The sequence below is a fragment of the Macaca mulatta genome, chromosome 10 (assembly GCF_049350105.2).
Source record: "Macaca mulatta isolate MMU2019108-1 chromosome 10, T2T-MMU8v2.0, whole genome shotgun sequence".
In the NCBI taxonomy this organism is placed as follows: domain Eukaryota; kingdom Metazoa; phylum Chordata; class Mammalia; order Primates; family Cercopithecidae; genus Macaca; species Macaca mulatta.
The window spans coordinates 66,102,676-66,174,106 of NC_133415.1; the positions used below are offsets into that span (position 1 = coordinate 66,102,676).

The window sequence follows — 71,431 nt, forward strand, 5'->3', positions numbered from 1 at the left end:
TCATCCAAATTTCCTTCCAATTTCTATCCCCCATGTACTGAATCATTTTTGTTAGCATTTAAGTAGGCTGAGTGTTGTCCACCTTTAACAGAGATTCTCCCTTAAGAGTTCACACCACCTCTGTGATATTCTTGCCAAGAATGTTTAACCTGAGTCCAATCATGATGAAACAATCAGGACAATCCAGAATATGGGACATGCTACGTGACAACCAACCCAAACTCTCCAGTGTCAGTGGCATGAAAGACAGAAAAATACAGGGGACTGTTTCTGATTAAAGGAGACTACAGAGACGTGGCAACCAAATGGAATGCATGACTCTTGATCAGACCGTGGACCAGAAAAAAAGCTACAAAGGACATTTTTAAACAGTTGAGGAAATGTGAATATGGTCTGTTTATTAGATAACTTTGATGCTAAATTTCTTTGAGTGGGATATATCATGAGGTCATGTGGGAGAATGAGCTCGTTCTTAGGAAAAGCATGCTGATATACAGGGGGCTCTGCAACTTTATTTCCAGTGATTTACCCCAAAATGAATACATGTGGGTATGTGCATAGAAATTAAATGTGGCAAAGGGTTGACAAATGATTAATTAAAGTGAAGGGTACGGAAGTATTCATTGTTCTGTCCTTTTAACTTTTCTGCAGGTTTTTCATTTTTCAAAATAAAAAGTTGAGCAGAAAAAGAACCTTTCTTTTTCTTCTTCTTTTTTTTTTTTTTTTTAAGATGGAGTCTCGTTCTATCACCCAGGCTGGAGTGCAGTGGCGAGATGTCGGCTGACTGCAAGCTCCGCCTCCTGGGTTCAAGCAATTTTGTGTTTTTAGTAGAGACAGGGTTTCACCATGTTGACCAGGGTGGTCTCAAACTCCTGACCTCAGGTGATCTGCTTGCTTCGGCCTTCCAAACTGTTAGGATTGCAGGTGTGAGCCACTGTGCCTGGCTAAGAATTTTTCTTTGACCTATATCTGCCTATAGCTACATCCAATTTATCTGCTGGTCTTCTCAGCTAAACTTCTGAAGTCATTGACACTCAATGCTCCGACTGACTGCCTCACCTCACATCCACCAGTGGTTTCTGCTCCCACCGCTGCCTTGAAACTGCTCTTATCAGGGCCCAGACAAACTCCATGCTGGCAATTCCAATGGTGGTGTTCCACATAGGTGACTGCTTCCTCATTCTTGAAACAGTCTTGTCTCTTAGCCTCTGGGATAGCTTATCTCTTGGATTTCCTTCTATCTCACTGATCTCTTTCACTCTTCTTTGCTTGTTCCCTTTTCTCCACCCAGCCTGTAGATTCTGGGCACCTCAGAGCTCAGACTCTTCCTTCTTTAAATTCTCATTTGCTGATGTCATCAATTTGTATCAATTTAAAAAAAAACCGAGTTTGTTCCAGTAATACCCAAATATGTACCTCTAGGTTGAATCTTTCCCACACTTGACTACTTGACAACTCTCTTCTTGACACCACTCCTTGGCTATTTCACAGACATCTCAAGTTTAACTGTTAGTCATTTTTTCATTAACTGAGCCTATATTGATGCAGCACCTGCTGTGTACTAAGCAACTGTTCTAAACACTGGGGATATAGGGAGGAAAAACAATACGACTGTACCATGAGAGCACATTCTAGTTGGAAGAGAAGGATGATAAGCAAATAAGTAAGAATTCTTTTGTGGTTAGTGCTATGAAGAGAATAAAATAGGAAATATGTTGGATACATTGGATGGACAGTCTATTTTGGATGATCAGAGAAGACCTCTGAGCCTGATGCAGGTGAACCCCAAAATTGGGGCTTAGCCTGGGAGGGTTATTGGCTTTGCTCAAGAAAGAATTGAAGAGTGAGCTGACACTGAAAGAAAGCAAGTTTATTAGAGCAATAGTGTATAGCAAAATGGTGGCTCCGTAGACAGGGCAGGGCTATCCCATAGACAGAGGAGCCCAGAGGAGCCCAGAGGAGCCGTGTACAGCAAAGTGGCTGCTCCACAGAGCAGTCCTGAGCAACAGCGGCAGTGTGAGGCAGCAGTAGCAATGTGGAGAAGGAGTCAGAGCAGGAGCTGCTGCTTGGATTGCTGGAGTTATATTTATACCCACTCTTAATGATATGCGAATTAAGGGGTGAGTAATTCAGAATTTTCTAGAACAAGGGTGGAGAGTTCCTGGAACCATATAAGGTAACTTCTGGGTCACTGCCATGGTACATTGCTATGGTATTTGTAAACTGTCATGGGACCGGTGGGAGTCTATTTAGTAATGAAAAATGAGGGTAGCCAGAGGTCACTTTGGTGGCCATGTACTGGTTTCAGCTGGCTTCTTTACTGCATCCTCTGTGTGTGTGTGTGTGTGTGTGTGTTTGCGTATGACGGAGTCTTTCTCTGTCACCCAGGCTGGAGTGCAGTGGCATGATCTTGGCTCACGGCAACCTCCGCCTCCCGGGTTCAAGCAATTCTCCAGCCTCAGCCTCCTGAGTAGCTGGGATTACAGGCACGCGCCACTGCACCTGGCTAACTTTTGAATTTTTAATAGAGACGGGGTTTCACCATGTTGGCCGGGCTGGTCTTGAACTCCTGACCTCAAGTGATCCACCCACCTTGGCTTCCCAAAGTGCTGGAATCACAGGCTACCACGCCTGACCTTGCATCCTGGTTTTGATCACCAGGGTCCTTACAGGTGCTCAGAAAGTGAGTCCTGCTGATCTACCTCAAAGAGACCAAAATGAGACCAAGGTGAGAAGACAGGGCCAGAATAAGGAGGTTTAGAGAGGAGGGCTCTAGGCTGAGGGGAAGGCTAGTTTTGACACCCTGAGGGAGGAATTGCTTGGCTCCAGAACTGAGATGTGTCCAAATCTAGTTTTTAATGTGTCCCCAGGACAAGAGCTTTGATCTCTTCTTTCTCTGGTTTATATCTTTGAATTTCCGGCCACGTAAGACCTGCTCACCAACTCTGTCTGAAAAACCTTTGGTTGACCTTGAATTTCTATTCTGGAATCTTCTTCAAATTAGCAGCAGTTTTTTCTCTGAGCTAGAAAGCTCTTTGATTCTTTTATTGGCAACAAGTCAGGAATTTTAGAACAAGATGCAGGCATTCGTCAGAGTTTTACAGTCCTTCTTTTCCACATGCAAAGTGCAAATAATAATCCTGACGTCTGCTTGAAGGGGAAAGGTTTCCATTGTCCAGGGGGTCTTGGGTCCCACCCCCAGCCCATCCTCTACCCTCCACAGCTGCCTTTGTTTTTCTGGAGGCTGGAGGAGACTGGGGAGACAGAGGTCTTGGGACTGACAGCTGACACTCGCTTAAGCGTAAGCGTCCCTCCAAGCAAAGTAGAAAGGGTGACCTGACCCTGTTCTGTAACCTTCTCTGTAGAAAGTGCAGTGATGCTGACAAAGATGATGATAAAATCTCCTGCACCTCCCTCAGGGCGGACTCCCACTAGGCCTTGCTAATGAGGCACGATCCATCTTCTCCTAAATAGGGGGAAACCACTCCTTAAATAAATTAGAATCACTCTTAGAACCTAGGGTTTTTTGTTTGTTTGTTTTTGAATGGGCAATATATCCATATCTTTCTAAAATTTAAAAAATAAAGATAAAAAAATTTCTAAAAACGTCTTCCCGAGGCCCTGCTCACAACTTCTTGGTTTTCATTCACCTCTATCCCCTGCCCTTCAAATGTGTAACCACTATTATCAGTTTCTCGTGTATCCTTCTGTGTGCGGCCCACTTGGAACTGAAGACTGCCATACATTCTGCCTTTGGGACAGCTTCCACTTTCAGTAGAGGAACCAAGAATAAACCTACCACAAATCTTTTATTCAGGGGGATTTCATGGCCATGAAGAAGACACAGAGACCATTAGCACCTGCATAAATAAACCTCATCACAAACTTCTAAAATATCCTGTTTCTTCTCCTGAAAAGCCATTTGTAAACCTATTTGTTCTTCCCATGGTAGCCCTCCTATTCCCCTTCTAAGGCATATAAGCCCCCAGTTCTAATCACTCCATCATTGAGCACTTTCATGGGTCTATGCATGTGTCTGGTAATTAAACTCTTTTTTTCTTGCTAATCTGTCTTTTCTCAGTTTAATTTGCAGTCCCCCAGGTATTGAAACTGAGAGTAAAGTTTGTATTCCCCAACACCTGCAAAGACTTTATGGGGGAGGGTGTATATAAACAAATATATTATTTTACATCCTACCCCGTACACCTTTTTTAAAATTTTGAGACAAGATATTGCTCTGTCGCCCATGCTGGAACGCCGTGGCATAATGACAGCTCACTGTAGCCTCAACATCCTGGGCTCAAGTGACCTTCACACCTCAGCCTCCTGAGTAGCTGTGACTGCAGGCACTCACCACCACACTTGACTTTTTTTTGTATTTTTTGTAGAGATGGGATTTCGCCATGCTGGCCAGGCTGGTCTCAAACTCCTGAGCTCAAGCAATCCTCCTGCCTCGGCCTTCCAAAGTGCCGGGAGGTGTAAGTCTCCCACACCCGGCTTCCATACATATACCTTTAAAAAAAAAAAACCAACGGATGATTTTGTACTGTAGGCTGGGCACGGTGGCTCACACCTGTAATCCCAGCACTTTGGGAGGCCAAGGCGGGAGGATCACTTGAGGCCAGGAGTTTGAGACCAGCCTGGCCAACATGGCAAAACCCTGTCTCTACTAAAAATGCAAAAATTAGCCAGGTGTGGTGGTGCATGCCTGTAGTCCCAGCTGCTTGGGAGGCTGAGGCATGAGAATCACTTAAACCTGGGAGGCAGAGATTGCAGTGAGCCAATATTGTGTCGCTGTATTCCAGCCTGGGTGACAGAGCAAGACTCTGTCTCAAAAAAAAAAAAAGAAAAAGAAAAAGGAAAAACATTTCGTACTATATAACTGTTATGTATCTTGCTTTTTTTTCACTTGGTAATATAACTTGGAAGACTTTCGATGTCTGTATATAGAGATAATCCTGTTTTTTGTGCCTGAATAGTATCCATTGCATGCATGTGGCTATACATTTTCAAATAAATATTAAATTATGAATAAAGTACAATAAATATTCAATCCCCTCCAAAATTCCTGTTGAAATGAAATGCACCAGTATTAAGAGGTATGTCCCCTGGCAGAGCTCTGCACATCTGTAATCCCAGCTACTTGGGAGGCTGAGACATGAGACTTGCTTGAAACTGGGAGGCAGAGGTCAAGGTGGGCCGAGATTGTGCCGCTGCACTTTAACTTGGGCGACAGAACAAGACTCTGTCTCAAAAAAAAAAAAAAAAAAAAAAACAGCCACGCAAGGTGGCTCACACCTGTAATTTCAGCACTTCAGGAGGCCGAGGTGGGTGGATCACCTGAGGTGAGGAGTTCAAGACCAGTCTGGCCAACATGGCAAAACCCTGTCTCTATTAAAAATACAAAAGTTAGCTGGGTGTTGTGATGGGTGCCTGTAATCCCAGCTACTTGAGAGGCTGAGGCAGGAGAACCACTTGAACCTAGGAGGCAGATGTTGCAGTGAGCCGAGATCACGCCATTGCACTCCAGCCTGGGCAACAAGAGTGAAACCCCACCTCAAAAAAAGAAAAAAATCAGTATTTATCTAATGGCCTTGTTGAGGGGTATTTGGGTGTTTTGATCAAACAGCATCGCAGTGAGGCAACAAATAACTATACATGGTTTCATCCGTGTACAAGTTTATCTGTAGAATAAATACCTCCTATTGTATTTGTACCTCCAGTGTGTATTTGTAGTTTTGATAGTTTTTGCCAAACTGGCTCCCATGGAAGTCGAACCAAAGTACATTCCCACCAGCAATGCAGGCAGGTGGGAAAGACGGATTCAGTGGGGGCAAGCCAGCGGCATCCCTAGGAATTTGGGGTGGGGAATTCACCTGGCTTATTTAGCTTTCCTCGGTGTAAACATACAATAAACTTCTTATGGAAAAGGGGCATGGGGACTTTTAGCGCACCTTGCGCAGGGGCAGTGGTGAAAATAGCAATATCTATCCCTGTGTAGGAATGAAGATGTGAAAGACAGCGTCAGGAGATTCAGGCCACCAGGTGGATTTTCCCAGGGGTTCTCCTGGCAGCCTCCTGTTGGAGCTCACTCTGCTTCCCCAAGCTCCCTGACAAAGCTGCTGAAGGCTCCCTCTCAGCTCCCTCAGCCCAAGTCACCAACCCCTCAACCCACCTTCAGAACTGGCCTCTCAGGACTGACTTCTCCACTCGAGCCCCATCCTACAGCCCTCTCCAGGCGTTAATCTTACTGGCTGGCCCCCTTGGCTCTTTTGACTCTCTGCTGTCTGTGGCCGCCAAGTTTCTTACTTCTTCGACCCCCAGAGGACTTCATTCTGACCTCTGCCTGTGCATCTCTGCTCATTCTTCCTTTTCTATTCTTCAAGTTCGACAGCTCTTCACGGTTTTCACCTTGGTCCATCTCTCTTCCCATTCTATGTGTTCTTCCTATTTTACTGTTTTATTATTTTTACCGCAAAGTCTCTTATTTTTTTCTTTATTTTTCTTTTCTCTATTTTTATTTTATTCTTGTCCTTTTTTCTTTTTTGCTATTTTTTATATTTTTATTTTTGATTCATTTTATTTAGTTATTTATTTATTTAGTTAGTTAGTTAGTTTTGAGATGGAGTCTTGTCCGGTCACTCAGGCTGGAGTGTAATGGTGCAATCTTGGCTCACTGCAACCTCTGCCTCCTGGGTTCAAGCGATTCTCCTTCCTCAGCCTCCTGAGTAGCTGGGATTACAGGTGCCTGCCACCAAGCCCGGCTAATTTTTTTTTTTTTGTATTTTTAGTAGAGACAAGGTTTCACCATGTTGGCCTGGCTGGTCTCGAACTCCTGACCTCAGGTGATCCACCTGCCTCAGCCTCCCAAAGTGCTGTTCTGGAGTTACAGGCATAAGCCACTGTACCGGCCAATTCATTTTAATAAATTTTATTGAGTTATAATTTACATACAATAAAATTCATTCATACATTTTAAGCATTCAGTCGGATGACTTGACAAATGCATACACCTAAACAAGATATAACACCTGTCCATCACCCCAGAAAGTGTTTTAGTCCCCCACTTGCAGTCCCTTCAGTCCCAGTTCATCGTTCATCTGCTTTGTGTAACTATAAATTCGTTCTGTTTGTTTAAAAATTTTATATAAATGGAATCATACGGTAGGCACTCTTGCATCCAGCTTTTATTTTACACAGTGATTTTAAGACTCATCCATGTTGTTGCATCTATTAGTAATTTCAATCTTTTTATTACTATCCCTTTCTATGAAGAGACCAAATTTTGTTTACCCATTTCCTAGTTGATGGATTACTTGAATCGTTTCCAATTTTTAGCAATTATGAATAAAGCTGTTATGCACATTTGGATACAAGCCTTTTAAAAAGACAACCTATTATTCCAGTGTAGACTTCCACCAGCTTTTGAGCAATCAAATGAAACAGCACTATGGTGGCTACTAGCTACTTATGCCTATTCACATTTGTGTACAGGTCATTTTGTGGGCCTATGTTTTTATTGCACTTCAGTAAATATATAACAGTAGAATTGCTGGGTCATATGGTGGGTGTTTGTTTAGATTTAAAATAAACTCCAGTAGTTCTCCCAAGCAGTTGTACTATTTTATTTTATTTGTGTTTTTATTTTTTGAGACAGGGTCTTACTCTATCACCCAGGCTGGAGAGCAGTAGTGTGATCATGGCTCACTGCAACCTCGACCTCCCAGGCTCAGGTGATTCTCCCACCTCAGCCTCCTGGGGTGGTTGATATTACAGATGTGAGCCACCACACCCAGCTTTTTTTTGTATTTTTAGTACAGATGGGGTTTTGCCATGTTGCCCAGGCTGGTCTCAAACTCCCGGGCTCAAGCAATCTGCCTGCCTTGGCCTCCCAAAGTGCTGGGATTACAGACGTGAGCCACTGCATCCAACCTGTACTATTTTAAGTTCTTGCCAGTGAGCTAGGAGAGTTTCAGCTGCCCTACATTCTAACCAACACTGGTATTACACATCTTTTTAATTTCAGCCATGCTTGTGGTGTGAGGTAGCATCTTACTGTGGTTTCATTCTGCATCTCCCTGAAGACTACTGAGGGTGAGCATCTCTTCCTGTGGGTGCTGGCAATTTGCATGTCCTTTGTGAAGGGTCTTTGTGAAGTGTCTGTTCATGTCTTTTGCTCAGTTTTCACTGTTTGCCTTCCTATTAGTGAGTTGTATGGATTCTTTATGTATTTGGAATGCAAATCCTTTTTCAGATACAGATGCTGTGAACATTTTCTCCCAGTCTGTAATTTGGCTTTTCAGAGCAGTAAGTTTTCACCCTGATGAAGTCCGACCCTCTGCCATGGTGGGCCTGGCCTTCAGCCCCGCTTACTCCTTTGGGGTCTCCTTTAACTAATTCTTTAAAAAATTTTTTTAAATAATTTTTATTGATATGGAACTTTTCATGAATTTGCGTGTCATCCTTGCAGGGGCCATGCTAATCTTCTCTGTATTGTTCCAATTTTATTTATTTATTTAGAGACAGAGTGTCACTCTGTTACCCAGGCTGGAGTACAGTGGCGTGATCTCGGCTCATTGAAACCTGTGCCTTCTGGGTTCCTGCTTCAGCCTCCCGAGTAGCTGGAATTACAGGCAAGCACTGCCACGCCCGGCTAGTTTTTGTAGTTTTAGTAGAAACGGAGTTTCACCATGTTGGCCAGACTGGTCTCGAACTCCTGGCCTCCAGTGATCCACCCACTTCAGCCTCCCAAAGTGCTGGGGTTACAGACGTGAGCCACAGTGCCCCGCCTTCATTCCAATTGTATATATGTGCTGCCAAGGAGAGCACTTTAACTCCTTTCAATCCTTTGCTTTCCTGCTTTGCACATCAGCTTGCCCAGCTCTTGTATCCAGTCTTGCGTAAAACCTTTCTCAGTACTCAATTTTTTTAAAAAGAGAGAGGGTGGATGCTCCTTGGAAAGGACAGACGATCTTTCAGTCCTTCTCTCACGGTTCTTTCTCTTCCTCCCCATCTGCCCTCTCCTCCCCAGCCCTGCACATCATCTCTTCTTTTCATTCGCTTTATTCCTGCTTTACTTCCTCTCCCCTTCTAAATCTCATCTATCTTGGGCAATAAAATTAACTTTTTAAGGTAAAATCAGGTCCCCCTCCCCATAGAGGCTTTTGTGCAAAGTGTTCTAACAAAAACATCTCCAGCTTCAATATTGCCAGAACAAATTCTCAGGGGTAGGCACCTAGAACCTAAATCCTGCCTTACCAGGCACCCCAAATTGCAGTGTTATGGAAATGAAAAGAGACCCCAGACAGATCAAATTGAGGAGATGGTATTTCTTCTCCTGTAACGCTCTCACCTGTGTGAGCTCCCTCTCCAGGTGTGTACCTCTTGTCAGATGAGATGATGAGCGTCCATGGCAATGCTAATTACTCTCACCTGCAACAGAGCCACTTACCTGGGTAGCTTTTAATTTCCCCCACTCTCTCCCAGAGCTTGGCTCTACCCATTAGACAGTTAGACTCTGGAGGTTTTCAGAGTGTGGTCCCCAGAGCAGCCGCATCTGCACCACCTGGAAACTTGCTAGAAATGCAGTTTCTAATTAGGTCCCACACTTGCACATGCATCAGAACCCCAGGCAGGGGCTGCTAGAACAGTCAGAACAAAGATTGCCAGGGCCGGCCACGGAATTCAGTGGGTCTGAAATGGGGCCTGAAAATGTGCGTTTCTAACAGGTTCCCAGGTGACAATGTTGCTGTAGCTCCTGGGGGCCCTCTGAGAAACACCACATTAAAGATTCTAATTCAGCTAGTGTGGGTCAGACAGTCTGGGCATCCCATGTTCCAACGCTCCCCTCTGTTGTGCAGCCGAGGTTGGGAGCTCCTGGTCCATGGTCTGTGTTGCAGCATGGCTAGAGCCGCACATCTGCAGAAGACAAGAAGGATCCTCCTAAAGGGCTTCTTCCTTCAGCTAAGTTTTCATCACAAGCAAACTCCACGTGTCTAGTGTACTTGGGGCTTGTAATTTTCCTCCAAGGACCTGTAGGACCCTCTCCAAGTTTGAGCAGGTCTGGCATCGCAGGGTGCTGGGGCCTGCTGGCAGCTCACATGCTTGGCCTCAGGTGCTCTGGGAGCTGTGAGAGTTCGACCCAGAAAGGTGGATCCCTTGAGAGCTCTGGGCAGGGCCATAGCCCCCTTGGTTGGAAAGGGATACGTCCCTTTTGGTGCTGGAGAGCACTAAGCATTGAAGCTGTTGCCAAGGGCCTCTGGAATGTGACTGTTTCTGAGGCTGTTACAAAATTATATTAAATTCCCAAATGACAGTATTCATTGTAACATATGCAAGCTTTTTATGTATCAGCCATGCTTATATCAGGTCACCTAAGAGTTTTGATTGTTTTTACTCTTTTATTGATGCCTAATTTGCATATAGTAAAATGCATAAATCTTCAGTGGATGCTCAGTGAATTTTTACCTATGTACACACCCGTGTAACCACCACCCAGATCAGGATAGAGAACATTTCCATCATCCTAGTAAGTTCCTTCAGGTCCTTTCTCACTCAATCCCCATCTCCCACTGCCCTAAACAAGTAGACACTATTCTGACCTCTCTCAACATATGTAGATAAGTCTTGCCTTTTTTTTTTTTAAGGGTCTTTCTCCTCTGTCACTTGGGCTGGAGTGCAGTTGTGTGATCATAGCTCACTGCAGCCTTGAACTCCTGGGCTTAAGAGGTCCCCCCACCCCAGCCTCTCGAGGAACTGGGACTACAGGTGTACACCACCACACCCAGCTAATTAAAATTTTTTTTTTTTTTTTGTAGAGATGGGATCAGCCTATGTTGCCCAGGCTGGTCTTAAATTCCTAGACTCAAGGGATTCTCTGGCCTCAGCCTCTCAAGGTTCTAGGATTACAGGTGTGAGCCCCTGTGCCTGGCTTGTCTGATTTCTTGCAATCAATATTGTGTTTTTGAGATTCACTTGTATTTATTGTAAGAGCAACTCATTCATTTTTCTTGCTGTGCTGTACACCGAAATGTATTTATCTATTCTTCTATTGTTGGGCATTTGGGTTGTATTTAGTTTTTGGCTGTTACCAATTTAGTGACAATGCGCATTTTTGTACATGTGTTTTGGTGTGCGTAAGCACTCATTTCTTTCAGGGTATATACCCAGGAGTGGAACTGCTTGGTCACATGGTGAGTGCATGTTTAATTTTAGAAGAAACTGCCAAATGGTTCTCCAAAGTGCTTATACTGGTTTATACTTCCACCAGCAGCATGTAAGAGTTCACTTCCTCCACATCCTCACCAATGCTTGATATTTTCAGAGATTTAATTTTAGTCATTCTAGTGAGTGTATAGTCACGGCATATTGTGGGTCTAATTTGCATTTCCATGTAACCATTGAGGTTGAGCATCTTTTTTTTTTTTTTTTTTTGAGACGGAGTCTTGCTCTGTTGCCCAGGCTGGAGTGCGCTGGCACAATCTCGGCTCACTGCATCCTTCACCTCCTGGGTTCAAGTGATTCTCCTGCCTCAGCCTCCCAAGTAGCTGGGATTACAGGCGTGTGCCACCATGTCTGGCTAATTTTTTGTGTTTTTAGTAGAGACAGGGTTTCACCATGTTGGCCAGGCTGGTCTTGCACTCCTGACCTCAAGTGATCCACCACCTCGACCTCCCAAAGTTCTGGAATTACAGGCATGAGCCACCACGCCCGGCTGATGTTGAGCATCTTTTTATAAACTTACTGGCCATTTGGATATCCTTTTGTGTGAATGCCTTTTAAATTCATTTGTGCATATTTTTTTCCTGTTGGATACCCGACACCTTTAATAAAGGTAAAAGGGTTATGAAATAACACCTTACTCATGCCAGCAGTTAAGAGGAAACTGAAGCGGGTTTGTGAAGAAAGTGATGAGGGAGAAAAGGACTCTACATCTCAGATCTCTGAAGCTTATTGGTCTCTGTCTCCCCAGAACCTAGCACACAGCTCAGCACAAGACAGGAACCCAACAAAAGTTCATCAAATAAGGGGACTGTCCTTGTTTTGGGGGGCTGTTGTGGACTTTGCAATGCATGATCCTCTTTCCTATTCCATCTCTCTGAAGCTACACAAGACCCTGGGACCCCTCCAATTCTGGACAGGTGGCCCATAAGTAGCCTCAGGCCGTGGCTCACTAAGACAGCCCAGATTCAGTCTTGCTGATTAGTCTGCTTGAATCCCATGGAAAACCTCTCCGGTCACTGGAGTACTCCACAAGCCCCGGGGACTGCACTATTATTTACATCCCAATTTCTTTAAACTCAAGATTTGTATCCAATAGCGTTGTCTCCCTGAACCTGGATCCCCAGGTTCTCAGAAGAGTCAGGGACCACAAGTTGCCCTCACCAGCCCAGATCTCGGCTGAGCACTTGTTCTACCTGGGATGAGTTCCTGGAGATAAACCTTGTGTGCATTGCGTTATTCTGTGCGCACAACTCAGTTAAGTGGCCTCCAGCGCTACTCATCATCCCGCCACCTGGCTACCAAGAGGCCCAATCAGTATCTGTGGACCGAGTGGATAAAGAATAATTTAGGGTCCAATCCATTTTCCAATCCAGTAAGCCATCTTTCATTTCTACCATCTTGGGCAAAAGGAAAAAAAAAAAAAAAAAAAAAAAAAAAAAAAAACAGGAATGTCTTTTTTCCTTTCTTCTTTTTTTTTTTTTTTTTGAGACACAGTCTCACTCTGTCGCCCAGGGTGGAGTGCAGTGGGATGATCTCAGCCCACTGCAACCTCTGCGTCCCGGGTTCAAGCAATTCTTCTGTCTCAGCATCTTGAATAGCTGAGATCACAGATGTACACCACCATGCCTGGCTACTTTTTGTAGTTTTAGTAGAGACGGGGTTTCACCATGTTGGCCAGGCTGGTCTCAAACTCCTGGCCTCCAGCGATCTGTCCTCAGCCTCCCAAAGTTCTGGGATTACAGGCATGAGTCACCATGCCTAGCCAGGAACATCTTTTTATGCTTTGCCAGAAACTCAAACGTCTTGATGTTTTCTTGTTCTTGATGATTTTGTTAAAGTCCAGACATTCCTTGATCATTGAAGACTTCTGTGTCAGCTAAGTTGTTTGAAGCAGTAAATCCCAGCTCTACATTACCTTCATAATATGTGTGCAACTGAAAAAGAATGTTAAAGAAGACAATAAAATGCTCAATGGTAGAGTTCTGAAATAATCAGAATTAATCAATCAATCATGTATTTATTCAAATGACTAACACTTATTATTATGTATCTCCGTGGAGCCATGCATGGCGTGAGGGATGTGACACTGGAGATTTAAGTCTTGTGGTGGATGGGCTTTTGTCTTGAACTCCTGACCTCAAGTGATCTGCCCGCCTCAGCCTCCAAAAGTGCTAGGATTACAGGCGTGAGCCACTGCGCCAGGCCTTGGATGGGCTTTTGTAACCAAGTATGTCTTCCTGGTGCCTTATCCATGATTGTTTCTTGGTATGGGATTTTCTCCCACTCTTGTGAATCCCCTGGTATTCCACCCACAGCTGCTGAAACCCAGTCCCTGGCTGGTTCCAGTGTCTGATTGTGCTAGGTTGTAATTCCATGTGCTGCCAGGAGGTGTCTCTCTCTAACACCTGATGCTGCCGCGGCTGAAATGTTGTTTTCTGTATGACAAATGAGAACAGTGTTAAAGTCAATTTTGTGTTTGAAGTTTTATCTTAAAAATAAGTTAACTGTAAATAAAAAGTTATCTTGGTCAGTGAAGGGTATGTAAACTTTTTTGTTTATTTTTCATTTTTTGTATCTTCATGAACACATGTAAAAGTTTTTGGAATGGCATCGTCCAATAGAACTTTTTGCCATGTTAGAAACGTTTTACAATCTGCTCTGTCCAATAATTGTAGCCACTAGCCACATGGAGCTAGTCAGCAGTTGAAATGTGGCAAGTGAGACTGAGAAACTGAATTTCAGATTTTACTTAATTTTAATTAATTAATTGATAAATTTTTAGAGACAGAGCTTAACTTGGTTGCCCAGGCTGGAGTGCAGTGGCGTGCCATAGCTCACTGCAGCCTCAAATTCCAGTCAAGCTAGGACTACAGGCAAGCATCACCACGTCCAGCTAATTTTAAAATTATTTTTCCTAGGGATGGATCTCACTGTGTTGCCCAGGCTGGTCTTGAACACATAGCCTCAGGCAATTCTCTACTTTGATTTCCCAAAGTGCTGGGATAACAGGCATGAGCCATCATGCCCAGCCTTATTAAATTTAAACAGCTACATATGGTCACTCTATGGAGCAGCATAGCTTTATAATAATTTTTTAAAATTAATTAGTTTTGACAATTGACACATTGTCATTGTACATATGTATGGGGTGCAGTTTGATGTTTTAATACATACGTTGTGGCCGGGCGCGGTGGCTCAAGCCTGTAATCCCAGCACTTTGGGAGGCCGAGACGGGTGGATCACGAGGTCAGGAGATCGAGACCATCCTGGCTAACACGGTGAAACCCCGTCTCTACTAAAAAAATACAAAAAAATAGCCGGGCGAGGTGGTGGGCGCCTGTAGTCCCAGCTACTCGGGAGGCTGAGGTAGGAGAATGGCGTGAACCCAGGGGGCGGAGCTTGCAGTGAGCTGAGATCCGGCCACTGCACTCCAGCCTGGGCGACAGAGCGAGACTCCGTCTGAAAAAAAAAAAAAAAAAAAAAAAAATACATACGTTGTATAATGGTCAAATCAGCGTAGTTAGCATATCAGTCACCTTATGCATTTATCATTTCCTTGTGGTGAGAACATTCAAAAGCCTCTCTTCTAGCTATTTTGTAATATACAGTATCTTACTGTTAACCATAGCCACCCTACTGTGTAACAGAACCCCAGAATTTATGCCTCCCATCTAATTGTAATTTGTACCTGCCAACTGACCTCTCCCCCATCGTCCACTCTCCCCTGCCCTTCCCGGGCTCTGGTAACCACTGTTCGACTCTCTGATTCTTCTCCTATGAGATCAATTTTTTTTTTTTTTTAAGATTTCATATATGAGTGAGATCATGCGGTATTTGTCTCTCTGCATCTGGCTTATTTCACTTAATATGATGTCCTCCAAGTTCATCCATGTTGTTGAAAATGACAGGATATCATTTTTTTATGGCCGGTAGAATCATTTTTGTTTCTATTATTTCAGCAAAGGAGAATCAGGAGAGAAAATGCCAGAACAGAGTACAGCCAGTCGGTCTCCTTACCAGTGTCAGGGCAGATTACTGTAAGACTGCAGAGTCCTAGAGATTTGTGGGTCAATTCTGGCCTTGCCACTTCATAGCTGCTGTGATGTTAGGTAAGTGAGTTCATCGCTCTGAGCCTCAGTTTCTCCATCTGTAGATTGGGGATTGTAATGCCAACCTCAGAAGACTACTGTGAGGACTGAGGGAAGTACTGTGTGCGGCACTCAGGGTATGGGAGCATCGACTTACATAGTGAGGGCTCAGTGAAAGCCCCTCTGCCCCTGCTGGTGGTGATGGTGGCACTGACAGCGGATTGATTATTCACCAAACTGGTCTTCCTGCTCGCTGTCTCTACAGGGGCTAAATCAGGGGGAGGACACAGTCCAAGGTTAAGAGCATCAAGCAAAGAATTAGTCAGCTCACAGCCTAGGAGTCAGGCTCTTGTGTCAACTGCATTAACCCAGAGGTCAGAAGCAAAGGGACTTACAGAAAAATTCTAAGAACAGAACAAAGGGATTTTTTTTTTTAAACTCTTCACCGACATTCCCCAAATATTAACATTTTGCCACATTTGCCTTACTGTTTTCTCTGTCTCTGTGTACAAATATATATATTTTTGTGAACATAGGAGAGCAAATTGCAGATATGATGTCCTCTATCTCCCAAAGCTTCAGTGTGTAATTCCTGAAAAGTAAAGGACATTCTGCTACACAGCCACAGTGCAATGACTAAGTCAGGAAACGAACACTGATTCAATACAATTAGCTAATCTACAGACCATATTCAGATTCAGATGTCACCAACTGTCCCAGTAATGTCCTTTATAGCAACACAATATCCCAGACCACGTGCTGCAGTTAGTTGCCCTGTCTCTAATCTCCTCCAATCGGCGACAGTTCCTTGGGCTTTCTTTGTCTTTCATGACATTGACATTTTGGAAGAGTCCACACAGTTTTCTTGCATAATGTCCCTCAGTTTGGGTCTGCTTGATGTTTCCTCATGATAAGACTCACGTTGTGAGTATTTTTGGGCAAGAATACTGGGGAAATGATGGCGTGTTCTCAGTGCATCAGATCAGTGGGGACAGGAGGTCCATTTCTTAGTTTGGGAGAATAAATTCTGATGAAAAATATTCCCAGTGAGAAGGAAAATCGAGAGGATCTAAGGAGGCTGGTGTGGTTTGCACAAGCAACTGTGATTCGCTCCCATTTTCAAAGGACAGACGCAAAGCGTGGAAGGCAGAGAACTCCACTCAGAGAGCAAGAGAACGGAGAGAAGAGTGGCTGAAAAGCTGGCCCCAGAAAAGAGCTGAGGCCCTGAAAAATGCTGAAGGCAACAAACACGCTTCTAAATTGCTTGCTTAAAAAACACTCATTTGTTTTCCTGACAATTAAAAATAGAATGTGCTCATTGTGGAAAATACAAATGGTATAAAGAAGGAAACAGTAACTCCCTAAATCCTACACACCCAGCTGTAGTCACGACTAATATTTTGGGTATTTTCCTTCCCCGCCTCCAGGAAAGGGTTTTAAAGCTGCGCTTGGAGCGTGAAACAAAGTGAGAAAGAGTTGAGTTTCTCGGCGTGGGGAAGGTAATGTCATGGCAGCGGGGGCGGCGGGAAAGGGCTGCCTGTGCTTCCCCTTCACTCTTCACTGTTCACGTGGCTGTGGGCTGGGCAGGAGGGAGCCAAGTCTAGGGTGCATTGGGGAGCCTAGAACCACTACTATGCTCTGCAAAACTCTGAGGCGCTTCCAAAGTTTGGAGCTGGGCACGTATTTTACTGATGTCTAAAAATCGTAAGCGGTTGTCTGGGGGGAGGAGAAGGGTGTTGGGGTGACGGGGTGTCGGCGATGGAGACTCAGCTGTGTGCGCCCCTCATTCAGACGAGGGAGACCTGCCAGGGTGGGGCTGGGCAGGGAGCTTCGGGGGAAGAATCCGTCCTGAGGGTGGAGAGCTACAGGGTAAGGGGGCCAGGCTGTCAGCATTAGTGGGGTGTCCGTCTGCGTTTGATTGCAGCCCAGCCCCCAGGCTCCAGAGTCTGGGAACCGCGAAGGAGCCGCCCTTATCAGGCAGTAGGGCGAGCTGCCCCAGGAGACGGTCTCCGTGCTGAGGGCGTTCCTCGGCCTGGGTGGTGGCGCCTACTAGCAGGGGGTTCCCGGATTCCCAGGGCAGGTCTGTCTGGTGTGTGGTGTCCAGCTGGCTTGAGGCCTGCGGCCCTGAAGGCCGGGTGGGCCGGGAGGCTGAGAGGCAACCATGTTTAAAGGGAGCCAGAGCAGGGAGGGAAACGGAGCTCTTCCCCGGCCGTCCCGGGGCTGTTCCTGCCGATAGACAAGGCAGATGTGTACAATGATAATAGTCTTTTTGTTTGTTTTAAGAGACAACCTTGCTGTGTTGCCCAGGCTGGAGTGAGTGCAGTAGCGTGTTCATAGCTCACTGCAGCCTCGAACCCCTGGGCTTAGGGGATCCTCCCACTTCAGCTTCCCAAGTAGCTGGGACTACAGGTGTGTGCCACCACGCCCTGCTCTTTTTTTTTTTAGACGGAGTTTTGCTCTTGTTGCGCAGGCTGGAGTGTAATGGCACGATCTCAGCTCACTGCAACCTCTGCCTCCCGGGTTCAAGCAATTCTCCTGCCTCGGCCTCCCGAGTGGCTGGGATTACAGACATGCGCCACCGCCCGGCTCATTCTGTATTTTTAGTAAAGGCGGGGTTTCTCCGTGTTGGTCAGGCTGGTCTCGAACTCCTGATCTCAGGTGATCCACCTGTTTCGACCTCCCAAAGTGCTGGGATCACAGGTGTTAGCCGCTGCGCCCAGACGCCCTGCTAATTTTTAGATTATTTATTTATTTTGAGACAGGATCTCACTCTGTCACCCAGGTTGGAGTGCAGTGGCACCATTATAGCTCACTGCAGCCTCAACCTCCAGGGCTCCAGGGATTCTCCTGCTTCAGCCTCCCAAGCAGCTGGGACTATAGGCGTGGGCCAGCCCATCAGACTAATTTTTTTTTTCCCCAAGTCCTCACATCTCAGATGATCATCCAGCTAATTTTAAAAAGTTTTGTAGAGATGGGGGTCTTGCTATGTTGACCAGGCTGGTCTTGAACTCCTGGGCTCAAGCAGCTCTCTTACCTCAGCCTCCCAAAGTGTTAGGATTACAGGTGGGAGCCATCACACCACCCAGCCTGATTATAACATGTTAACTGTGGGCCAGGCACCGTGCTAAGTCTAAGTCTGTATATGTTCAAAGTAACCTTTGCAAATGGTCTATCCAGGTAGGTATTTATCATCCCTGTTTTACAGAGGACTCAATGGTAAATGATATGGCAGATGTGGTCAGTGCCCCAATGTCCCCCGGGCACTGGGAGGTGACCTCAGACCATTCCATGTGTGCTTGTGGCTCCCTGTATCTCTCTACAGGGCATGCTCTATGGCCCTTGGAATGTTGGGAGTTAATGCCTCAAGAGGGATTCTTAGCTGGCAGGCGAGGGATGGGAGTTGTATGAAAACCCCAGGGTGCTTGCTCCTTGATGAGACAATTTTATTTTTAATTGTGGTTTAAGAAAAAACACACATAGCATAAAATTTACCATCTGAACTGTTTACAAGTGTATAGTACAGTGGTATTAACTGTTTGCACCTTGTTGTATAATAGAATTTTTCATCTTGCAAAACTGAAACTCTGTACTCATTAAACAACTCCCCATTCTCTCTCTCCGCAGGCCCTGGCAACCACATTCTACTTTCTGTCTGTGAAATTGACACTTTAGGTACCTTGTATGCAGTATGTGTCCTTCTGTGACTGGCTTATTTCACTGAGCATAATGTCCTCAAGATTCATCCATGTTGTAACGTGTGTCTGAATTTCCCCATTTAAAAAAAAAAAAAATTGAGGTGGAGTCTCTCTCTGTTGCCCAGTATGGAGTGCAGTGGCACCATCTTGGCTCACTGCAACCTCAGCCTTCCAGGTTCAAGTGATTCTCCTGCCTCAGCCTCCCAAATAGCTGGGATTATAGGCGTCTGCCACCACACCTGGCTACTTTTTTTTTTTTTTTTTGTATTTTTAGTAGAGATGGGGTTTCACCATGTTAGCCAGGCTGATCTCGAACTCTTGACCTTAGCTGATGCACCTGCCTCGGCCTCCCTAAGCGTTGGGATTATAGGCATGAGCCACTGCGCCCAATTTCCTTCTTTTTAAGTCTGAAAAATATTCCATTGTATGTATATACTACATTTTCTTTAATCATCTGTTGATGGATATATTTTTTAATTTTTAATTTTTGTGGGTACATAGTAGGTGTGTATATTTATGGGGTACATGAGATATTTTGATGCTAGCATACAATGCATAATGATCACATCAGGGTAAATGGGGTATCCATCACTTGAAGCATTTATGTTTGTTTTTTTTTTTTTGAGATGGAGTCTCGCTCTGTCACCTGGGCTGGAGTGCTGTGGCACGATCTCAGCTCACTGCAACCTCCACCTCCCAGGTTCAAGCGATTCTCCTGCTTCAGCCCCCCAAGTAGCTGGGATTACAGTCATGCACCACCACGCCTGGCTACTTTTTTTTCTTTTTCTTTTATTTTTATTTTTTGTATTTTTAGTAGAGATGGGGTTTTACTATGTTGACCAGGCTGGTCTTGAACACCTGACTTCATGATCCACCCGCCTCAGCCTCCCAAAGTGCTGGGATTACAGGCGTGAGCCACCGTTGAACAGAGCTGCAACAAACATGGAAGTGCAGATATCTTTCATTATACTGATTTCCTTTTTTGGGGGTATATTTTTAGCAGTGGAATTGCTGGATCATATGGTAGTTCTATTTTTAGTTTTTTGAGGAACCTCCAAACTGTTCTCCCTAGTGGCTGTACTAATTTATATTCCCACCAACAGTGTACAAATGTTCCCTTTTCTCCACACCCTTACAGCATTTGTTGTTGCCTGTATTTTGGATAAAAGCCATTTTAACTTGGGTGAGATGACATCTCATTGTAGTTTTGATTTGCATCTCTCTGATGATCAGTAATGTTGAGAACCTTTTCATATGCCTGTTTGACATCTGAATGTTTTCTTTCGAGAAATGCCTATTCAGATCTTTTGCCCATTTTTGGTTGGATTATTAGGTTTTTTTCTATAGACTGGTTTGAGTTCCTTATATGTTCTGGCTATGAATTCCTTGTCAGATGAATAGTTTCCAGATATTTTCTCCCATTCTGTGGGTTGTTTCTTTGCTTTGTTGATTGTTTCCTTTGCTTTGCAGAAGCTTTTTAACTTAATATGATTTGTCCATGTTTGCTTTAGTTGTCTGTGCTTGTGGGGTGTTACTCAAGAAATCTTTGCCCAGTCCAATGTCCTGGAGAGTTTTTTCCCAATGTTTTCTTTTAATAGTGTCATAGTTTCAGGTCTTAGATTTAAGTCTTTAATATGTTTTGATTTGATTGTTGTGTATGGCAAGAGATAGGGGTCTAGTTTCATTCTGCATATGGATATCCAGTTTTCCCAGCACCATTTATTGAAGAGACTATCCTTTCCTCAATGTATGTTCTTGGTACCTTTGTGAAAAATGAGTTCACTGTAGATGTATGGTTTTGTCCTGGATTCTCCATTGTTCTCCATTGGTCTGTGTGTCAGTTTTTATGCCAGTGCTGTGCTGTTTTGGTTACTATAGCTCTGTAATATAACTGGAAGTCAGGTTATGTAATTCCTCCAGTTTTGTTCTTTTTGCTCAGGATATCTTTGGCTACTCTGGGTTTTTGTGGCTCCATATAAATTTTAGGATTTTTTTTTTTTCTATTTCTGTGAAGAATGGCATTGGTATTTTGATAGGGATTGTATTGAATCTGTAGATTGCTTGGGATAGTATGAACATTTTAACAATATTGGTTATTTCAATTCATGAACATGTAATATCTTTTCATTTTTTGGTGTCTTCAATTTCTTTCATTAAGATTTTATAGTTTTCATTGTAGAGATCTTTCACTCCTTAGGTTAAGTTATTTCCTAGGTATTTTATTTCATTGGTAACTATTATAAATGGAATTACTTTCTGGATTTCTTTTACAGATTGTTTGCTGTTGGCATGTAGAAATGCTACTGATTTTTGTATGTTGATTTTGTATCCTACAACTTTACTGAATTTATCAATTCTAATAGTTTTTGTTGATTGATTTTTTTTTTTGTTTGTTTCTTGTTTTTTGTATGAGACGAAGTTTCGCTCTTGTTGCCCAGGCTGGAGTGCAATGGTGCCATCTCGGCTCACTGCAACCTCTGCCTCCCAGGCTCAAGCAATTGTCTTGCCTCAGCCTCTCGAGCAGGTGGGATTACAGGCACCCGCCACCATGCCCAGCCAATTCTTTGTATTTTTAGTAGAGACTGGGTTTCACCATGTTGGCCAGGCTGGTCTTGAACTCCTGACCTCAGGTGGGCCACCCGCCTTGGCCTCTCAAAGTGCTGGGATTACAGGCGTGAGCTACCACGCCTGGTTGATATTTATTTGTTTTAACATTTAATTATTATTATTTTTTAAATAGAGATGGGGTCTCAGTGTATTGCCCCAGCTGGTCTCCAGTTCCTGAGCTAGAGTGATCCTCTGGCCTTGGCCTCTCAAAGTGCTGGGATTACAGGTGTGAGCCACCACACCTGATCTGTTGATGAATATTTAGTTTGCTTCCACCTTGTGACTATTGTGAATAATGCTGCAGTGAACATACGTATGGGAATATCTCTTCAAAATCCTATTTTTAATTCTTTTAGATATATACCTAGAAATGGGATTGCTGGATCATACAGTAGTTTTAGTTTCAATTGATCCCCTACCTGTGTTTCCTGGAATCACCACCCAAATAAACTATATGCACCAAGCCTTGGTCTCAGTATGTGCTTCTGGCAGGAACCTAAGGTTAAGCCTGTCACTTGCTTCAGGTTACTCAGTCAATAAGTGGCTCTTCTGAATATCTATTGCTATAAAATGAACTGCCCCCAATCCAGTGGCTTAAAACAACACTTTGCAGTTACTTCTGCGAATTGACTGGGCTTAGCTGGGCAGCTTTCACTTGGGGTCTGCCATGGCTGCAGTCAGGTGTTGGCTGGGGCTGGAGGGTCTGAAGGCTCGTCTGGGCTGGAGGCCCACAATGGCTCACTTGCACACTGGCCATTGATGGCAGGAAGCTCAATTGAGGCAGTCAGCCAGAGCTTCTGAAAGGGGTCTCTTCATGTGGTGAGGCCTTCCTCACAACATGGTGACTGAGTTCTGAGCGAAAAGTCTCAAGAACAAACATTCCAAGAGACAGGAACAGGAAACTATTAAGGGCCTTGCCTTTAAATGGCAGTGTGACTTCTGCCATATGCATTTTAGAGCGGGATGAAGAAATGGACCCCCTGGTGAGGGTGGGGCAAGGCCTTGCTGCAGAAGAACATGTGGGAAGGGAGAGATTTTTGTGGCCATCTTTGGAAAACACAGTTGGCCATGGTAACAGGGCCAGTATTCAGACCCAGGCAGTCTGACTTGAGAAGCTGATTGCAACCTCTATGCTGCCTCCATTTAAGAACACATTCTGAGAATTCTTGACCTTTCTAAGGGGCTGGAGAGCCAGCAATAATGGCAAACCTAAGAAATGCTATTTTTGTTTATTATGACCTCTTTTTAATGTCCAGACTGATGTGGCCTGGTGAATTACAGGTCTCAAGCAGATTCCAAAATGTAGAGACAGTAACCTTGATGTTAACTTTTGGAAAATTATAGAGCAGAGCATGACATAACTCATTTGTGAACAGCAGGGAAAAAAATGCAGTGATGGTGAGGTGGGAGAGTTTGGTGGGGATGAGCTCTGCCCAGCTGTGGTAGGTGACATAATGGCTCCCTAGAGATATCAAGTCCTAACCCTTGGAGCCTATAAATGTTACCCTGTAAGAAAAATGGGTTTTTGCAGAAGCAAATAAGAATCTTGAGATGAGAGATTATCCTGGACTGTCCAGTGGGCCCTAAATGCCATCACAAGTGTCTGTATAAGACAGAGGTAGACTTGACTCACACTCAGAGAAGAAAGCCATGTGAAGACAGAGCAGAGAAGGATTTGAAGACACTGGATGTGAGAATTAAAGTGATGTGGCCATAAGCCAAGGAATGCTGTAGTTCCCACAAGCTGGAAAAGGCAAGGAACAGTTTCTCTCCTAAAGCCTCCAGAGGGAGCACAGCCCCGCTGATGGATTGATTTCAGTTTGGTGGCACTGGTTTCAGACTTCTGGTCTCTAGGACTGTGAGATAATAAATTTCTGTTGTTTTAAGACCAAAAGTTCATGATAATTATAGCAACCACAGGAAACGAATACACAAACCAACTTTCTTTTTAGACAGTACTGGAGAATGGGGTAAATAAATTTGTGTCCAGCCAGCATTTTATGTTACTGTTGTGGGGTTTTTTTTTTTGTGAGACAGGGTCTTGCTATGTTGCTTATGCTGATCTCGAACACCCGGGCCCCAGTGATCCTCCAATCTCAGCCTCCTGAGTAGCTGGGACTACAGGCGTAGGCCACCACCCCTGGCCAGCATTTTAATAAAGGATTGACAGACTCACTGGTAATGATGGTGTTTTTTGGTGGGATTTATGGCAGGTTGCACAACTATCTGCAAAGTGTTTGCCATCAAGGAGTCTGTTGCCCTGGTGGTTGTAGAGTCTATAGAGGAGTACCTAAGGGCTCTGTGGTGAGCTCTGCCCTGGCCAATCAATGTTCAGTCCACTTTCTGGATGAAGATGGCAAGAAAGTGAAGCATCAGATGTGCAGGTGACACACGTTGGAGGGAACAGTGAAAGTGACAGCCAAATGGAGATGAAAGTGATTTTGATAGGTTGGAACTTTGGAGTAAAGCCAAGATGAATTGATATCAGAGAAAGTTAGGTTTTAAAGAGAAATCTGGTGCCCAAGCATAGAACCAGTTGAGGAGGTCTGGGCAGTATGTGTGAAAAGAAGCTCGATGTTTCAGTCGTCACCAGCATGGTGCTGTTTTTGTAAGAGGAACCTAATTTGGGGCACTGTGGGAAGATAGTGTCCAGTTCATAGAAGCAGATGATCCCGGGGTGATCATGGCTGGTTGAAGCATACTGAACTACTTTGCCTCATTTTTAATACCCCTCCCCTTTTTGAAAATGTGTAGCAGGACAATATGGAATCAGGAAACCTAGTGTTCTGACTCTCATTGTCTGCCCCTCCGTGTTCATTCTCTGACCTCCTCTATTCTGACCCCAGGAGGCTGACCTCTCTGGACATTATCACCCAGAATATTAGCTAGCTAATGCTGTGGAACACATTATCCTGTGGAACAAAACATAGTGGCCTAAAGCAACAATAATCATTTAATGTCTCACACTTTCTGTGGGTTGGGAATCCAGGAGTGGCTTCTGACTCATGAGTTTGGCATCAAGATGCAGCTGGGTTTGTAGTCACCTGAAGGCGTGACTGAGGCTGGAGATGGCTCCCCACCATGCATGATGAGTTCATGTGGCCGTTGGCAGGAGGCCTCAGTTTTTCACCTTCTGGACCCCTGCACAGGGCTGCTTAAGCGTCCTCACAACATGGCAGCTGACTCTCCCCATAGTGAGTGATTCAAGAGAGAGCAAGATGGAAGCCACAATATCTATTATGACCTGGTCACAGTCTGTCATTTCCACAACTGATAACACAGGTCTGCCCTATTTAATGTGAGAGGGGACTACATGAGGGCAGGATTGCCAGGAGGTAGGGTGCATCTGGAAGGCTGGCTGCCACAGGAACAGTGGCAGGGGGTGTGCTGTGGCCAGAAGAAAATCAGGACAGACCAGAGCTGGAGGGTGTGATCTGCCCCAACTCAGGTTGGCCAAGTTCAAGCCCCAGTTCCGGGATGGAAAGCTCCATGCCTTGGCCCTGCCAGTGGGATTTCTGCATGTGCTGGGAGAGAGGAAAGGTTTCCTTTGAGCCCTGCCAGGATCGCGTTACAGTCTCCACAGAGCAAGACTTCAGGGTCAGGGTGGTGCATTATGAAGACAGGAGCTGTGGAGCCTCCAGCAGGAGACAATGGCTTCCATTGAGGAAATATGACATAACGAGGCCACGAGTCCGCAGCCACCACTCAGGAAACAATAACTATTTCAAGAGGGCACAGGAGGTGTTACAGAGAGGTGCGGCGACACACCCTACGCACCGTGGTCACAGAGATGGTGCTAAGAGAGAAAGTTTGCTGGGATTTGTCTGAAAAGGTCAGTTATTAACAACAGCTTCTGGCTGGGCGCGGTGGCTCACGCCTATAATCCCAACATCTCGGGAGGCTGAGGCAGGTGGATCACTTGCGGCCAGGAGTTCAAGATCACCCTGGTCAACATGGTGAAATCCTATTTCTAATAAAATACAAAAATTAGCTGGGTGCAGTGGCATGTGCCTGTAATCCCAGCTACTCAGGAGGCTGAGGCAGGAGAATCGCTTGAGCCCGGGAGGCAGAGGTTGCAGTGAGCCAAGATCATACCACCGCACTCCAGCCTGGGTGACAGGGCAAGACTCTGTCTGTAAATAAATAAATAAACATAACAGCTTCTTAAAAACACAACGTCTTCTGACATCCATGCACTTTGTTATTGCTCAGGCCAGGATGGTGCTTTCCTGATCCCTTTTCTGAGTTTATAAAGGCACCGTTACTGCTTAGCATCAGGTGAGAAGAGAGGGGTACATTAGGAATTAGAAGAAGGTTTGAGCATGACTTGTTTGAAACAGTCGCGTGGGCCTCTGTCGGTTTCCCTGATGTCTGTCTTTGAGATCTTGTGTCGAGCAGGGAGCTGGCTGACATCCGTCCCAGGAGCAGAGAGCGCTTTGTGTGGGTCCAGCCATTTGTCTGCTGGCAGGGGACTGGGGGTGGGCTTGGGCCTTGCCGTAGAGCCCAGTCCCACCCCCCAATCGCCGTGCCCTGGGGCTGGCCTTCTAGGTGTCATATCTGGAATTATTATCAGTGAAGCACTACTCTGCCACGATGTCTCACAGCCAGGACGCGGAGAGCACAGAAAAATCTCCAAAGAAGGACCTCCCTTGGAAGATGCTTGCCAACTATCAGGTCCCCTAAGACAGAAGGCACACGTGGGTAGACCTGGGTGTTCCTGATGGGAGTGCCCAGAAAGAACCTGTCGTGGAAAGAAGGACCCTGCTGATCCAGGGCTTAGAGATCACAATTCCATGTGGAAGGCCCTCTGGAATATTTGTGAGGGCCGTTGGGGAGGACAGGCTGGAATTTCCACCTGAGCTTAGCCACTTACAGATGGTGTGACCTTTGTGAGTTAATGTGTGTCCTCGTGGAATGCCTGGCTAGCATTCTGTGGCCCTCCAGTGCCTTTTCCCCCTTCCAGCAGCCCTCTGATTTTCTTTTGGGGAACTACCTGTCCTCTGCCTGACTTGGATGTCATCTAGGAGGTTGCTGGAGGGGATGTCTGTGGATGTCTGTGGGAGATGCAATGGACTCAAAGCCAACACAAGCTTGCTCCATACCTTTATTTACTTGAATGTCCGGGGTCTGGAACAGCTCTGAGTGAGTAGAATTTCCTACAAGTGAAATCATATTTTAATTGCAGGGGGATGTTTGCTTTTTAAGGGGAACTAGGTGAAAATATTTATAAAACAACAAAAAAATCATTTAGTTGTGCGTGTAATTTCTCCCCAATTTCTGCACTAAATTCGTACTTTCTAATTGGGTTGTTGACTCTCAAGGCATCTGCACTGGGTGTGCCTTCGGTTTGCTTCTCCTCCCAGCTCCCCGCCCAGCCTTGCCTGCTCCCTGTCGGCTCTGTGTTCTGGGATCCAGGGCTCTGGAGCCTGGAGCAGTGGACTCCCATAACGTCTAGTTTCCAGCTGGGTTCACTCCATGGGATAATGTGTGGAAGACAGGAGGGGAGGGAGTCTGGATATCCACCTCCCCAGCCCTTCCTTTCGGATTCCCTGTGGGTCGAGTACCTCCTCTTCCTAAAGGCCCCGGCTTCTGTCCAGGGAGCTCTCATTGCCCCTACCCTCTTGGCTTCCTGTAATTACTTCTTCACTTTTAGGAATCGTCCCCTTATGTTGCTGGCCACAGGATTCTGAATTAGCCTGTACTGATTTCCTAAATCCTATCTGCACCTTTGTAAATAGTCTCTTTATTAAACTCCCTCAAACTGCCCAGTCTGAGTGTGCCATCTTCTTCCTCAGGGACCCTGGAAGACGTGATATTCAAAGTTTGATTTTGTACAATATTTTTAAAAGCTTCGCGGTGTTCTCTTTCTCTTTTGAAGGCCTTAGGAAAGATTTAGGATCTGTGTGTTCAATTGAATTGCTATTGTTTGAACTTTAAAAACCAGAGCTGACCTTTGGAGAAGAGGAGAAGGGTAGCTTTGTGTCTTTCTTCAGTGCAAGACTCAACTGAGTTTGAAAAGTCACGGCTGCTGGACCAAATTGAAGATGGTTTCATTCCCAAGGGGCATAGCTCCGGAAAGCTCAGAGTAAGTTACAACAGGACTGGAGAGAGACGGCACCATGTCTGCTGCTGTTTTCACTACTGTGAGCCTCACATGAAAGCCAGACCAAGTGTTGGGGGCTGGAGGAAAGAAATCAGGACAGTAGGATGGCAAGTCCCCTGTTTTCAAGGGGATCTTGGGATAGGGTTTTGAAGAGGGTAATGCATTCCAGAATCCACTGATAAGTTACTAAGAAAAGACACAAGTCAATAAGATAAATATTGGTAGAACATCCAGTGAATGTTTCGTGGCTGCTTACCGGGACGCCATCATCCCTCAGTGTAGAAGGTATTTAGGGACGGGAAGAGGTTCCTGAGGATGAGTGGATAGAAGTGGGTTGCAGTACAGTATGCAAGTATGAGCTCACCTTTGTGGAAGGAGGAATGGAGTCTATATCTATTTAGAGCATGTAAACTCATGAGCTGGAGGGGAGCCGTATGCCTCGCGTGTGAGGTATAGCAGAGAGCAGGGACAAGGGAGAGAAGCAGATACCTAGAGACAAAGAGAACCAGCCTTGAGAACCTGCATGGAGTCCGTTGTTCTTATCGGGATCCCACAGCCCTTCGGTAAATCCCTCTTTGTCTCCTGGGCTGGCCTGAAGCAGGGTCAGTTATTTGCCACATTGAGAATTCTGAGACATTTAGCACTGCCGTGATCACGCCCATTTTCCAGACGCAGAAACTAAGGCTGAGAGAAGCCACACAACTTGGAAGTAAATGGTGAAGTTGAGATTCAAACCCAGGTCATCTGAGCTAAATACTGCTGTTTGCCATGTTGCTGGAGCCGGGTGCTTCCAGGAGTTACTTGGAGGTGACTCTGAGGCACCTGACTCCGTCAGGGCATCAGTGGAAAACAGCGGTACCTCAAGGGATTTCAAAAGAGATTTTCTTAAGGGAGGGTCTGCTCCCGGTCTGAGTTTAGGGAACCAAGGGATGTTGAGGCGTGCAGGCACTAGCAGCAGTGGGGAGCTGTTATGCCCTCCAGTGGAAGGCCATGAAGAGTGTTTCCAGCTGCTGGGGAGAAGGGCAGCATAGAGGAGGGCCACTGACTGGAGCCCCTATCAGAACCATGGGGAGGGAGGGAGAGAAGAATGTGGGGGATAAATACTCCACACTTTGCCTCCCCGCTGCTCCCCAAAACCCCCATCTCCTGCCACTGTTGGCTATTGGCTGGATCAACCAGGAAGTGGAGGACCAGGGAGCCCAGGCGGTGCGGTCCCTAGGGCTCAGCCTTCCAGGGGGCAGGGCTAGGCAGGGAATGTTCGGGAAGCAGATGGAAATACCCTAACCAGCACACCACTCCCCCTGCGGAGTCCAGCTGAGTCCTAAATGCCTTTGTGAGCAGGACTCAGGGGAGCCAGGTGTGGATAAAGGGGCTTCCTGGAGAAGCAGCTGAGTGGAGAGAGGGAGGGGCTGCCCCAAGGGAGACATCCTCCTGGCTTGTCCCCTGGAGGTGGTGTCCCTCTATGCCACTCACCCCTCCCCCCACCCCTTGCCCCTTTCTCCCATTTTTTCATCTCCATAGATTTTACTTTCTTTCTCTTTTCCCATAAAATGAAACCCACAGAGGAAAAGGGCGGTAGGGGGCACTGCAGGGATCTCCCCTCACCCAAACTCCCCCTCCACACACACCTAACAGGCATGGGACACATGTGTGATGCAGCTATGATTATTTATTTATTTATTTATTTTTAGAGACAGGGTCTTGCTCTGTTACCCAGGCTGGAGTGCAGTGGCATAGTCATAGCTCACTGCAGCCTTGAACTTGAGCGATCCTCTGCCTCAGCCTCCTGATTAACTGGGACTACAAGTGTATGCCACTGCACCTGGTTAATTTGTCTACTTTATTGTAGAGACAGGGTCTTGTGATGTTGTCTAGGCTGGTGTTGAACTCCTGGGCTCAAATGGTTCTTCTGCCTCAGTCTCCCAAAGCACTGAGATCACAGGCATGAGCCACTGTGCCCGGCCTTTGCACATATGAGTGAAGCAGGAGGGTGAGATCAAGGCTGGAAGAGACCTGGAATGGCAGTTCTGAGACAAGGATCTGGGCGCCAGAGGTTTATGTGTCAGGTGATTCCCAGAGGCACAAGGGAGGGGAGGGGGAAGGGGGACAGGAGACGGAGAGCCAACAGTGGCTGCATTAAAAGCCTGTTACTAGTGTGGGTGCTTGGACTCCATTCTGTTGGAATCATCTGAGGACCTAAGCCAAACTCTTATTGGTGAGGTTCGCTGTGGACAGCGTTAAACCCTCATCAGCTCCGGGCTGTTCTACAGACAGTGGGAGTGACGGCACGTCTTTGTACCCATCACCAGTGGGTTGCAGGGTGGGGAAAGGCTGGTGGCAGGGACCCTGGTTAGGGGAGAGCCTGAATGAGCCCTTCAGCTGAACTTAGAGGAATGAGGAGCCTTCAGAGAGGCTGGAGGCTGTGCACACGTCGCCAGTGAGTGTCCATGATCCTGGAAGTGGCTGCTGCTTGCTGGACATACTGGAGTCCGGCAGGGTCAGCTGAGCAGCTCTTGTCTCCTCAGCTGTCCAGCCAGCCTGGCAGCCTCCTCGGACCTCTAATGACTTGATCCCAGTGCCTGGTGGAGGAAGGGAGGCGGTGGGCCCTCCAGGCCAGGCCACACAGACCAGCCTTTGTGCCGGGTGGCCTACGGGAGGTGTAGGCTGTCTGCACGCTCAGCGCGGCTGGGCCTCAACACAGGCTCTCTTTGTGGTGCCCAGGAACCAGGAGGTGCGGGGGTGGGACATGGTGGCGGGAGGCACAGGAGCAGGTTTCCCCGGGAGCAGCCACGTTGTGACGTGTTGGGGTGACTGCCCCAGCAGAGACTTGGGGGAAGGTAGCAGGCTGGGCCAAGGGGCACCAGCGGCTTCCAGGGGGTGGAGGTGCAAGGTTCCTGGAGCTGGTTCCTTCTGGCCAGCCCCAGGATTCCACACAGCAGGCAGATGCCACCTCCCACAAGCAGCCCTCCAGGCCCACCTGCCTGGACTGAGATTAAGCCCCTCCTGACTCTAATTCTTGCTAATTAAACCTGCCCAATGATTCAGGGCCCTTGGAACCTGCCGCTGGGCCTTTAACATCTCAGGAGCCAGGGTTTCAAATGCACAAGCTTGAATGTTTATAAGGTTTGTTCTGGCAAGATTCCTGGTCGACTGAAAGGGTCTGTGTGGGTCCATGGCGTCTTAAGACCCAGACCAGCTCCTCCTTGACCATCTTCCTGGCCTCATCCCCTGCTCTGTAATTTGCTCACATGGTCCTGCCAGGCAGGACCAGCCTCATGGGCTTGTGACCTGTGGAGTCACACGGGGTTCCATGCCCAGATGAGCCCTTGCACTTGGCTTCATGCTCTGCTGTCACTATCTGGGAATTCTTAATACCTATTGAACACGGGGCCCACATTTTCATTTTGACTGAACCCACTAAAATGTAGCCAGTCCTGCCTCAGGGCTCAGGGAGGGGACAGGAGAGCTCTCAGTCACAGCTCGAGAGAGTCCTTAGCCCACCTCCCCAATCTCTCCTGGACTCAGGCCTCCACCACCATGTGGGGCTAAGTAACAGTCTCTCTTTTTTTTTGAGACAGAGTCTCGCTCTTGTTGCCCAGGCTGGTGAGCAATGGCGTAATCTCAGCTCACTGTAACCTCCACCTCCCGGGTTCAAGCAATTTTCCTGCCTCAGCCTCCCGAGTAGCTAAGATTGCAGGTGCTTGCCACTATGCCTGGCTAATTTTTGTATTTTTAGTAGAGACGGGATTTCACCATGTTGGCCTGGCTGGTCTCGAACTCCTGACCTCAGGTGATCCTCCTGCCTTGGCCTCCCAAAGTTCTGGGATTACAGGTGTAAGCCACTGCATCCGGCCAAAGTGATAGTCTCTTAAGCACTTTGTGGACATCAACTTACTCTGAAACCTCTTGCACAATTTTTTTTTAAAATAATTGCTTCATTAAAATTGTATACATTTATTGTGAGATTTTAAATAATGTAGAAAAATACCAAGAAGAAAGTGAAGAGAAAATGATTCAAATTCCGTTACAAAGAGATCACTGTTATTAGCATTTTGGTGAACTTTATTATGATGCTCTGTGTGTGCATGTATTTATATATGTTTACATTCACACCCATATATATGTATCTATACACATTTACCTACATAAAGTTTTATGTCAATGGAATCATAATGTATATATTATATGTCTCTGTGTGTGTGTGTGTGTGTGTGTGTGTATTTGACAATATATTAAGTTTTGGGCAGTTCAAAGTCCAAGACCTATAGATTTATTTCACTAATTCTGACAGTTGCGTGGAGTTCCATTGCACATTAAACCATCATAAATGACTGACCCAGTCCCCTGCAGCTGCATGTGGCAGTGGCTGCCACATGTTCACTCTTAAAAACAAGGCCATGGTGTCTGGGCACGGTGGCTCACGCCTATAATCCTAGCACTGTGGGAGGCTGAGACAGGCATATCACCTGAGGTCAGGAGTTCGAGACCAGCTTGGTCAACATGGCAAAACCCCATCTCTACTAAAAATACAAAATTTAGTCAGGTGTTCTGGCGGGCACCTGTAATCCCAGGTACTCCGGAGGCTGAGGCTGGAGAATCACTTGAACCCGGGAGACAGAGGTTTTAGTTAGCCAAGATCGTGCTACTGCACTCCAGCCTGGGTGACAGAGAGAAACTTCGCCTCAAAAGAAAAAAACGAGGCCATGGTGAACATTCCTATAGATACACCTTTGGTGGGGAGGGCAGTCCTGGGTTTCCTGTTCCCTCGTTTATAATGGAGGGACTGAAACGTTCAGAAGCCCCAAGCAGTGGGCAGTTAGATGGGGGCATATTTCAACCCCTGGGGTTGAAGCTGTTGTTCCCAAATCTGACTGTGTTTTCACTCTCCGAGGCACGTGTTGAATATCCCAGCCCAAATCTCTGGGGGCCCAGTCACCCTGCTGCCCTCTGCACAGGCCCCAGAGACTGGTTCCCTTTTTTTTTTTTTTTTTTTTTTAATTTTTGTTTGTAGAGATAGGGTCTTGCCATGCTGCCCAGGCTGGCCTTGAACTCCTGGGCTCGTGATCCTCCTGCCTTGGCCTCCCAAAGCACTGGGAATATAGGTGTGAGCCACCGAGCCCAGCTGACTTACGTCTTTAAATTCTTAGCAGACCTACTTGTGCTTTCCTCCTTCGCCTCTGGCCCTGGGTGTCCTCTCTGAGAAGGGACGATGACAGCCCTCTGCTCTGAGGAACTGGCTCAGTTGCCTGTCACTTGGATGATGCCCCATGCTGTAGCTTTGGACATCTCCATTAGCACCGCGTCCCCTGCCTTGCAGCATCTGACATAATGGTAGGTGCCCAACAAGTGTCTTTGCATTGGATGAAAAGTATTGTTGGCTGGGCACGGTGGCTCATGCCTGTAATCCCAGCACTTTGGGAGGCTGAGGTGGGCCGATTACCTGAGGTCAGGAGTTCAAGACCACCTGGCCAACATGGTGAAACATTGTATCTACTAAAAATACAAAAATTAGCCAGGTGTGGTGGTGCATGCCTGTAATCCCAGCTACTTGGGAGGCTGAGACAGGAGAATCGCTTGAACCTGGGAGGCAGAGGTTGTAGCAGTGAGCTGAAATCGTGCCACTGCATTCCAGCCTGGGTAACAAAAGTGAAACTCTGTCTCAAAAAAAAAAAAAAAAAAAAAGAAAAAAGAAAAAAGAAAAAAGAAAAAGAAAAAGAGAAGTACTTTCACATCCTTTTTTCTTTATTTCCCCTCAACATTTTATTATAAACATTTTCAAACACACAGAAAAGTTGAATGCATTTTCCACTGAACACTCATATATGCACCCCCTGGATGGCATTTTACTATATCTCTTCATCACACAGCTCTCCATCTACCTGTCACTTCATCTTACTGTTTTCTACCTTTCAACAGGAGCCGCAAACCTCAGTACGCTTCACTCCCAAAGGCTTCCACGTGTGTATCAATAAGTAGTATTCAGGAATGCCTTGATAGTTCGTTTTAGGTAAAATTTACATAGAGTGAAATGTTCCAATCTTAAATGCACCATTTGCTGGATTGTGACAAATGCAGACATTTGTTAAATCAGACTCCTCCCAAGGGAAAGATGTTCCCATCCCCCAGAAGGTTTCTTCATGTCCCTTGCCAGTCAGGCCACCCCCACACTGCCCCCAGCGGCAACCCCTGTTCAGGTTTTTATTTCATTGCAGATGAGTGTTTCCTGTTCTAAAACTTCCTAGAAGTGATTCGTACTGCAGGTGCCCTTCTGAGTTCTGGCTTCTTTCCCTCCCTGTAGCGATTCTGAAATCTGTCCTCGTTGCTGTGGGTTTCAGTAGCTTATCCCCTGCTGTTGCTGAGCGGGGTCCCCCTGAGTGCATGTACCTACCATGGGGTGTTCATCCCTGCCACTCTGTATCACTCAGCACACATTAAAACACCCTTATATACTATCTCTCACTCGACTCAATTTGCCTGAGGTCCCACTGCCAATTCAAGGGCAGTCAGGATTTGTCTCTATGTTTCTAGGCGGGGAACCCATCCAAAGGTCACCAGTGGAGACCTGCCCCATCTCACTGGCCCTCCAGTGGCCTCTTCTCCCTCCGCCCCCAGCCCCAGCCAGCACTGCAGGGCTTCCTGATGGTGGTGGGTATGTTGGCTGCCTCGGCTTCCTCTCCTCGTGTTCCCCCTTCAATTCACTGCAGGCTGGCTTTGGCTTCCCCTTCCCGTCTTACCAGTCCTCCTAGTAACATCCAACGCGGTCATCCCATCCCCCTCCTCACAGAAACCTCCCATCTGTTGCCCTCTGTGCCCACCCGCCTGCCTCCACGGCTGCTGCGACTCAGTTTCCTTGGCTGTCTCTCCTCTCGGTGACCTTCAGCGTTGAGGGAGTCTTCAAGGCCTAGTTCTGGACAGTTGTCTCTGCTCTCTGAACTCTCACTTCCTACAAGGTTGCATCCAGAACCGTGGCTTTAAATTCCACCCAGTGCTGGTAATGCCACAGCCAGACCTTCCCTTAATTCCGGAGGCTCCAGGCTTGCATCACCGTAATCTCCACTTCGGGCTCAAATAATCCTCCCAAATTGAACAGCACCAGAAATGTAAGCCTTGGTTCCCCTCTCTAATCTGATCCTTCCCTGCCCTCCCATCCCCAGTAAGTGGTCCCAGAGGTAGCTCAAGCCTGAAGCCTGGGGATTGTTCTTGATTTCTCCCATGTCCTTGTCTCCTACATTCAACTTATTACCAATCCACAGAGCATCCATCTCCAAATCACATGTTTTTTTTTTTTAAACCATATAATGGAGGTATGATTGACACACAAAAAGCTGTAGGGTTGTTTTTTTGAGACAGAGTCTTGCTCTGTCTCCCAGGCTGGAGTGCAGTGGTGTGATCTCGGCTCACTGCAGCCTCCGCCTCCCAGGTTCAAGTGATTCTCATACCTCAGCTTCCGGAGTAGCTGGGATTACAGGCATGAGCCACCATGCCTGGCTAATATTTGCATTTTTAGTAGAGAGGGGGTTTTACCATGTTGCCCAGGTGGTCTCAAACTCCTGACCTCAAGTGATCCACCCACCTTGGCCTCCCAAAGTGCTGGGATTACAGGCATGAGCCACCACGCCTGGCCTGCAGATATTTAATGTATACAATTTGATGTGATGGAGATATGTACACACCTGCGAGAACATCCATCAAGGCCATAAACTTATCCATCACTGTAAGTGTCCCTCCGTCTCCTCTGTTTCTTTTTCATTTCTTTATGTGGTAAGAGGACTAAACATGAGATCTACTCTCTTAGTAAATTTGTAAGTGTACAGTACAGTATTGTTCATCACAGGCCCTAGTTGTACAGTAGATCTCCAGAATGTGTTCATCCTGCGTAACTGAGACATTGTACCCTTTGACCAACATCACCCTGTTTCCCCCTCTTCCCAGTCCCTGGCAACCATCATTCTACTTTCTGCTTCTGTGAGTTTGGCTGTTTTCCGTTCCATGTATAAGAGAGAAGGTGAAGTATTTGATTTTCTCTCTCTGAGTTACTTCAGTATCTCATCATGTCCTCCAGGTCCATCCATGTTGTCACAAATGGCAGGATTGATCCCTCCCTCCCTTCCTTCTTTCCCTCCTTTCTTTTTTCGTTCTCTTTTTTAGAGACAGGGTCTTGCTCTGTTGCCCAGGCTGGAATGCAATGGTACCGTCATAGCTCAGTGCATGCAGCCTCGAGCACCTGGGCTCAAGTGATCCACCTGCCTCATCCTCCTGAGCAGCTGAAACTACAGGCATGTACCATGATACCCGGCTAATTTTTAAATCTTTTGTAGAGACACGATCTTGCTTTGTTGCCCAGGCTGTTCTCAAACTTCTGGCTTCAAGTGATTGATTCTCCTGCCTTGGCCTCCCGAAGTGCTGGGATTGAAGGTGTGACCAACCACCCTGGCCCTGGATTTCTTTCTTTTTAAATGTTGAATAATATTCCATCATAGATGTATACTACAATTTCTTTATCCATTTTTCCGGTGATGGATATTTAGGTTGTTTCCAGATCTTGGCCATTGTGAATAACACTGCAATGAGCCTGGGTGCGCAGATAACATCTCTTCAAGATCCTGATTTCAATTTCTTCAAGTACAGTCTTACACCTGTCCCCTTCTTAACCCCCATTGCCACTGCCCTAGTCCATGGGCCATGCTTAAACTACAAGTATTTCTGGTTTATCTGTAATTCAAATGTAACTGGCTGCCCTGCCTGTGAGGGCCCGCAGCCGGCCAGCACCTCCTGCTCTAACCTTGTTCCCACTAAGGCGTTCCTGTTCCTGCTACCCGGGCCAGGTGGGCTCAGAGTGAGCCAGAACAGCCCCCTGCCCCCCTTCCTTTCCCCCTGCAGCATCTGAGGGGGAAGCAGATCCTTTGCAACCTGCGAGATCTGAGGTGTCTCCACTGCCCAGGCAGAGCTGGGTCTCTGCCCTACTGCTCGGACACAGGCGTTCCACTTGGCTTGCTGTCAAGAGACTGACTCCAGTGCTCTGATTGTAAGGATCGAGGAGACTGACATCTGTGAGGATCCCAGCAGGGGGCCTGGCTCACTCAGGGCCGGGACACGGTAATGGCCCCTTGGTCCTCCTCATGCCTACTTCCCCCTGGACACAGACAGGGGCTGGGCTGGTGAGGAAGCCATTCTCCAGCGGGAGCAGATCTGACAGGACCCGTTTCTCCTCTCCCCTGAGCAGGCTTCTTTGAAAACCACTGTGCGTTTGGCCAGGTACCATGGTTCATGCCTGTAATCTCAGAACTTTGGGAGGCTGAGGCGGGTGGATTGCTTGAGTTCGGGAGTTCCAGATCAGCCTGGGCGATATGGTAAAATCTCATCTTCACAAAAATATGGAAAAAATTAACCTGGCATGGTGGCAAGTGCCTGTAGTGTCAGCTACTCGGGATGCTGAGATGGGAGGATCATCTGAGCCTGGGAGGTTGAGGCTGTGGTAAGCCATGATCATGCCACTGTACTCCAGCCTGGGTAACAGAGTGAGACCCCATATCAAAACAAACGAAAAAAACTCCCAAAACCCCCCCACTGCATTTTAAACCACGCACAGTAGTGAGCAGTCCTGTTTCAGGGTAGTTCTGGGAATTACAAGGACAAAATCTGGCCTTGTGCCTGGTGGAGCAATGTGGGGGTGTGGACGCTTGTGTGTGAACGCCCCTCACCCACGTGGGACAAAGTCCATCCTCCGTGCCAGGCCCTGGGCAAGCCAGCCTGGCTGATCCACCTTGCTCCTCCCCCTCTCTTCTTTGTCTTCCCTGCAAACTCCTGCCAAGTTTGGAAGCAGAAAGAGCTGACGGTTTGGGGTTGCGGAGAGCATTCCTTTCTAGAATAGAAGTCAGCTGGTGGGGAAGAGGATGCCCCTTGCTCTCGGTGCCTCGACTTCCTCATCGGCGTAACGGGGCTAAGGAATTCTGCCTGCTTCTCCCGGAGAGCACATGGGACCCACCAGGCCCTCAGTGCTCAGTAAGAGGGGTGCCTTCTGTCCTTGCGAGTGACCCTCCTTTGAGACCCAGCGCCCGACCGCCCAACAACTCGGAGCTGTTTCCCCCTTGCTCGTAGCACTTTCTGGCCTCTTCCCTTGCCGTCTTCAGCGTGTGGCATGGTGGCCCTTTCTCTTTGCGTTTTTTTTCTGGCACTAGAATCTGAGCTCCTTGATCTTCAGGGATTGTGGTTTCCCCACACAGTGCCTGGTATACAGATAGTGCTCAATAAATGCTCACCATGGCAGAATTTAACTGTCTTTGAGGTATCCAGAATATAGAGATGGGTTCCTCCAGCCTCCTACTCCCTCAGGCCTATTCTAAAATAAAACCTTAATTCCTGTCCCTGAAGGCAGGTCCTCCTTCAGCCAACTAGGTGCCTACTAGGTATACCGTGCAAGGTGCTGGGGATGCTGCTGTCACCAACACACCCTGTCCTGGCCCACATGGGGCTGCCACCCCCGCCCCCAATGCTCTCCCGGGAGCCTGAATCCTAGCGACCCCTTCAGAGCCACCCCTCTGGCTTCCAAGCACCTGCGCTACCCACTCCCACCCTCCCTGGAAGCGATGGCGCAGCCTGGGAGCCAGCTGCCCTGGGGGGCTCAGACCTGTGGGTCAGATCATCCATGTGTCAGGGAAGGAAGGGGAAGCCAGGTCTCCTTAGGAAGAGTAAGATTCCAAGTCCTAATTCATCCTTTTTATACCTAAGGTGGACCAGCCCTGATTTTATGCCAGGCCCTTTACTTGTACTATTTTATTTAATCCTCACGATAACCCTATGAAGTAGGTACTGTTAATATCATCCCCATTTTACAGATGGAGAAACTGAGGACCAGAGAGATTAAGCAACTTGCCCAAAGTCACACAGCCAGCAAGCAGTGCACAAGGGATTTGAACCCAGACCCTTCTGATGCCAGAGCGAATGCCCTTGAACCTCTAGGCTACACTGCCTGAGGACTGTGGGGCTCTAAAGGGATAAGGAAGGAAGCTTGGAGGGACTGAGTGCTGGGGGAGTGAGTGGGGTGTGTGTATGTGTGTGTGTGTGGGTGGGGCTGTGCAGGGAAGCGGTTGCTACAGAGGTGCAGGGGAGGGGGGTGCTGGGGAGGTGGGGGAGGTAGAGAGATGAGCCCCAGAAGCGGTCAGCTGTGCTGACAATGGATGGGGCAGGAGAAGAGAAAGCCCAGGCAAGGGAGGTGAAGCTCTGTGAGTGACTACACCAAGCTCTCCCTCCTGCCCAGGGCACAGTGCCAGGCCTCACTTTTGAAGTTAACGAGAAGCAGATGGAGGAGTGGGTTGGGCTAGAGGCGGAGACTGCCTGTGCTACGTGGCACCCCTCGGCAAGCCTGGAGCTTCTGTGAGCGGCCAAGAGTGAGGCAGGGCCTTGCGGCTGGACTATGGGTCTCCCTCAGGGTTTACTACAACTTGGACTTGCCAGTGCAAGAGGGTGGATCTTGTTCAAAGATGGGTTCAAACATTAGCAGCCTCAGTGAACGATGCAGCCTGGGCTCCATGGAGTTGCTGCCACCCATAAGAGGGTATCCCTCCTGCCATGGGCAGTAGATGCATAATCAACGCTTTAGTTACGTCACATAACGGCTCTGTAAACAGGATCTGGAATCAGCCATGGGCTTGAACCTCAGTCCCACTATTACTAGCTCAGGAGAGGGCTTGACCCCCCTCCCCCAACTTTTTCAGTAACAGGGTCTTGCTCTGTCATCCAACCTGGAGTGCAGTGGCATGATCATAGCTCACTGCAGCCTTGAACTCCTGGGCTCAGGCGATATTCCAGCTTCAGCCTCTGGAGTAGCTGGGATTATAGGCGTGTGCCACCACACCTGGCTAATTTTTTAATTTTTTGTAGAAATGAAGTTTCACTTTTTGCCTAGGCTGGTCTTGAACTTCTGGGCCCACGTGATCCTCCCACCGTGGTCTCCCAAAGTGCTGGGATTACAGGCATGAGCTACTGTGCTTGGCCAGGGCTTTAACCACTTTAAGCTTCAGTTTTCGTCTCTGAGGCTTCCAACTCAGGCAGCTCTGAGCCAGCTCTGAACCAGTCACCACTTGCTGCCTCTTAAAGGTTCAGAACTCAACACAGTGCCTGGCACATAGTAAGTGCTGAGTAAAAGCCAACATTGACATTTAATTCACAAACAGGTGGAGGATGCAGCAGAGTGTCCTGGGTCTTCCTGAAAGAAGTGAAGTGATGGCATTTTGTACTTTTCATCATTCATTCATTCAGTCTTCATTCAACTCTCCTACCAACCTGGCCTAAAATGCAGGCAGAGTCGGTGAGGCGGAAGGAGATGGCTCTGGGTTCGTCATACTCCGCGAAGCCTGTTGGAGGGAAAGAAGCAGAGAGCCCTTCAAGTGAACTGGAGGGAGATGGGTTCCTATTAGGAAACCCTGGATTCAGGGAACCGATTACCAGAGGAGCCTCACAGCAGCCTCCTGGGAACGGAAGGTTACCAGGCAACCTGGCGCTGGGTCACTTCTCTGCCGGCCTGTGCTAATCTCCCTGCGGACTGACTATGCCCCTGAGACTCTTCTGCTCCCCCAAACTCAGCATGCAACAGACTATGGGTTGCCTTGGTAACAACCAGGGCTCCATTTTTATATGTTCTTACTATTTCCGGGTCAATACCACTCCTGGGTCAATACCACCTGACTGTGATTGGATCTTTCTGAGTTCACATTCTGTCCCCCTCTCATAAGTAGGGCCCTTTCTGTCTCAAACCTGATTGTTTGCTTCTTCCTCCTCAGCAAGAAGGGGGATCACACTCCCAAAAAATGTAAGGTCACTAGGAAGGCACCCAAAATTGTCTACTATGAACAGAACAAAAGGCCAGCTACTCCCAGCAGCCTTTTCAGATAACTATCTTCACACCGTTTACACCATCTTTATTTATCCTCTTACCTCTCTTTCTCCAGGTCGGTTAAGAAGCTGAGAGCCACAGTAAAAAGCCAAAGGATGTCCCAATTTACATTTCCAACCTTGTCACCTGCAGTTTCCTGCACAAACCCACTTTTCTGGGCAGACAGGTGCACCCTGCCAGCAGAACACGTCTGGTTCCTTCCTCCCACCAAACTTCCGCCCACACTCGCCTCTGTAGCCAGATGTGCTCCTCTTCATATCTTTTTTTTTTTTCTTGAGAAAGTTTCTTGCTCTGTTGCTCAGGCTGGATTACAGTGGCATGATCATGGCTCACTGCCACCTTGACCTCCTGGGCTCAGGCGATCCTCCCACTTCAGTCTCTGGAGTAGCTGGGACCACAGGAGCACACCACCATGCCCAACTAATTGAATTTTTTTTTTTTTTTTTTTTTGATAGAGATGAGCTCTCACCATGTTTCCCAGACTGGTCTAGAATGCCTAGGCTCAAGCGATCCTCCCTCCTCAGCCTCCCAAAGTGGTGGTATTACAGGCGTGAGCCATTGTACCCAGCCTCCAAATCTTCACCAGCCCTCAAAATTAAGCTCAACTTCTGTCTCCTCCAAGAATTTTACACAGGATTCCAATCTGGAGGGATCAGTTTCCTACAAGTGTAGACTTTATTGACTCTTCCACCATTTGGTCTCCTATGTTACCATCAGGAAAAATTAATGAAAGACTTTCAAATGGACGAAAAAAGAGTAAATGCCACTGAATGTCCAACCTAGAGCACTCTTCCAGTTTATCACTGCCTTCCATTGCCTTTGAGCCATGTTACAACTCTGTAAGTCAGAGAGAACTGATAATAGTGCAAATGATTTGAGTTCATAGAAATGCAAATTCCTTGTGTCCCGTGGAGTGTACGCGATGGTTGCCCTGTGGATAAACTTCCTCTGCAAGTTCATTTCAGCCTCCTGTTGACTTACACGTGTGTGGTTTTTGGACTTCTCCTTTTAACCAGTTAGAACATCTTAACTACTTCCCATTAATTAATTAGTTAAATAAAATTTTTATATTTTAATAAGAGTCATAATTTTGTCTTTTTCCCAAAAATTATTCTTTAATGTTATTTAACTCTTGAATTAGAAAAGATAATGGCTTGGCACCCTGTATCCATCAGTGTTTTGGGGAGTAGGTAATAGAAAGGCGAAAGGGGCTGCCAAAAATAACTGTCTACCCGTCTTTCCTTGACAACTAAATTGTGCACCCTGGGCGGGGCGCAGTGGCTCACACCTGTTATCCCAGCACTTTGGGAGGCCATGGTGGGAGGATCGCTTGAGCCCAGTAGTTCAAGACCAGCCTGGACTCTGTCTCTACAAAAAAAATAATAATACTTAAGAAATTAGCCAGCTGTGGTGGTGCACACCTGTATTCCCACTTACTCGGGAGGCTGAGGTGGGAGGATTAGTTGAACTCAGGAGTTTGAGGCTGCGGTGAGCTACGATTGCACCCCCGCACTCCAGCCTGGGCGACAGAGCAAGACCGTTTTGCTAAATTTTTTTAAATTGTGAGTTGTGTGAGTGCTATATCTAGAAAGTTCACATATTCCTTTTTTTTTTTTTTTTTTTTAACATAATGAGGGATTACTAAGGGGGCTAGTGTACTAGACTCTGTGGAATTATTATAAAGGAGGTCCAGGGAAAATACGAAATCAGAGAATGTCGGAGCTGGATGAGGTCAGAGAAGCCACCCTGAGCAAGTCTCTCATTTTTCTCCTGAGGACACCGGGCTGCCTGAGCTGGGGGGGTCTGTGTGGCCCGTCAGAAGGTAGGATTTGGGGATTCTCTGACAACTGTTCATGAGATGGGGCACGCTCACTTACCCCAAATCTGGTTATGGTAACGAGTTGGGGGGAACGGCCACCAGCTAATTGGAAACAGATCCTCCTGAGGCGCACTGGGCTTCCGGGCTGTTTCCCAGCCTCCTTGGCAGCGGACTCCTCTTCCGAGGTATGTTTTGCTGACGTGGCTGGCCGCGGGAAGCTGGGAGGCACAATTTTCTGAAGATCCGTTTGCAAAATTGAAACCCTGCCTTTGAGAACCCTTCACAGTTCACAGCTGTGAGGAGATGGGAGCACGAGGCCAGGGGCAGCCTTCCAGCAGCTCTGAGACTCACCAGTGTAACCCAGGATGCCCTCAGCTTGGTCCGGGGCTTCAGCAGTCATGCCTCCAGCGTGTGTCCCTAAGGGGTCCTTTTGGGGAGAACACTCCGTCTTCTCTTTGCTGGGGCTGTTGACCTCTCTTCTCCCTCTTGGTTTCCTCCACTTCCGCTCCCATACCTGGTTTCTGGAAGGCCGGGTGCAGCTGCAACTATGGGGCTTCCATTCACTCGCCCACCTTGGGGAGACAAGGGTCCCCCACACGGCTGTGGCCACAGGCCGGTCTGGGGTGGGGTGGAGGGCTTTCTGGCAAACAGGCTGCGTGGTCTTCTGCCTGAGGAAGGCAAGAGCAGGAAGCCAGGCGTCCAGCTCTCCACTCACCATTATGGTAACTCTCCCAACTCCAGAGGGACCCAGTCTGTCCCATTGTGGCCACCCACCCCGCCCACAATAACCTGTCTGGAAACAGAAGAGGAAAGGAGGAACGGTGCAGGATGGGATCGACACTATCGATTTCTGATTTATGTTGACTGCTGCATTCTACTTAATCTTCATCACCATCACTGCACTGCGAGGTAGGGATTATTACCCATCTTACAGATGGTGAAACTGAGGCTGAGAGAGCCCGAAGGCAGTGAGCTCAGTCCTGCCAGCTCCAAAACCCACAGTCTCCCTATGATACCAGGCTGAATCCTCTCCTTCACAGCCCTCACCAGTTCTTCAGTTCTGTTAATCAGGAAACACCCAAAGTGTCATGGACTGATTAGCAAGAGAGACAAGAAAGGGGGAGACAAGATTTTTCCATTTTGTCTTGTTTTGAAAACTCTTGCACACTTTTGCTTTCCTATTTGAAATGGTCTTGGGTGTGGGTTTAGGAAGCAGCTCCAGATTCCTAAGTGGGGACTTTTCTTTGCACTTTTTTGCAGAGGTTTTCAGCTGGATGGGTGGAAATTGCCGTTTTCTTTCCTCACTCAGGAAAGTGGAGGGAGCTGAGTGAGGACCTCAGCACAGCTGCTGGGCCAGCTGGGGCTTTTTGCTCCTTAGCATTTGATGGTTGGCCCAGGAGTCTACCAGCTATGCCATGGGCACAGCTCTCCCCAATCAGGGGTGGCCGTGTGGTGGGGGAAGGTGTGCATACCCCCAAGTAACACCCACCACTGTCACTCCACTGCTTATTGAGCCACTCAAGCCTCAATTTCTCCATCTGTTAAATGGGAGTAATGATAGAACCCACTTCCTGGGGTGGTTGTGAAGATTAAGATGGGTTTATGCATGTGACTGTCAAAACCACTATCACAATTGGATACTCACCAAAGTTCTCCCCTCCCCAGATCTCTGGAATGAGACATTCTATTTTCAAGAAAGACTCACACGGTCTTTCATGTTGTGGGGTGCTCCCAACTATTTTACTTTAAACAACCAAGTGCTGTTTAGGCGAGACGTTATCTGAAACAACCTTGATCGGTGGTTTTTTTTGGCTATTTGCTAAGGTTATCTTGAAGGAATTGCTAAAAAGGAAGCTAGGAAATGTAACCCAGATTTGGAACAAATTTCCAAGGGTGTGGCATCACAGTGTTGCACTGTGAGAGTGAGCGAGTCTTTTAAGGACACTTAAGAAAGCCATACCATCCGTGGTTACATTATGGAGAGCACGCATTGGCACCTCCGAGATGAATGGAACAGCCAGCTGCCCTAATGTTATGCAAATAGGTGCTCAAGGCTTGGGATAAAAATTTCAGTGAAAGCATCCTACAGATTCCAAAAATGCTGTATCGCCAAGAACCCAGAGGGAAGGAAAGAAGATGTGCTTGGGAAATTAAGATGATTCAAAAGGTGGCTTTGATGATGACAAAGATCATGACAGCAATGACGAATTGGAAGAGCTGGAATAAAACTGAGTCATGGAATGAGAGCAGAGATAGCAACTTTCCTAAATTAATATATCATTAACATATAATATGTGATTATAAGCATGTAGGATACATTAAATGTTATAAATAGATATTTAACTATTTTATCTGCTTATAAAAAGATTGTATATTCAATTAGGTCACAAATCCCCTGGGTCGTTTGAGTGGTGAAGTGGGCAATGATCATATGGGGTTGTGTCCTATTTGGGTGCTGTAGGGATGCGGCTGGTGCCTTTGCAGAAGGCCTGACTTGTGGCTCTTTTGCCCCAGGGCTCCGTTCTTCGGGCTGCCTGTAGTGGAGATGGCTGGAAGTGCCCGGGAATTAACACAGCCTAGGAACAGCCCTCAACCAATGGCTGATGGGATCTGGGGCATAAATTCCCCAGTGCCCTCATCCCTGGATGACATGATGCTGAAGTGTGCATGCTGCACTGACTCCCAGAGTCCCCAGGGGGACTGAGCTCCAGCGGCCCCAGCCGTAACTTGCTTCCCTGGCTGTCTTCCATTCTCTGTCTTTCTTCCTTATGCTTCCAGGATTCTCTCCAAAGAAAGTCAACGGACTCAAATCCTTGTCTCAGAGTTCACTTTTGGGGAATTCCAACCTACAAGCACGTATGATAAAGGACAGCGATTGTTATGATCACTCTTGTTTTGATAAAGATCAGGAAAATGAAGCGACTGCTTCATATTCTCTGTCCGCAGAGCTTGTGGGAGTCAGGCTAGGAGAATCTTTGAGATCTGGTCAGGAGGGGGAATGTCTGACTGTATATTCATCTCAAAGCAATCTCAAAGTGATATTCTCTCTCCCTCTCGCTCTCATTCAATTATATGCTTGAGCAGCTAAGCCAAAAATCGGTCCATCCAGAGCAATTAAAAGCTTCCTTTGCCAGACCTTGGGGATTTCTCTCTGATCAATGAGAAAAACACTGCAGCTGGAAAACAGCTGAAACCAAGAACAGGGCAGTCAGGTCTTAGCTGTTCAGATGGGCTAAAACACCACTAAAATTTGTTTTTAAAAGATCCTTTTATATTTTCAATATGGGATGGTGGGAGGAGGGATGTTATATAAATGGTCAGAAATCTCGTAGTTTTCCAGTCCTTTTGCCTCCAAACTGGACTTTATTTGTGAAAATTTCTGTGGGGCCCCACATACCAGCTCATGAGCTACAGTAAGGTAGTTGTTATTAGAATTATGCTTAATAATAAAATAATAGCAGGAATCACGTAACACGTAGTTACAATGTGCTGGTCTCTGTGCTAAGAACTTCACTTGCATTCAGCTGACTGATACTATAGACTGGTCACTGTTATTATCTCTGTCTTACAGATGCAGCTACTCAGGTTCAGAGAAGTTAAGTAACTTGTCTGAGATCACACAGCCAGGAAGTCAAAGAACGGGGTTACAATCGCAAGCAGTTTGACTTTAAAGCCTGGATTCTTTGGTACCTGACTTTTTCTAACCTGGTGGAAGGGATGTCTTGGCTGACTTCATTGCCCAAGGCTGGACTCACCCCGAGCTGCCTTCCTTAAGGAGTTGAAACAAGGTGGGTTTTAGTTCTCATGCTATTTCTCCCTGCCACTCTCACTTATATAGATGTCAGAGAGTTTTGTCAACTGGGTTTCCCCGGGTCTTAGCTGCCTGTAGCTGCAGAAGGTGGCACAGCCTAATGGGGGTGGACATTTCCTGGGCCTGTGGTATGCAGCTGCAGATGCAATCCTCCAGCCCCTAGGAGGCACCTCTGTGTGCAGCCACTGCGGTGTCTGGGAACAGCGGAGTGATCGCTTATCTAAATACAGGATAAATGCAGAAAATACATGATGCTAGTCATGTGCCATCTTAGGTGACCCCCTTTCAAGAAGCGGGCACCAGGAGACTTGGGGTGTCCATGGAGCCAGAGTGTGGATAAACAACAAGGAAAGTCTCCCAGGACATGTTGGGATGCTACAGGGAATACAGCTGTCCCAGCTTCTCCTAGCCATTGTTCACTCTGTGACTGGGGCCACATCACCCCTCTGCTCCACCTCCTTCTCTGTGAAATGGGCAGGTGTTGGCCAGGTGCGGTGGCTCATGCCTGTAATCCTAGCACTTTGGGAGGCCAAAGTGGACGGATCACAAGGTCAGGAGATTGAGACCATCCTGGCTAACACGGTGAAACCCCGTCTCTACTAAAAATACAAAAAAATAGCTGGGCGTGGTGGCGGGCACCACCATGCCCAGCGACAGATTACATGTATCCTAACACAAATACAGGATAGGAGACAATTGTTTCCTGATTTGTACTTATCTGTTTTGCTTTCAGGGAGTACAGCTTGTTGTGCAACCTCGATTTATCCCCATTGCTAAAGGCAGGGAAGAGGGGGCTGAATCCCAGGGGCCTCGGAGGTCCATCTTCAGGAGCAGTCAGCTGCCTGCAGTAACAGGGTGATGATAGAGTAGTCCCAGCTACTCGGGATGCTGAGACAGGAGAATGGCGTGAACCCAGGAGGTGGAGCTTGCAGTGAGCCAAGACCATGCCACTGCACTGTACTCCAGCCTGGGTGACAGAGCAAGACTGTCTCAAAAAAAAAAAAAAAAAAAGAAGAAAAAAGAAATGGGCACATGTTTTAGGGGAGACCGAAAGGCCTCTCTCTATGCTCAGGAATCTGTGGGCAACGTTTCCTGCAGGAGACATTCTCCCCCTACCCTTGGCTCCATGCAGCGTCTGCTCTCTCTGTGTCCTTAGTCCTTTGGCCCAGAGCATGGCCCGTCTGTGGGTCTGTGTCTCCCTGAGGATCCAACTGGGCGATAGGTCCCTGAGGTTAGTGAGTGGGGACTTCTTTGTGTTTAGATTTTCACAGAGTAAATATAGCACAGTGGTTCCCAACTAGGGATGTTTTTGCTCCCCATAGGACATCTGGAAGTGTCTGGAGACATTTTGGGTTGTCGAAACAGGGAAGAGAGTGCCACTGGCATCTGGGGAGGGAGAGGCCAGGATGCTGCTGAACATCCTGCAATGCATAGGATGGTCCCTGCAGGAAAGAATGGACTGGGCCACCATGCGCTGGTGCCAAGTGGGGACACTCGTCTAGAGGAAGACTAGGTGGATTCAGGACTGTGGGTCCCAGGTACTGTGGCAGGCCCTTGCTTTTCCTCCTCTTTAAATTCCTTCCCCCAGCAATCAAGAGAAGACCACCAAATAATTATGGCTCAGTCAGGTCACAGTTATTTTTTTGCTAAAAATAAGTAATACATGCACTTCGTAGGAGACTCTACAAAATGCCCTTCCTCACAAGGGCCCACGGGGAAAACCAATGATTTTGCCTACCCCTGCACACTGGCCCCCTAGTCCCAGCAATGGGGGTGTTCACTGTGAGCACATTTCTTGTGTATCCTTCTAGAGTTTCTCAATCTCAGTACGAATGACACTTTGGACCAGAGAAGTCTTTGCTATATTGCAGGGGCTGTCCTGTGTATTGCAGGATGCTTTGTAGCATCCCCGGTCTCTCCCCAGTCGATTTTAGTAGCACCTTCCTAGTTGTGACAGCTAAAAATGCCTCCACACATTGACAAACGTTCCCTGGCAGCCCTGGTTAAGAACCACTGTTCTAGAGACATCCTTTGCATATTCATGCATGTATGTATTTATGAAAATATATGGTGCTTGGCACATCATAGGTGCTCAAGACATATTTTTAAGATAACTCGAGAATAAGACAATAAAACAGGTCTTACTTTAAATGCTCCAGAGGTACAGATTACATGTGTCCCCTTTTTTTTTTTTTTTTGTAGTTTTGCTCTTGTTGCCCAGGCTGGAGTGCAATGGCGTGATCTCGGCTCACCGCAACCTCCGCCTCCTGGGTTCAAGCAATTCTCCTGCCTCAGTTTCCTGAGTAGCTGGGATTACAGGCATGTGCCATCACACCCGGCTAATTTTGTATTTTTAGCAGACAGGGTTTCTCCATGTTGGTAAGGCTGGTCTCGAACTTCCGACCCTCAGGTGATCCGCCCGCCTTGGCCTCCTAACGTGCTGGGATTATAGGCATGAGCCACCATGTCCAGCCACAGATTACATGTATCCTAACACAAATACAGGATAGGAAACAATTCTTTCCTGATTTGTACTAATCTGTTTTGCTTTCAGGGAGCACAGCTTGTTGTGCAACCTCAATTTATCCCCATTGCTAAAGGCAGGGATGAGGGGGCTGAATCCCAGGGGCCTCGGAGGTCCATCTTCAGAAGCGGTCAGCTGCCTGCAGTAGCAGGGTGATGATAGTCCTTACACATGGGGTCTCCGTCTCTCCCCGCACCCTGCCCGCCTGGGCTGATAGAGTGTGAGAGGCATCAGGTATGTGCCTCCTACACCCCGGCAGGCCCTCCCACCTGGCATGTCCTACTCTACTGACATCTGGCTTTTGTTCCAGGCTATGGCCTTGGTTCCGGAAAGAGTGCCCTTTCTAAGAAGGTGGGGGCACTAGTCCAGCTTGGGCAATCGGCCCAAAGTCCATTTTGTGTAATTCTTGGCAGCATGCCCGGTTTCTTCCTGGAGCACAGCTGGGCCTGGGATGGTCCCTGGATTTTCCATGTTTCTGGAGTGGGGTGGGTGGGGAGCTGGGAGCTGGGCAGGTGACCTGTGCAGACACTGTTAAGGCCTGCTCAGGAGGTGCTGTACCCAGGGCCTGTTTGTTGATCCCCGCTGGGCCCAGGCAGGTGTATGGTGGTGGGGGGCAGTGAAGCTAGTCTTCCCAGGGAGCGCACAGCAAGAGTGGGGAGTGGGGCCTTGGGGAGCCCTAGAGAGCAAGGCAGGTTGTGGCCATTGTGAGTGCTGTGGCCCGGATGTGATTTGCTAGGAGCTCAGGTAGGGCTAGGGACTGGGGCTGGAGGCCTCAGTTTCTCTCCACATGGGCATCCCTGTGTGGTGGCTTTAGGATAACTTATTACATGATGGCTCAGGGCTTTGAAGGCTCATGTGCCGAGAGAGAAAAACCTGCAGAAGCTGTGTGGCCTTGTCCAACCGTGAGGATGAGGTTACCTGACATGGTTTGTGGTGGACTTCACCAGTCAAGGAAGTCACAGAGGCCTGCCCAGGTTCGAGATGAAGGGACACTGACTTTACCCCTCGATAGGAGTATGCCAAGGTCAGTGGTACAAGAGCAAGTGGGATGGGAGATACTGTGGTGGCTGTTTTTAGAAAATGCCATCTGCCACAGGCTGTAAGGGGTTCCAGTCCTGGAGAACAGTGAGAACCAGGATCTGCCATCCGCAACCGAGTAGCCCCCAGGGCTCCCCAAAGTTCCCACTGAGTACCTCCCTGTAAGTTTTTCTTGGTAGCTAGGACAAGCCCAAGGTTGGGGCAGGTTCAACAGACCCAGATGTCCTTGAATGTGTGCTCAAGTCTCTCTTCTGTTTCTCCCATATCCCACTGACAGGAGGGCGGGGCACAGCAGGGGAAGGGTACTCAGGGGGAGTTTGCTGGGCTGCATGTTTAGGCCAGCAACTTCTGTCCATCCCAGAATCTCCTTCTCCCACTCCTGGATCTGTCCTCTTCCCTCCCTCCTTCCTTCCCACCTTCCTCACCATCAAATCTGTTCTTGCCACTGCCTCGCGTTCCTTCTTTCTCAGCCTCTCATTGACTGGAAACCTCCACTTCTCTGAGATTCTCTCCCTGTGGTCACCAGTCACCCTCTACTCACCAAGTCCTTCCACACCTCACCTTGTTTGCCCTCTCCATAGTTTGAACAGGACCTGCCTTCCTTCTTGGAACTCTTTCTCGGGGACCCCAGAGTCTCCTCCTACCTCGCAGACTGGCTCCTTCTTTCCCAGGGTGTGTCCTTGGTTCTCGTCTCTCTCATTGAACCCCACGACTTCATCTATTCCCTGTTTGCACTGACTACATAATCTACTCCCTTCTCTCTTGCTTACCTCATGAGCTCCGGATCTCACATTTCTAACACCCACCTTGCTCTCCCTACCTGGCTGCTACCTGGATGTCTCAGGTCCACTAGACCAAAGTTCAATCCAGATTTGCTTCCCATTGTGACCTATTTCTTCGCATGTCACTGAGCATCACCTTCCAGTCTGTCAGGGCAGAAACCTTAGAGCATCTCTAATGGCCCTACTTCTTCCTCTACCGCCTTTTAATTATGGGAAATTCTAGCAAGTCTACTGCCAGAAGATCTTTTCAATACATACATTCATTCATTCGTTTAGTTAGCAAATATTGATTGAGTAGGTACTGTACCCCAGGCACTGTTCTAGTGGCTGGAGATACAGCAGTCAGCCAAACAAACTCCTTCCAGTCTACAAGGGAGAGAAAGACAATAAACAGATAAAGAAGCAAACACGTGGTGTGACATGTGCTGGTAAGCTGTGAGACAGTAAGGCTGGGTGAGGGCTTGAGAGAGGAGGTGGGCGGGTGTTTTATGTCAGTTGGACAGGGAAAGGCTTACTGATCAGGTGACACTTGCATAGAGACCAAGAGGAAACGCAGGTCAGCGAGGCAGACACTGGGTCTTTCTTCTCCATCCCATGGCCACAGCTCCTCATCCTTTCCCCTCCCAACCATAGAAAGTACCTTCAGGCTGGGCGCTGTGGCTCACGCCTTTAATCCCAGCACTTTGGGAGGCTGAGGCAGGCGGATCACCTGAGGTCAGGAGTTCAAAACCAGCATGACCAACATGGCAAAACCCCGTCTCTACTAAAAATATAAAAATTAGTCAGGCGTGGCGGTGTGCACCAGTAATCACAGCTACTCAGGAGGCTGAGGTGGGAGAATCACTTGAACACAGGAGGCAGAGGTTGCAGTGAGCCAAGATCGCACCACTACTCCAGCACTCCAGCCTGGGCAACAGAGCGAGACTCCATCAAAAAAAAAAAAAAAAAAAAAAAAAAAAGAAGAAGAAGAAGAAAGGAAAAGAAAATTAATCACCTTCCCCTTGAACTTTTGGCCTGTAATCTCATCCTTCCTTCCTCATCCCCTTTCTGTGACTCCCTGTCTCCCGTACATTTCAAACTGGCACTCAAGGGCATTCATAACTCTCTCCAAGCCTCTTTTCCAGTGAAGTTTTCCCTCAGCTGACAGAACTTGAAACGGCCCTGTGATCTGCATTCTTGGCTGTTACGACCTGTAGAATCCCCACCACTTGAGTGCAGGTAAAACCTGTGACTTGCTCCTAGCAAGAAGCAAGAATACGGGCTATCACTCTCTTTATATGATAGAAGGTTCAGTCTTAGCACACTTTATAGAGACTCTGCCGGCCTTGAAAAGGCAGCAGCTGTGTTGGGAGCTGCCCATGGAGAGGGCCCATAGCAGGGAACTGTGGTGGCTTCTAGGAGCTGAGGGAAGCTTCCAGTCACCAGCCGGCAGGAAGGTGGGGCTCTCAGTTCTACAGTCACAAGGAGATGAATCCCGCTAAAATACTGAATGAACTCAGGTGCAGATTCCTTCCTGTCCAGGTCCCTGTGACCCCTGGTGCAACCTGGGGAGCCCCTGAGCAGAGGACCTACCCTAGCTGGGTGGACCCCTGGCCCACGGAAGCCGAAATAATAAGTATGTGTTGTGCCGAGCCTCTCGGTTTGTGGTAGACTGTTACACAGCAACAGAAAACGAATCCACTCAGCCTTCGTATCCCCGGCAAACCCTCAGTTTTTTCTTTTTCATGCCCTACTAGGAGCACAAATTCTATGTACACAAATTCTCTAACCCTACACTTTCTCCTGGTAAGATCGGGTTTGTCCTTCAAAGCCCCATTCAAGTGGACCCTTTTCTCCATATTCTAGTGACACCCTGGTCCATCTTCCCCCCACCCACCACCCCTGCAGCCCTGAGGCCCCAGTCCTCACCTCTCTTTAAACATGCACATGGCATTGGTGGCATTTGCATGTCCAGCAGTCCCCCATCTTCCTCATCTCTCTATCTCAGGGTCTAGCTCATTGCCAGACTTCCAGCAAATCAAGCGTTCCGCACTCAGAGTGTGCGCATGTGTGGATGGGGTTCATGGTATCCATTTCCCTAAAATCCAGTTCCCTAAAATTGCTTGGCAATTGCTGCTTAGGAGCATTTTTTTTTTTTTTTCTGAGTCCCTGTCTTTCTTCAGACTCTCAAAGAGGCTTGAGGTCCTGGAAAGATTAAGGCCTATAGAAGCAGGATGTCAATGCACATTTCTTGAATTTAAGAAATTCACAAACTGGGTTGTGGCCCACTAAAAGGATTTTCATTTTCAGCTTTACGGCGAATTGTAGCTTCGCTGGAGGAATCGGAAGCATTCTCGGTGTTTTGCAGGAGAGCTGCTGTTTTGACATCTGCAAAAGCGCAGTCATGTAGGCAGCCCGAGGCTCCAACCAGGGGTGCAGATGGTCCAGCCTGGGGAAAGAGTGGGCAGGGGCAGAGCAGGGGTGCAGGGAAGCCCGGACTATGCTGCAGGAAGAGTGCAGAGTGGGGACGACAGGTGCAGGCGGGGCCCAGGGGGCTGGCTAATCCTGCGATGCTCCTTTAATAGTGCCAGGTGCTAGGATAGCTATTCCCCACTGCCAGCTCCCCTGGGCTCTCAAGGACTGCCTTTGGCAGTGCCAGTGTATTTTTAGCCCTGCAGCAAGTGGAACAAAGTGCTCGGAGAGGTGCTGCTTCCCTCTCGGCTGCAGGCGATGTCTGCACCTGTCTGAGCTGGCGCAAGGCCCCCCTCCAGCCGCAGAGGGGATGTGGGTCCGGCTCCCACCTCCCTCCCAGACCCTCCCTCAGGGTCCTGGGAGAGGGACATCCTCATCTGTTGGAGAGAGGCCAGGTGTGTGTGCCCCCAGTTGTCTGGGGGAGAGCGAGTGGGGTGGCCTTTCCCTAGGAGAGGACCCAGGACAGGGCAGGAGGCTCCCCTGTGGGATCTGGCCTCTGCCAACTGCTCACTCGGAGGAAAAAATGATGCGTCCCAAGACCACCTCCAGTTAGGTGGGCAAGGCAGGGCGCTCTAGGCCAGGGGCCTAGGTGGACAGGTGAGCCCCTGACCACAGCCAGAAAAGCCCCCATCCCTGAAGGCTGCCATGAGGGGAGGCGTGGGTGAGAGTGGCAAGAAGCCACTTCCTGGTGACCCAGTGGTAAACACTCGAGGTCAACCTTGAGCGTTGATCTGCCAAATATTTGCTTGGGCCACTGACCTAGCATACTTCCTGCCTTCGCCTCCTCCCCAGCTGCAACCCGACTGCCCTACCCCTTGATCCTGGAGGGGTAGACATCATTTCCCAGAGAGGCCCTTTCCAGGCACAGTCCCCTCCCATGGGGCGTGGGCTGTGGGTGAGGGTGGATGGGCTGGGGACTGGGGCAGGCATCCTCACAGGCCCTTTGAAGTGGCTACCTCAGTGAAGCTGGTCTGAAGCGGTCAAGGTTCGGTTCACACAGCTGCCCACACGGAACCAAACTCCACAAGGACCAGGTTGCCAGGGCTCCCTCCCCAAGAGTTCCATCACCCAAGCCTGGGAAAAGGAGAGGCCTTGCCTCTCCCAGCAGGCAGGAGAAGGCCGAGGAGTCTCTGACCAGGGCCTGGAGAGGCTCTCTCTTTCTCTTTCATCACATGCACACACACACACACACCCCCTCCTTCCCCTGAGTGCCCACCCTGGGTCGGCCACCATGCTAAGCTCTGCACAGACACTATACCCTGCGTTGTTGTAACCCTCTGTGAGTTACGTTGCTCCATTTTACCGAGTTGGAAACCAGGATTCAGAAAGCTTAGGCAACCTTTCTGAGCTCACACAGTTGCGAGTGGGGAAGCTGGGTGTCAGATCCTGGGCTGCCGGATGGCCTGCAGCACCCAAGGAGGAGAGAGAAGGACAGGAAGATCATGCACCTGTTCTGGGAGATTCTGGTACAAGAGGAGATGTGAGGGCTGGTTGGAGGCAGAGCCGCTGTGCCTGCAAAGCACCGATCATTCACGATCATTTCCCAGAATCGCTTATAGGAAGAGAATTAAACCAACGTGCTTAAGTCATTGTTGTTTGGGATTTTCTGTCACTTGAAGCAAAAGTGGTACTAAATAAAACACCTGTGGTCTAAGCACCTTCCACTAGGCTGGCTGCCTGTTCTCTGAAGGTGCCTCTGCCTGTGCCTGGTTATTCCGCAGGCTGCAGCCTTCCCTCTGGCTGTGGCTATCTCTGTATTTCCTTCAAGGCCCAGCTGAAAAGACCACCTCCTCCATGATGCCTTACATAATTTCTATGCGCCAGAAAGGATGAGTTCCTTTCCCCGCTGCCTCCAGTCTCTCAGTTTATTCCTTGTATTGAAATCATCATGCTTGATTGGCATGTGATAATCTTTCATTGCATATCTGTCTTACTCCTTAGGTTGGAAGAGACAGTATTTTCTTCAGCTTAACGGGGATGGTGTGTGGGTAAACCAGCTCTCCAGGAGAAAATGCACACTGATTTGTAGTGCTGGCCAGTTCCCATGGTGTAAACACTCCCACCATGGTCAGTTTCAAGCTATGATGGTTTAACAACTGTCACAAAATTCCTGAGCATTTAACAGTTGGCTCTCATGAGCCAGTGCTAGCGGGCTCCAGCTTGCTACTGCTTAGAATCTGCCCGCTGCTGAGGCTTAAGACTTGCATTTAGTAGGTGTACAACAGGCTGGTGCCACAAACTCTTACTTGGATGTATTATTTGATTCAACACTTTTTTCCTGAAACCCCTACTTTGTTCCTAGAGGAATTTTGGATGGATATAGGGGAAGATCATTTGCAAACATGGTGACAATCCTTCTCCCTCCCTAAATCTATGCCCCTTTCCAATGTGACTTTGCAGCTTCTGGGGCTGGTTTTCAGTCCTTGAATCAGGGATGGCCTTTTGACTTGACTTAGCCGTTGGAATATGTTGGGAGTAACCTTATGACAGTTCCAAGCCTGGGCCTCAAGAGGCCCTGGGTACTGCTGCTCTTGTCTTGGGAGCCTATTGGTTACCATGGATAAAGCCCAGGCTACTGTGCATAAAGCTCAGGTTATGCTGCTGAGGATGAGAGACCATGTGGAGCAGAGGCATACCATTAGCTGAGCCATCCCAGATCAGACAGGCCCAGCAAACCCAGCAGCTGGCCAAAGACATACGAATGAGCCCAGCTGGGCACAACCCAAATGGCTAATGTGAGGACTCATGAGTTAATAAACAATATTTATTTTAACCACTACATTTGGAGTGGTTTGTTATGCAGCAAAACTGATACACCATCTTTGCGTTCGGAAGTAGCTTAGCTTTTGACTGGAATGTCCACCTCTATCTGAGTGAGATATAGATAGCTTCATGTTCCCTGCTATTCATCAACCAAGACCAAGAGGACCAAGTGTCAGCACCGTTGGCCCTCCCAGCACGTAAGTTCCAGTAGAGTCTTACATCTCTCCCTAAACACAGCCTACAGGAACCCGGAAGATATGGGTGTTCTGGCTCCCTGATTTCAGGAAGAGTTGGACAAGAGGCATGGAGTCTGTGTCTATACACCAGAGTTAAGGTGAGCTCTCCTCGCCTTTGACTTTGCCTGTGCCATGAAGTCACGGGGCTAGAACCGCTCTTTTTCTATTAGTCAATGAAGACTTAACTGCCATTTGTGGGAAATGTCCAGCCAGGAATGGGAAACTCACAAATTCTTCCCTTTTCTGTCTCATAGGATTATTATTATTATTATTATTATTATTATTATTATTTTGACAGGACAAGAGGATCCTAATGTAGCTGGGGTGGGGAAGAGAGAAAGAGCTGTGTCTTAAAGCAAACAATACATTTCTACTTTCAGTTCGAGAGTAAAATCTCACCTGTAATCTGTGAAGGAGTGTGTGAAAAACCGAACAAAACCCAACCTACCCTTCAGGTTTGAACTGTAGAAACTCTGTGGTAGGAAAAAAAAGGCATTCTAGGGAAAAAGAGAGGAAGCAGGCCATGAAACAGATTTGCAGCTGCACGCAGTGGTGGTGTGTGGTTCCCCTCTAACCAGCTGTGTGACCTTAGGCAAATCTCCCGGCCCCACTGGGACTGCGTATCACATGGGGCTGGACTGGAGAGCCCCACTCGCTTCAGGATACAGTATTTTTATGAGGGAGAGCTGGGGAGGCTCCTGACTTTGACCGTTTATCCCTGGAGGTGTGTACAACCACGTGCCATTGACAGACAATGTACCCATTGTATGACAAGGAGGTAGTGGTGCCTTCCCCAGGTTATATTTGGCCTTAGGACCCTGTCAGAACATACACACCCAACATTAGACACTCCGTCACTGAGCAACTCAGTGCCTCTCATTGACAAACGGTGTGATCCTAGGCAGGTGACTCCACTTCTCTGATCTTCCATTTCTTTCTTTCCCTCTCTCTTTTCTTTCCCTCTTTTTTTTCTCTTTTTTTTTTTTTTTTTTTTTTTTTTGAGACGGAGTCTCGCTCTGTCGCCCAGGCTGGAGTGCACTGGCGTGATCTCAGCTCACTGCAAGCTCCGCCTCCTAGGTTCACGCCATTCTCCTGCCTCAGCCTCCCGAGTAGCTGGGACTACAGGCGCCCGCCACCTCGCCCCTCTTTTTTCTCTTTTCTTTTCTTTCTCTCTCTCTCTTAATTTTCTCTCTCTCTCTCTCTCTCTCTCTCGACAAGGTCTCACTCTGTCACCCAGGCTGGAATGCAGTGGCATGATCTTGCATCCTCAACTTCATGGGCTCAAGCAACCCTCCCACCTCAACCTTTGGAGTAGCTGGGACTACAGGCATGCGCCACCGTGCTTGGGTAATTTTTTTATTATTTGTAGAAATAGGGTTTCACCATGTTGCCCAGGCTGGTCTTGAACTCCTGGGCTCAAGAGATCCTCTCGCCTTGGCCTCCCAAAGTGCTGGGATTACAAGTGTGAGCCACCACATTCAGCCTGATCTTCCATTTCTTCCTCTAAAGTGTCCTGTCATGTGAAACTTTTACAATGCTGGATTGTAAGAAATATTGAATGAAAAAACATAGTGATACTCTATGATTCAACACATAGAACATACACAGAAGCTTATTTTTTTCTATTCACTACAGGAAATCATGTTGACCAGAAGGTCTAATTTGGCCTCAAGCAGCCACAGTACACTCAGACCTTCTGGGATTTTTCATTTTTCAGTTTCAGGACATTTTTGTTCAGTTATATGTGGACTGGAACACTCTTTTTTTTTTTTGGCTATAACAATTTTTTCTAGGTTTTATGGAATACCCTTGGTGCTTATCTCAAAGCGTTGTTAAAAGGATTACATGAAATAATCCACCTAAAGCATGAAGGTTAGTGCCTGGACCAATGGATGCTTCATCTACGGCAGTTACTATATATAGTGACTTTCCCACAATGCTGAACGTTTGCTCCTGCAAATGCGGGGATTGATCCCAGCTCTGGCTGGCAGGGCCACTCAAGAACCCAGCCATCCTGGTTCCCCAGACCACAGGTCATCTCCCCACCTAAGGTCATTCTGCCACAGTCTCCTCCTGTTGGGGGCAGGGTGACAAAGCCTTCTCCCTTACCGCTCATGCTTTCCATTTCTATAGGGATCAGAAAAGACACAAAGCTACCAGCTGAGGCAATCTCCTGCCTTCAGGTAGGCACAGGGCCCTTCTCATCCCCATCACACAGTTCAGGCAGTGGAGCCTGTCACTTTCCTGTTTGTTCACAGATCCATCCCTCATCCTTCTCTGTTGTGCTGTGTTGCATGGCCCTGACCTCTGTGGACTACATTTCCCAGGCTCCCCTGCACCCTGGCTTCCTGACAAGTTCAGTCAATGGGAAGCACTGGCAGGGGATTGAGCTTGGTAGGAAGAGAGAAGCCAGGATAATTCTCTCTCCAGCTTTTTCTGCTTCAGGTGATGCCAGCAGTGGCCAAGTCTCTGTAACTTCAGCTCCTAATGATATCCTCTCTTCCTTTGTCCCTCCAGCCCTGGGGAAGAAGCAGTTTCTACTTTCTGGGTTGCTCTACCTTCCCCTGTTTAGGTTTTCAGCTCTTCCGTCACCTTTGCAACTATAGGTGACCCTTGAACAACATGGGTTTGAACTGCACAGGTCCACTTCTACATGGATTTTTTTCAATAAACATTTTTTGGAGATTTGTGGTAATTTAAAAAAGCTTGCAGCATGGCTTAGAAATATCAACAAAACTCAGGAAAAGTTAGGTATGTCATGAATGCATAAAATATATGTAGATATGAGTCTATTTTATCATTTACTACCATAAAATATACATAAATCTATTCTAAAAAGTTAAAATTTATCAAAACTTACACATACCAACACAGACCATTCATGGTGCCTTTCAGTCAAGAGAAATGGAAACAAATGAAGATACAGTATTAAATCATAACTGCATAGAATTAACTATACTGATACCATACTACTGTCATAATTTCATAGCCACCTCTTGTTGCTATTGTGGCAAGCTCCTGTTGCAAGTATCCACTTAAACACCATATGATGCTGAGCATCTCTCTGTGAGCAGTTTGTCTCTAACGATAAACTGCATATTGCAGTGAAAAGTGATCTCTTCTGGTTCTTGCTTATTTTTCTTTGTGTTCAGTGCAATACCATAAACCTTGAATAGCACCATGGGACCCATATGAAGTGCCGCTAGTGGTGCTGGGGGTGCTCCCAAGAAGCAGAGGGAAGCCATGACATTACAAGAAGGTTGAATTGCTTGATGTTTACCATAGATTGAGGTCTGCAGCTGAGGTTGCCTGCTATTTCAAAAACAAATGAACCAGCATAAGAACCATTGTAAAAAACAAAAGGAAATTTGTGAAGCCATTGCTGGGCCAGCAGACACAAAAACCTTGCACTTTTTTGCAAAATTTCTTTCATATTGAAAATGCAGCTTTCATGTGGGTGCAGGATTGCATACTGAGAGACTCTAATATGATTCACGAAAAAGCGAAGTCATTTTATGACAACTTAAAGCAAAAGGATGTTGGAGGATCTAAAACTGGAGCATTTAATGATAGCAAAGGATGGTTTGATAATTTAAGAAAGAAGTTTGGCTTAAAAAATGTCAAGATAACAGGAGAGGCAGCTCCTGCTGACCAAGAGGCAGCAGACGAGTTCCCAGATGCCATTAAGAAATGATTTAAGAAAATCATTGAGGAGAAAGGATGTCTACCTAAACAGGTTTTTAAATGCAGATGAAGGTACATTACTCTGGAAAAAAAAATGGACAAAGAACGTCTATTAGTAAGGAAGAGAAGTGAGCACCAGGATTTAAGGCAAGAAGGGATGGGCTAACTCTACTCTTCTGTGCAAATGCAGTCGGATTTATGATCGGGACTGCCCTTATCTATAAAGCTGCTAAACCCTGATGCTTGAAGGGAAAAGATAAGCACCAGTTGCCAGTCTTTTGGTTGTGCAAGAAGGCCTGGAGAAGGAGAGTTCTTTTTCTATACTGGTTCCTTCGATGCTTTGTTCCTGAAGTCAGAAAGTACCTTGTGAGGTAGGGACTTTCTTTTCAAGTTCTCTTGACCCTGGCCCATGTTCCTCACCACCCAGAACCCCATGAGTTCAACATCGAAGGTGTCAAAGTGGTCTCCTTTCCCCCAAACACAATGTCTCTAATTCAGCCTCTAGATCAGCCTCTAGATCAGGATCATAAGGATCTTTAAGGTTCAATACATACAGTATTCCATGGAAAGGATTGTCAGTGCTATGAGAGAGAAACCCAACAGAGAAAATATCATGAAAGTCTGGTGGGATTACACCATTGAAGATGCGGTTGTTGTTACAGAAAAAGCTGTGAAAACCATCAAGTCTGAAACATTAAATTCCTGCTAGAGAAAACTGTGTCTAGATGTGCATGATTTGCAGGATTTTTGACAGAGCCAATCAAGAAAAGAGATTGTGAATATGGCAAAAAGTTGGGCGAGTGAAGGGTTTCAAGATACGGATTTTGGAGAAATTCAAGAGCTAACAGACACCACACAGAGGAATTAACAGAAGACAACTTGATAGAGATAAATGCTTCTGAACCACAGCTGGACAATGAGAAACAAGACATAGTAGTGGATTATCAGAACTTATTAACATTAGTGTCACTGAAGTTGGTATACAACCCTCACCGCTAAATTTGACTGGCTTAGGAAAAAAAAAGGACATAGAAGATGCAGTGTGAGAAAAGAGATTGACATTAGACAATCTGGCAGAAGCGTTTCAATGACTTAAGACTGTTGACCGGGTGCAGTGGCTTACTCCTGTAGTCCCAGCACTGTGGGAGGCTGAGGTGGGTGGATGACCCAAGGTCAGGAGTTCGAGACCAGCCTGACCAGTATGGTGAAACCCCATCTCTACTAAAAGTACAAAAATTAGCCAGGCATGGTGACTTGTGCCTGTAGCCTAGCTACTTGTGAAGCTGAGACAAGGGAATTGCTTGAAACTGGGAGGCAGAGGTTGCAGTGAGCCGAGGTCACGCCACTTCAGTCCAGCCTGGGGACAGCAGGACTCCATCTCAAAAAAAAAAAAAAAAAAAGACTGTTTTGACTTCTTTTACCACATGGACGCTTTTATGGTTTGGGCACTGAAACTAGAGCAAATGATGGAAGAATTGGTACTGTACAAAAATGAAATGAGAAGGAAAAAAGTCAGACAGAAATGATGATATATTTCCATAAATTTACACCGAGTGTGCTGCCTCTCCTGCCAGTCCTTGCACCTTCTCCTCCTCTTCCGCCTCTGCCACCCTGAGACAGTAGCACCAATCCCTCCCCTTCCTCCTCCTCCGCAGCCCACTCAGTGTGGAGACAGTGAGGATGAAGACCTTTATGATGATCCACTTCCATTTAACGAGTAATACATTTACTTTTTCCTTCATATGATTTTCTTAATAACATTTTCTTTTCTCTCGCTTACTTTATTGTAAGAATACAGTAGTAATATTTATAACACATAAAATACGCATTAATCAACTGTTTATGTTATCAATAAGGCTTCCAGTCAACAGTAGGCTATTAGTAAACTTTTTGGGGAGTCAAAGTTGTTATGTGGATTTTCAATTCCGCCGAGTTGATGATCCTGACTTCCTCATTGTTCAAAGGTCAGGCTGCAGTTTCTAGTATTAATTCACTGTTGAACTACTTGGCTGGGGCTCTGTTTTTCTGGTGGGGCCCTGACTGCTGCAGCTACCTTGGTCAGACTTTTACATATATCTGAATGTTCTCACCACGTAACCTCCAAATGGCCCTAACTTTGCAAAAGAATTTTCATAGGAATTTTTCCAGGTCAGCTTGCAGGCTGACTCTGTGCTGGAGGGCAAATGGCCACACTTCCTGTAGTAGGCTGTTTGTAAGCAAAAAAAGCCAAAGTTATTCCCTCCCCTGTCATACCCCTTCACAATGTGCCTTCGCTGCTCCTCCCATCGACAGATGGAGTCTATTTCTCCACTCCTTGAATCCATGCTGGTCTTGCGACTTGGCCGATAGAATATGGTGCAACCAAGCCCAGGCCTCAAGAGGCCCAGCACACTTCCATTGCGCCCTTGGCAACCCGTCCAGCCTGTGCTGCGAACATGCCTGGGCCAGCCTCCCAGAGGAGCCGAGAATGCAAAGCAGAAGGAGCCGTTCCCGCTGAGACCATCGGGACCGGCTGGTGCCCAGATGAGCCGGCAGCTCCCTCCAGATGCAGGGGTGAGGCCCGGTTGAGGCCAGCTGAGCCCAGTCCAGATCCAAAGAACCATTCAGACCATCCACAGATTTGTGAGTAAAAGTAAACCGTCGTTATCTTTAACTACTACATTCTTGGGATGATTTGTTATACAGCAGTAGCGGATACGCCCCACGTGTGGGTGACGGCAGGAAGTACAGAATGCCACATTTGCTTCTGACTCATAATACGTTCTGTTTCCAGGAGTCTCCAGTGCCAGCGGGGATCTCCAGGGCAGCAGCAGAAAGTCTGGTCTAGCTGGCTCTGACCTCAGTGGCCGACTGAGGAAACTGTGAGTGGATGGTTGGGTAACTGCATCTGGTCAAGTTTAAGGTGTGGGTGCTGGATATAGTCCTCAGCTCCTGGAGTGATCCTGGGTGCTAAGGGGGTCTGCTCTGTGGTAGGGACTGTGGTGTGGGACTACCCTCTCCCCTCTGCTGCATTTAGTAGAAAAGTGAAGCACAGAAAGGCTGCCAGCTGCCTGCCCTCAATCGTCTTTCCTGATCTTACCAGTTACAGAGCCTCTGTTATTAAGCATAGCACAGTCACTTTTCCTAGCTCCTTTATGACAAGGGTGGCCAGTCTAAGCAGAAATCACTGGGTGGGGATTTTAGCCTGGGTAGGAGGCCTCCCTTTTCCCTCTCCTTCCCTTCCCACCTCCCAGTCCCCTTCATGCTGAGGTGCCCTGAGCACACATATCTGGCCAACCGCACTCCATCATTCTCTTGCAGACAGAGGCCCCTTGGCCACCCTCAGGACGAGGGGTACCTTCTAGAAGGGAGTGTGTATGATCGTCTAGCTGGGCATGTCCCCTAGGCCTCACCAACTCCTCACTCTGTGGGGAGGACTATGGCCCAGAAGAGCCAGCATGGAGCTCGGCAGGGCCTGAAGCCTGGGGCAGGGGCCTCTCTCAGCGGGCCAAAGCCTAGCACGATTGCAGGACTTCCTGGCGTCGCTGCAGACCTGGCTCTCTGACGACACCAGAGTTACCCTGCTTCCCAGTGGACTCATTCCTGATTCCTTGGACCATTAGAAGCTCATTCCCCTTTTCCAAAGAATGACAATTCATGTCTTTCCAAGTTAACTTCCTATTCCCACCCATTCTGTGATGTAGCTGACAATGTCTTTCTCTAAAGAAGCAAAAACCCTAAGTTGGATCTCTGCTAGGCACCCCCTTTGGAAGGTGATAGAGGGACATTTTAGCCCCTCCTGAGCATGTCCTCCTCCTTGGTCCTCAAAAGTCACAGGCCCATGACTTGCCTACCTGACTCATGTGACCCTGTCACTGCACCTGCAAGCATAGTGCCTGCCATTCCTTCCTGTTCGAGACCATCCTGGAGGCCCTCAGCTCCCAGCTGCCCCTCCCACACTGGGCCTCTGCTGCTCAGTATGTTATCCAGGAAGCATGGGGCAGATGTTTTTGCCAAACCACTGGGCTGTGGCTAACCTGTGGGGGTGGTGGGGGTGACTGCACAGGTGTGTGGGGTTCCCCTCCTCCTCCCAGCCTTCTGGGCTCTCTGGGGGAGCAAGTTACAGTTACCTATATATTTATACCAGCAGGGACTGTGGAACCCCCAGCAATAAATACTGATGGCTAAGGACTTTGGGTGTATGTTATCTTCTGAATTAAACTCCTCTCCAGCTGCCTTGAAGGTTGAGAGGCTCGGTCTATAGCATTAGCTACAAGCCCTTGATGAGAGCTCAAAGGTCTGTTCCATTACTGATGAGAAAACCAAGGCTCAGAGAGGAGCAGGGACTGGATCCCAGCATTCTGACTCCAAGGGCCTTTCTGAGGGCCCAGGTGGATCTGGCTTCATAGGCTTCCTCCGGGGAAGTGTGAACTCTGCAAACTGCAGCCTCTTCTTAGGGTATGGAGCTGCTTGTGAGGTTTTGAAGGGAGATTCTGGAAGCCTTCCTGAGGGCTGAGCTCCTGGGTGCTGATGGGTTGCCCAGTGCTCAAGGGGATGGGCTGGGCCTCCCAGCCTGTGGTTACAAAGGGAAATGCTCTCTGCAGCCCACCCCTGAGACAACACCTGCAATGCGTTTTCTGGGGCTCAGACAAAAGGCACCCCTGCTCCTGGAAGGCATTATCAGGAGCTGCTCAGAGGAGGCCAGAGGCACCCTTGTGAGATGATTGTGCCGGGAAAGTTTGCCAAATCCCATTTTCAAAGCGAAGCAGCGAGCCTGTGTGTATGCTGTGCATAATGGTTGTGTGTGTACATGTACGTATGTGATATGTACATGTGTAGGTGCACGTGTGGCTATATGAGTGTGTTTGTGCATGAGACGTGTATTTATGTGTGTATGTGTGAGCAAATATGTGTGTGTATGTATGCACATGCATCATGGGCAGGCATGCTTGTGAGGGCGTGTGTGTGTGTGCTTGTGTGTGTATATTTATGTGTGTCATATGCATAACTGCATGTGTCTATTTGTGCACCTGAGGTTTGTGTGCATATGTGTGAGTGTATGTTAAGAATAGCCCAGACCATGGCATGTGAATGGTGCCTGGCTTTGTCCCCTTCCAGGGAAGGAGCGGGCAGGACAGTGACACACCATCTGTACTGGCCAGTCCTCTTTCCTGCCACCATTCTTTTGTCCCAATTTTCTTTCTGCTAAGCCTTCATCTGGGGCCTGCTACCGTGTAATATTACCTAAAGATGATCTGTCCTTCCCAGTAAAAAAGCAGTGCATGCTCCTTGTAAAAACTGGAAAATAGGCCAGGTGCAGTGGCTCACACCTGTAATCCCAGCACTTTGGGAGGCCAAGGCAGGAGGATTGCTTGAGCCCAGGAGTTCGAGACCAGCCTGGGCAATATGGCAAAACCAAAAATACAAAATTAGCCAATGGCATGGCATGCACCTGTAGTCCCAGCTAGTCGGGAGGCTGAAGTGGGAGGATGGTTTGAGCCCCGGAAGCGGAGGTTACAGTGAGCCAAGATCACATCACTGCACTCCAGCCTGGGCGACAGAGCCAGACCCTGTCTCAAAACAAGCAAACAAAAAAACCCCCCAAAACGACAACAACAAAACCTTCTGGAAAATAGAGAAGAGCACAAAGAAGGAAATAAAAATTGCCTTCTCTGGGAAATAAAAACCCAGAGTGCTGACTGTGGCTTAATAGAATGTTCTTCTACAGCTGGGACTTAGGGAGCTGAGGAGGAGAGGGAAACATGAGCACCATGGTCACCCGAGGGCCCTTGATCATGGCCCCACACCGGCTAAGCCTTTGGAACTTCAAGGCCCCCTACATCGTTATGTTGTTGTTTTTGTTATTGTTGCTGTTGTTTTGTTGTGGTTGGATTCTTCATGATTCACAAAGTCCTGGAGGTGACCAGCTTGGCCTGAGCTGTGAAAACTGATACAGTGACCTGGGTTTAAATTAGGTCTCCACCAACCTAAAAGTTGCCTCATCTTGGCTGGCTCAGTCATTTAACCTCTTCAGAGTGAAGCAGTGAACCTGCGTGTATGATGTATGTGCATAACGGTTGTGTGTGTACATATGTGTATGTGATGTGTCCATGTGTAGGTGCATGTGTGGATATGAGTGTTTCCTCAGTTTCCTCATCTCTACAATGGGATAAAAACAGTGACCTTGAAGGGCAGTTGTTGGGGGTAGACATTGTGCCTGGCCTCCTCCTGTTTTCTCTCAGACCCTTTTCTCTCCTTTCTGCTTTACGCTCTACACTGTGGAGGGGGTCACTTCCAGTGCTGCTGCCCTCTGGCTTCAGATAGGCTTGGCCAAAGGAGTAGAAGCCTGGAGGGCAGATGCGGGGAGAGGTCAGGGTTGTGTCTCGCCGCTCTGCTTGTGGGGGTGTGTCAGGCAGTGGCTGCCTCTCTGCTGCGGCTCCAGCTCCTGCCAGAGGCCCCAGAACCATCAGCTCTGATGACCCCATCTTGTCCCTTTGTCCCTTCCTGTCCCAGCCCCAGTGATGGTAGCAGTGGCTTCCTGTTATTACTAAACCTTGGGTGACCTCGACATCCTTATATGGCTGTTCATCAGTTCAAAGCTGCAAAACAAGTTCCCTCTATAAAACTCCTTGGGTTGGAAGATCTAGCATGATTTTGGTTTTGTGCTGGGACCCTGATCCATACAGAAACGACAAGCAGGGCAGTGTCTGGTGCCAAGAGGAGGGTTAATGTGTAGCACTCAGGTCTAGAGCTGTGGCCCCTCGTGGACTTACCACAACATCACCAGCTAACCCCTTCTCTCAATGAAGAGCTCAACCCTGCCTTCTCCCGTCTTTTGATCAAAGCCCTGACTTAGCTCTTCGGCATTTTTTAAATTTTTTTGAGACGGAGTCTTGCTCTGTTTCCCAGGCTGGAGTGCAGTGGCGTGATTTTGGCTCACTACAGTCTCCACCTCCTGGGTTCAAGTGATTCTTCTGCCTCAGCCTCCCGAGTAGCTGGGACTACAAGCGCGGCCACCACACCCAGCTAATTTTTGTATTTTTTGTTTGTTTGTTTGTTTTTCAGACGGAGTCTCGCTCTGTCTCCCAGGCTGGAGTGCAGTGGTGCGATCTTGGCTCACTGCAAGCTCCACCTCCCGGGTTCACACCATTCTCCTGCCTCAGCCTCCTGAGTAGCTGGGACTACAGGTGCCTGCTACCATGCCCGGCTAATTTTTTGTATTTTTAGTAGAGACGGGGTTTCACCATATTGGCCAGGATGGTCTTGATCTCCTGACCTTGTGATCCACCCTGCTCGGCCTCCCAAAGTGCTGGGATTACATGTGTGAGCCACCGCGCCCGGCCTCTTTTGGTATTTTTAGTAACATTACCCAGTGTAAGGGAATGGGCTCTGGCAGCCCTGGATTTGAACCTAGATTCACTATTAGTAGCTGGTGACCTTCAGCAGGTCATGTCAACTCAGCTGCATTATCTAAGCTCAGGGGATAAGAATACCTAATACACAGAGATGGGGTTTGTAAAGTACTTGATAGAGAGTAAACTGTCAGGTGTGAGGGCTCACGCCTGTAATCCTAACACTTTGGGAGACTGAAGTGGGAAGATTGCTTGAGCCCAGGAGTTAGAGACCAGCCTGGGCAACATAGCAAGATTCCATATCTAAAAAAAGAAAAGAAAGAAAGAGAGAGAGAGAGAGAGAAAGACCAAGCCTAGGAGTTACAGACCAGCCTGGGAAACATAGCAAGATCCCATCTCTAAAAAAAGAAAAGAAAGAAAGAAAGAGAGAGAGAAAGAAGAAAGAAAGAAAGAAAGAAGAAAGAAAGAAAGAAAGAAAGAAAGAAAGAAAGAAAGAAAGAAAGAAAGAAAGAGCAAGCCCAGGAGTTATAGACCAGCCTGGGCAACATAGCAAGATCCCATCTCTTAAAAAAAGAAAGAAGGAAAGAAAGAAAGAGACAGAGAGAGAGAGAGAGAGAGAAAGAAACAAGAAAGAAAGAAAGAGACAGATAGACAATTAGCCAGGTGTGGTGGTGCATGCTTAACCTACTCAAGGTCACCCAACTAGTAATAGTGAATCTAGGTTCAAACCCAGGGCTGCCCTACTCCAGAGCCCAGTAATCCCAGCTACTTCCGAGGTTGAGGTGGGAAGATGGCTGTAGCCTAGAAGTTGGAGGCTGCAGTGAGCTGTGATTGTGCAATTGCACTCCAGGTGGGCAAGAGACCCTGTTCTCAAAAAAGAAAAAAAGGAAAAGAAAAAAAAGTCAGATGTTGTGTTTGTTGACTGTTGTGATCAATATTATCACCACAGACCCTTCCTTCAAGAACGTGGGATCTTTTCACCTGTTTGTGGGCGAGTGGACATCGAAATGGCTCACTCCTGGTCTTTCTAATATCTCTTGATATGAAGAGTGCAAAGACTGCTAGGAAAGGTGGGAACATTTGCACAGGAGCTAAGAATCATGGGAAGAAAAGGGTAGAGACCCAGAACCTTCCCTTTCAATGTTGGCCTGAAAATGTCTTGAGCAGACTGAGATCATCACCAAAAGGCTGGGGACCATGATGGAGAGCTGAGCCTGGCTGAATGGAATTTGCCCACATTGGGCCCACAGGTTTGCTTCTACCTGGCATGTCTTTTCGTTTCTTGTGCATCCAACAAACTTCTATACATCCTTCAAGATCCAGCTGAGTTAAGGCTTATGGTGACCTTTGGTGACATCTCCAGTAGAATGAAACCCCTCATTCCCTGTGCTCTCAGCACTTGCGCATGCTTCAGTGGTGGCGCCTACACATCCTCTTCTGTGCACTCCTAACGGCTCACACATCCTCCCGCCACCATGCCTGTCACACCCCTGCAGGAGTAGGAGGACCCATGAGGGTACTTGGTAACTGCTGAGCACTCACTGCGTGTCAGGCACTGTGCTGCGTGCATGATGCGTGTCACCCCACTGGCCCTTACCACTTCCTCTGGGATGTTACCACTTTACAGATGAGGGGACAGACAGGTGGGCAGACCCATCGCTACCTGACTCTGGAGGCTGCATTCTCAACGTCCCTCATTTTGCTAGTGAACCCCAGAGGAAAAGGATCTGCTTATACCCTCCCTTTGTGTACCCAGTAGCCGGCAGGATGCCTGTCACCAAGTGGTCACTTAAATGTCGGCTGAAATAAAGGAACATTCCATGGTGCTGACATGCCAGTGTTTGTGAAACCACTTCCCTTATGTTGCTGTGAATATTTCTGAGCACAGATCTCTTTTCTTGGGCTGGATTATTTTCTTTGGTTCAGTTCCTGGGAGTGGAATGACTGGGCCACGTCATCTTGCACCTCCCAGAGCCGCTGGCAGTGAAGGAGTGAAGCTGTTCTTTGCTGCCTTGCAGGCCAGGCCCTCTTCTCACCTTGACGTGGCTCCAATGCAGGCACCTTGGCAGGCCTGGGACAGCTGCACTGAGTCCTTTGGAGCCAGCGGTGGGGCCCTGTGCGGTCAGCGAGCTAGGATCCCCAGCACCACCCAGCACCCACAGCCCCTCCTCCAAACCCTCCCCAGCTGCCTCGTTGGCAACTGGATTCTGCCTGGGGGCGGGGACCAGACCTGCAGGCATCCTCCCTGACCACACCACTGCCTTTGGCTTCCTTATTTGGAGGGTAAGAGATGAGGAGGGAGGAGAAGAGAAGAGGGTGGATGGAGGCAGCACGTGGAGGAAAGGATTGGGCAAAGGAGGGCAGGCGATGGGGAAGGGGTGGTCCCAAGTACATGCATGGGGGTTAAACCTCCAGTGCCCCATCTCATTTCTCTGGGGCTGGGGCAGACAGCCCTCCTGATTTCTGCAGACCCTCCTCCAAATCCTCAGCTCACAGAGGGAAAGGCGATTCTCACTCCGGACGGGGACTCTGACCTCACGTCCCTCAGCTGTGCTGAGAGCTCAGGGGCAGGAGAAAGCAGGCAGAGGGATGCTGGCGCCTCTGCCCTTCCCATGAAGACCCCCTTTTTCTCTGTCTCCTCCCGTTTCCATCCATTTATTTCCTCATCTTCCTTTATGGGTATTTCCACTCCAGTTACAAATGGGAGAAGGCCAGGGATGCCCAGTTAAGACCAGAGACATCTCGTTTAGCACAGAGGCACCCAATTTAACTCAGAGACACCTGGTTAGGGGTGTCCTGACCAGTTGAGACCAATTTTTGTATGTTTTAGGGTTGCCAGATAAAATCCAGGATGCCCAGTTCAATTTGAATTTCAGATGGGCAATGCATAATATTTTTAGTATAAGTATGTCCCAAATATTGCACAGGACACACACTAAAAAAAATTCATTGTTTATCTGAAATTCAAATTGAACTAGGCATCCCATATTTTTATTTGCTAAATCTGGCAAAGACAGTGCATCTCTCTTCTTTTCCTGAATTTTAAACGCTTGGAATTCAGCATCTGCCTCCCATCCTACCCCACCAACCAGCTTCCGTCTTCCACCTTTTTGGTGGAAATTTGACTTCTCTTAAACCCATGCTCTTTTTAATTTATCTCCTTTCCTGGGTTTTATTTACTTAAGCAAAGTCACACTGGGTCTCCATTTCAAAGTCTTTGATGTTATTACTAGAGACTGGGGTTGAGGCAGTCTAAGCTTTTCGAAAGGTTTCTTCAGGACATTGGAGGGAAATTAAACCTTGGAAAATATGCTTGACATTATTTTTTCTTTCTAAAAAGAAAATCTGTGCGTCGAGTTCCCTTATGGTCACGGGAGCACAAACAGCGGAGTTAAAGCCAAAAAGCTCATTTCTCAAGCCGCCACCAGCTGCAGCCCTGGCCAATGAATGATTTATCTCCAGCTGCACTGGCCACTTTCTCAGGGTTTCCATCCTCAGCTGAGCTTGTTCAAAGAGGCCTCGAACTTGTAGGCTCAGAAGGATCTGAGGAACGAGCAAGACCAGAGCTTCCCAAACTACCATGTCCAACAGGTCACCAGTGGAGCTTTCACCAGTCCCATGCTCACACTGACACAGCCTCATTAGCTCAAAATCACTGGAGGTGAGACCCAGGCATCTCTCTCTCTCTCTCTCTCTCTCTCACACACACACACACACACACACACACACAAAACAACAACAACAACAACAACAACAACAACAAAAAACCAACAACAACCACCAAAAAAACTTGGCCAGGCGTGGTGGCTCATAATCCCAGAACTTTGGGAGGCCGAGGCGGGTGGATCACTTGAGGTCAGGAGTTCAAGATCAGCCTGGCCAATATGGTGAACTCCCATCTCTACTAAAAGTATAAAATTTAACCGAGCGTGGTGGCACGCACTACTCTGGAGGCAGAGGCAGGAGAATCGCTTGAACCGGGGAGGCGGAGGTAGGTTGCAGTGAGCCGAGATCGCACCACTGCACTCCAGCCTGGGTGACAGAGTGAGACTCTGTCTCAACAACAACAACAAACTCCCAGATGATTTTAGATTGAGACCCAGTGAACCAGGGTGGTGCTTCTCAATGGCTCCTGGAAGTTGATGGACAAGGACCCCAGCTCCCCGCCTGTTGGTTGCAACAACTCTGAAGTGTGTGACCCTCTCGTATTGGTCACCCCTGTCCTTGGTAGTCCATCTTCCCATAGCAGTAACTGGCTCCAGAAAGCCCCTTTCTTGGCTTCCCTTCCCTGTTTCTCTTCCACATTTCTCTATGGTGCTTCCTGAGATCACCTCCCAAATCACCTACTTGTACTCAAATCCTTCTCTCTGGTTTTGACGGTGGT

The 71,431-nt window shown here is 47.7% G+C and overlaps 2 long non-coding RNA genes and 1 pseudogene across 2 annotated transcripts; 1 reads left to right on the forward strand and 2 right to left on the reverse strand.

The window, feature by feature from the left end:
• Window positions 1-8,427: 8,427 nt before the first annotated feature.
• On the reverse strand, window positions 8,428-8,527 carry LOC114670735 (U6 spliceosomal RNA; annotated as a pseudogene).
• Window positions 8,528-32,866: 24,339 nt separating this feature from the next.
• Window positions 32,867-41,321, forward strand: LOC114670441 (uncharacterized). Its single transcript, XR_003720041.2, has 2 exons — window positions 32,867-33,047; window positions 41,064-41,321. It is a non-coding gene; the product is annotated as an uncharacterized LOC114670441 (long non-coding RNA).
• On the reverse strand, window positions 37,316-53,151 carry LOC114670440 (uncharacterized). The gene is made up of 2 exons (XR_013399740.1): window positions 52,491-53,151; window positions 37,316-40,069 (listed from the first exon to the last, which is right to left on the reverse strand). It is a non-coding gene; the product is annotated as an uncharacterized LOC114670440 (long non-coding RNA).
• Window positions 53,152-71,431: the final 18,280 nt, after the last annotated feature.